This window comes from Rattus norvegicus, chromosome 1 (genome assembly GCF_036323735.1).
Source record: "Rattus norvegicus strain BN/NHsdMcwi chromosome 1, GRCr8, whole genome shotgun sequence".
NCBI lineage: Eukaryota > Metazoa > Chordata > Mammalia > Rodentia > Muridae > Rattus > Rattus norvegicus.
Genome location: NC_086019.1, coordinates 71,070,995 through 71,131,942, shown reverse-complemented (window position 1 = coordinate 71,131,942; position 60,948 = coordinate 71,070,995). Strand labels below are relative to the sequence as shown.

Here is a 60,948-nt window from a genome sequence, read left to right as displayed (position 1 = left end):
AAGGCCCTGGGTTCGGTCCCCAGCTCCGAAAAAAAAAAAAAAAAAAAAAAAAAAGAAGAAGAAGAAAAAAGAAAGCATGAATAAATTTACATTCCATAAGCTTTATAATTGCCACAACAGCAAACAGCAGATAACGCAACTGCTCTACCGTTTTTTAATGAGTTATTTTATGACTGAATATTCTGGTAACTGTAGGATAAATGAAAAAAATCACGATAAACCCCCAATTCATAGTATCTCAACTTCCTGACAACGGTAAGAAATCCACAACAGAATGGTGAGAGCAGCATCCTTAAGAGCAGCTGCGGAAAACGCACCCCTGCTCCCCTCTGTCCGGTTTTTTAGCCCCGCAGCTCCTCTGACCTGGGAGGTTCCAGGGTCCCCAGGCTCTGGTTCCCACTGCTGTGCTGCTGACTGCTGATTCTCCCAAGCCCGCAGCCAGGAAACTGCGTCTGAACAGAGTTTTCCGGTTTCCGGAGGAAAGTAGGAGCGAAACCCCAGCACTCAGTTCGTGTACACATGGGTTACTCAGGTAGCAAGGGAATGGTGGATTACCGTGTCACTCTGGACTGAATATTTGGAGCTGGTGACGAAGAGAAGAACGTAGCTGGATGGACTCTTCAGAAGTAACCAATGAAGCGAAATCGCCCGGCCTGAAAGGGTTTAGAGCTATCACGTGACCGGAACCGTGGCGGACTGGGCGGGTCTAGGAGAGCTGCTCCAACTTTCTAGGCTAGATAGACTGGAAAACCTATCATTCCCTTAGATAGATATTGGAGTTACGTTGTCTTTACTCTAACTGCAGGCGAGTTACCCTGACCTGGTTCTTTCCGAAACCTGTAAACTCTTCTCAGATGCGTTTTCCTGTGTGGACCCAGGAGAGTCAACAGCGCAGCGACGAGAACAGCAGACCGGTCGCCCTGGAACCTCCCAGGTCAGAGGAGCTGTGTGGTTGGGAAACGGGCGGGAGCGGAGCGGAGCAGCGGTGTGTTTCCTGCAGCTGCTCTTAAGGACGCTGCTCTCCGCTGTCCGGTAGCTTGAGATCCGGTGAACTGGGTGTATCACAGTTTTCTCATTGAACTTATGGTTACCAGAATATTTTCCTAAAATAATGTAGAGCATTTGCAGTACGTGTAGTTTGCACATTTGCTACAGCAGTCACAAAGATCCTCGAACTATTTTTTTCCTTTCCTTTTTTTTTTTTTTTTGTTTGTTTTCGGAGCTGGGGACCGAACCCAGGTCCTTGCGCTTGCTAGGCAAGCGCTCTACCACTGAGCTAAATCCTCAACCCCAAAGATCCTAGAACTTAAATGTGAAAGATCCCCGTTTGACACCAGTGCAGCCATTTCTGAAGAGTAAAAAAAAAATTTTACGTTGGCCTCCGCTTAGCTAGTCGTTAGACAATAGACCAGGAAGCACAGGGAGTACATTTCCACCTACTCCCCAGGAAGCTAGCCGCCTACAAGAACAGATGGTATAGATTGTGCTACAGGACAGAAAACATTTGCCAAGTCAGATATCCTTGGTACTGGAATAGCTGAGCTAATGAAGCTCTATGACCTTGTAGTGACTATATAAACTGTGTATTTCTGCTATTCGGGGCTCTTAACATCCCTCCTGCGTGAGGACCATGTCGAGCCCCAGTGCACTGGTGTCCCAAGTAAACCTCTTGCTTTTGCATCTAGATGTGAGTCCCGTGTGTTCATGGGGTGGCGTCGTCCTCAGGATTGGAGCGAGAGTCTCCTCCATCTGAGGGTCTTAAAAATGCATCCATGCTTTAACTCCCCTGTCCCACCATTCACCTCTTCAAGAGGGTGGTCTATGGCCTGGGGAATAGGCATACCCAGAGAGCTTTGTAGATATTAGTCATATGAGGAACCAGCGCTCATTTGACTGAATCAGAAAATACATAATATAAGCACCAAACTTATGGCTGCAAAGTACGTTTTACTGAGCAAAGTTTTATTCCCCGTTAGAGGTCCATCTTAGACTCATGCTTTCTTAGATGTAAATATAGCATACAGACATGTGTCTTCATATGCTTAGTTATTAAGGTTACACCTCAGGATTGAGTCAAAATGAAAAGATGACTGCCCAAAGGTGTGGCTGAGGATGCTCGGTGAGAAAAACCAATTGGAGAAAAAACCAATTCCACCATTTGTGCAAGAGTTATTAAATGTTAAATACTGTCCAAGAGATAGACTTTGGTCACATGCTACAGAGACAAACATATAGGACACCCTACTTTCCTATGAGGTTTAGTTATTTTCCCAAGAACTAAAACTCCCAGCATTCCAAGAAGGTAACTGGTTCCTGGACAGGTAGTGCTTACAGTGTATTTTGGAGGGTTATAATATGAAGCAGAAAACAACCAAAGGTCTTTTGAAGAGTCCAGACTGAAATTTTTTTTTCATCTTTATTAACTTGAGGATTTCTTACTTACATTTCTATTGTTATTCCCTTTCCCGGTTTCTGGGCCAACATCCCCCTAACACCTCCTTCTCCCCTTCTACATTGGTGTTCCCCTCCCCATACTCCCACCATTACTGCCCTCCCCCCAACAATCACTTTCACTGGGGGTTCAGCCTTGGCAGGACCAAGGGCTTCCCCTTCCACTGGTGCTCTTACTAGGCTATTCATTGCTACCTATGAGGTTGGAACCCACAGTCAATCCATGTATAGTCTTTGGGTAGTGGCTTAGTCCCTGGAAGCTTTGGTTGGTTGGCATTATTGTTCATATGGGGTCTCAAGCCCCTTAAAGCTCTTCCAGTCCTTTCTCTGATTCCTTCAACAGGGGTCCGTTCTCAGTTCAGTGGTTTGCTGCTGGCATTCGCCTATGTATTTGCTGTATTCTGGGTGCGTCTGTCAGGAGAGATCTACATCCAGTTCCTGTCAGCCTGCATTTCTTTGCTTCATCCATCTTATCTTGTTTGGTGTCTGTAGATGTGTTGGCCACGTGTGGGGCAGGCTCTGAATGGGTGTTCCTTCTGCTTCTGTTATAAACATTGCCTCCCTATTCCCTGCCAAGGGTATTCTTGTTCCCCTTTTAAAGAAGGAGTGATACATTCACATTTTAGTCATCCTTCTAGAGTTTCATGTGTTCTGTGCATCTAGGGTAATTCAAGCATTTGGGCTAATAGCCACTTATCAATGAGTGCATATCATGTATGTCTTTCTGTGATTGGGTTAGCTCACTCAGGATGATATTTTCCAGTTCCATCCATTTGCCTATGAATTTCATAGAGTCATTGTTTTTGATACCTGACTACTATTCCATTGTGTAGATGTACCACATTTTCTGTATCCATTCCTCTGTTGAAGGGCATTTGGGTTCTTTCCAGCTTCTGGCTGTTATAAATAAGGCTGCTATGAACATAGCGGAGCATGTGTCTTTGTTATATGTTGGGCATCTTTTGGTATATGCCCAAGAGAGGTATAGCTGGGTCCTCAGGTAGTTCAATGTCCAATTTTCTGAGGAACCTCCAGACTGATTTCCAGAATGGTTGTACCAGTCTGCAATCCCACCAACAATGGAGGAGTGTTCCTCTTTCTCCACATCCTCACCAGCATTTGCTGTCACCTGAGTTTTTGATCTTAGCCATTCTCACTGGTGTGAGGTGAAATCTCAGGGTTGTTTTGATTTGCATTTCCCTTATGACTAAAGATGTTGAACATTTCTTTAGGTGTTTCTCAGCCATTCAGCATTCCTCAGCTGTGAATTCTTTGTGTAGCTCTGAACCCCATTTTTAATAGGGTTATTTGTCTCCCTGCAGTCTAACTTCTTGAGTTCTTTGTATATTTTGGCTATAAGGCCTCTATCTGTTGTAGGATTGGTAAAGATCTTTTCCCAATCTGTTGGTTGCAGTTTTGTCCTAACAATAGTGTCCTTTGCCTTACAGAAGCTTTGCAGTTTTATGAGATCCCATTTGTCCATTCTTGATCTTGGAGCATAAGCCTTTGGTGCTTTGTTCAGGAAATTTTCACCGGTGACAATGTATTCGAGATGCTTCCCCATTTTTTCTTCTATTAATTTGAGTGTATCTGGTTTGATGTGGAGGTCCTTGATCCACTTGGACTTAAGCTTTGTACAGGGTGATGAGCATGGTTCGATCTGCATTCTTCTACATGTTGACCTCCAGGTGAACCAGCTTCACTTGCTGAAAATGCTATCTTTTTTCTATCGGATGGTTTTGGCTCCTTTGTCAAAAATCAAGTGACCATAGGTGTGTGGGTTCATTTCTGGGTCTTCAATTCTATTCCATTGGTCTATCTGTCTGTCTCTGTACCAATACCATTCAGTTTTTATCACTATTGCTCTGTAATACTGCTTGAGTTCAGAGATAGTGATTCCCCCTGAAGTCCTTTTATTGTTGAGGATAGTTTTAGCTATTAGGCGTTTTTTGTTATTCCAGATGAATTTGCAAATTGTTCTGTCTCACTCTCTGAAGAATTGGATTGGTATTTTGATGGGGATTGCATTGAATCTGTAGGTCACTTTTGATAATATGGCCATTTTTACTATATCAGTCTTGCCAATCCATGAGCATGGGAGATCTTTCCATCTTTTATTATCTTCTTCAGTTTCTTTTTTCAGAGGCTTGATGTTCTTATCATATAGATCTTTTACTTGCTTGGTCACAGTCACACCGAGGTATTTTATATTATTTGGGACTATTATGAAGAGTGTTGTTTCCCTAACTTCTCTCTCGGCTTGTTTCTCTTTTGTGTAGAGGAAGGCTACTGATTTATTTGAGTTAATTTTATACCCAGCCACTTTGCTGAAGGTGTTGATCAGGTTTAGTTGTTCTCTCGTGGAACATTTGGGATCATTTAAATACGCTATCATATCATCTTCAAATAGTGGTATTTTGACTTCTTCTTTTCCAATCTGTATCCCCTTGACCTCCTTTTCTTGTCTGATTGCTCTGGCTAGAACTTCAAGCACTATATTGAATAAGTAGGGAGAGTCGACAGCATTGTCTAGTCCCTTATTTTAGTGGGATTGCTTCAAGTTTCTCTCGATTTAGTCTAATGTTAGCGACTGGTTTGCTGTATATGGCTTTTACTATGTTTAGGTATGGGCCTTGAATTCCTATTCATTCCAGGACTTTTATCATTAAGGGGTGTTCAATTTTGTCAAATGCTTTCTCAGCATCTAATGAAATGATCATGTGGTTTTTATCTTTCGGTTTGTTTATGTAATGGATTACATTGATAGTTTTCCATATATTAAACTATCCCTGCGCGCCTGGAATGAAGCCTACTTGGTCATGTTGGATGATTGTTTTGATGTCCTCTTGGATTCGGTTTGCCAGAATTTTATTGAGTATTTTTGCATCCAAATTCATAAGGGAAATTGGTCTGAAGTTCTCTTTCTTTGTTGGGTCTTTGTGTGGTTTAGGTATAAGAGTAATTGTGGCTTCATAGAAGGAATTCGGTAGTGCTCCATCTGTTTCAACTTTGTGGAATAGTTTGGATAGTATTGGTATGAGGTCTTCTATGAAGGTCTGATAGAATTCTATACTGAACCCCTCTGGACCTGTGCTCTTTTTGGTTGGGAAACCTTTAATGACTGCTTCTATTGATTTAGGAGTTATGGAGTTGTTTAAATGGTTTATCTGTTCCTGATTTAACTTCAGTACCTGCTATCTGTCTAGGACATTGTCCATTTCCTGTAAATTTTCAAGTTTTGTTGAATATAGGCTTTTGTAGTAGGATCTGATGATTTTTTGAATTTCTTCTGATTCTGTAGTTATGTCTTCCTTTTCATTTCTGATTTTGTTAATTTGGACATACTCTCTGTGTCCTCTGGTTAGTCTGACTAAGGGTTTATCTCTCTTGTTGATTTTCTTAAAGAACCAACTTTTGGTTCTGTTGATTCTTTCTATGGTCCTTTTTGTTACTACTTGGTTGATTTCAGCTCTGAGTTTGATTATTTCCTGCCTTCTACTCCTCCTGGGTGTATTTGCTTCTTTTTGTTCTAGAGCTTGTAGGTGTGCTGTCAAGTTGCTCTCTCCAGTTTCTTTCTGTAGGCACTCAGAGCTATGAGTTTTCCTCTTAGCACAGCTTTCATTATGTCCCATAAGTTTGGGTATGTTGTACGTTCATTTTCATTAAATTCTAAGAAGCCTTTAATTTCTTTCTTTATTTCTTCCTTGACCAGGTTATCATTGAGTAGAGCATTGTTCAAATTCCATGTATATGTGGGCGTTCTTCCCTTATTGTTGTTGAAGACCAGCTTTAGCCCATACTGGTCTGATAAGACGCATGGGATTATTTGTGTCTTTCTGTATCTATTGAAGTCTGTTTTATGACCAATTATATGGTCGATTTTGGAGAAAGCTTGCTTCTTCAGACCATTTGCTTGTAAAGTTGTTTTCCAGCCTTTCACTGTAAGGTAGTGTCCGTCTTTGTCTCTGAGGTGTATTTCCTGTAGGCAGCTGAATGCAGGGTCCTCATTGCCTATCCAGTTTGTTAATCTATGTCTTTTTATTGGGGAGTTGAGTGCATTGATATTGAGAGATATTAAGGAATAGTGATTGTTTCTTCCTGTTATATTCATATTTGAATGTGAGATTGTGTTTGTGTGCTTTTCTTCTCTTTGTTTTTTTGCCAATACGATTAGTTTCTTGCTTTTTCTAGGGTATAGCTTGCCTCCTTATGTTGGCCTTTACCATTTACTATCCTTTGTATGGCTGGATTTATAGAAAGATATTGTGTAAATTTGGTTTTGTCGTGGAATATCTTGGTTTCTCCATCTATGTTAATTGAGAGTTTTGCTGGATACAGTAACCTGGACTGGCATTTGTTTTCTCTTAGGGTCTGTATGACATCTGTCTAGGTCTTCTGGCTTTCATGGTCTCTGGCGAGAAGTCTGGTGTGATTCTGATAGGTCTGCCTTTATATGTTACTTGACCTTTTTCCCTTACTGCTTTTAATATTCTTTTTTTGTTTTGTGCATTTGGTGTTTTGACTATTATGTGACGGGAGGAGTTTCTTTTCTGGTCCAATCTATTTGGAGTTCTGTAGGGTTCTTGTATGTTTATGGGCATCTCTTTCTTTAGGTTAGGGAAGTTTTCTTCTATGATTTTGTTGAAGATATTTACTGGTCCTTTGAGCTGGGATTCTTCACTCTCTTCTGTACCTATCATCCTTAGGTTTGATCTTCTCATTGAGTCCTGGATTTCCTGTATGTTTTGGACCAGGAGCTTTTTCCATTTTACATTATCTTTGACAGTTGTGTCAATGATTTCTATGGAATCTTCTGCTCCTGATATTCTCTCTTCTATCTCTTGTATTCTGTTCATGATACTTCTATCTATGCCTCCTTGTCTCTTCCTTTGCTTTTCTATATCCAGGGTTTTCTCCCTTTGTGCTTTCTTTATTGCTTCTATTTCCATTTTTAATTCCTTCCACTGTTTGATTGTGTTTTCCTGGAATTCTTTCAGGGATTTTTGTGATTCCTCTCTATAGGCTTCTACTTTTTTATTTATGTTTTCCTCTGTTTCTCTAAAGGAGTTCTTTATGTCTTTCTTGAAGTCCTCCATCATCATCATCAAATGTGATTTTAAATCTAGTACTTGCTTTTTTGGTGTGTTTGGGTATTCAGTGTTTGCTTTGGTGGGAGAACTGGGCTATGATGATGCCATGTAGTCTTGGTTTCTGTTGCTTGGACTCCTGCGCTTGCCTCTCACCATCAGGTTGTCTCTGGTGTTACCTTGTTCTGCTATTTCTGACAGTGGCTAGACCGTCCTATAGGCCGGTTTGTCAGGAGTGCTGTAGACCTGTTTTCCTGTTTTCTTTCAGCCAGTTATGGGAACAGAGTGTTCTGCTTTCGGGCGTGTAGTCTTTTCTGTCTACTGGTCTTCAGCTGTTCCTGTGACCTGTGTCCTGAGTCCACCAGGTAGGTGGCTTGGAGCAGAAACGTTGGTCTTACCTGTGGTCCTGTGGCTGAAGTTGCTCCTGAGGGGCTGCTTTTGAGCTCTTCATGAGGGCGGCAACCACGACGGCCTATGCCACCTTTTCCTGGGGCACCATTCACCAGGGTCCCAGATGGCATTAGGTGTTTTCTGTGGAGTCAGAAATGTGGGCAGAGTGTAGTCACTTCTGGCTTCCCAGACATGTCTGCCCCTCTGAAGGTTTAGCTCTTTCAGCCTAGTGATTTGGGTGCAGGGAGCTTTTGATCGGGTCCCTTCAGAAATGGGCGGTGTCTGGAATGCAGGGGACCTGCCTCTTGAGTGCCCCTACATAAATCTTAACAAAAAGAAACAGTAAACAATCTGAAGGTACTATACAATGATTCCAGTTAATGGTACAGGAAAGAATTTGAAGGTGTTCCTGCTAGCATGAGAGTTAAATTTGGAGCCTGAATGGGTGATAACCAGTGACCAAACTGAAGAAATAAATGTCAAGTCAGTGATGTATATTGTTTTTTACCGTTTGGAGAATTTAATTTATGAATGCATCATGTTTTTGATCAAATTTACCACATCTTCCTCAGCTCCCATTACCCATTCCCATATTACTTCATGTTTCCCTATTTACAATTTTTAAAAGTACTGAATCTGCATCATGCCATCTTTTGTGCATGAAACACATCTCTGAGTTACCTATATTTCTGATAGTGGTGTGGTGGGATTTGCGCTACACAAATATACAGTGTTCTGTTTTGTAAACACAGCTGGAGTTGGTTGTGAAATGAAATTTCTTGGGAGAGTAATTCTTGGAGTTTCATCACAACATTGAGTCATATAGTAAAGGGAATATCTTCATATAACACCAGCAGGTAGGTTGGGAAAGTCCCCATTGAATGAGGCCGGGGTTGGGGTACAGCTGCTATGGAGGCAACTCTGGAACTTCCAAGGCAGTAGTAGGGCCAAGGGTATAATTAGTTCTTTGGCACAGCTCATCAGAAAGCAGAGTTTAAAATTCTGCTGTGGCTATCTTAACTCTATTGGAAGATTTTAGATCATGTGACCTGGGGTTTATCCTGATGTTTTCATGCATGTTGTAATTTTGAGGATAGTCACAGGAATATTATGTACTAGAGGATTTGCCTTATCTGTTGTCTAAAAACATGGTTCTATTGGACATTGGGACAATTACAAAGATACTGGAGTTTAACTTCATCCATTATTTCTAACTTTGCTCTTTTCCTATTTACCTATTCAAGGGAGTGGCCTTTCCCCCTTGTGATGTAGCATTCCCAGAGAACTTTTTAGATATTAGTCACATAAGTAGCCACTGTAAATTTGATTTTATCAGGAAGTATATTTTAGCACGCTTTAAAGGTATGGTTATAAACATTAACCTTTACCAAGGAAACTTTTCTGCAGTTAATTCTCTGGAATTTATATGAGTTCTAGGATGCAAATATCGCATCAGAATATTGAGAAATGTATCTTATGGTTAGTTCTTAATAGTGCACCTCAGAGACTGGAATAGTGAGTGCATATGCATACTCTGAGAGGAGCATGTTTTTTCTGTTTTAGGTATATTATAGGCTGGGGTAAAATTCTCACCTGTTAAGCAACTAAAAGCCCTGGATGGTAAAGAGAGGGGGGACTGTAGCAAGGGATCCAGATATGTTAGAGGGATTGAGCAAGGGGTGAGATGAGCTTCAAGTGATAATAAAAAGAGAGCGTGAATTTCATTTTGTCCGGTTTTATTTCATTAAAGATTCTGGAAAATTTCACTGAGAAAAATTGTAGATATGGTAACATGGATTTCTCATATTAGGCTGTACAGTAAGCAGTCAGTTGATCTCAGTATTTGATTAGTTTTGAATCTCTAAACAAATTGTTGCTCATTTAAACAAAATTTCTTTGACACCACCTGAAAGTAGCAAGACACTAGGTATGAGCGTGGTAGAACACATCACATTTTTTTCTAAGTCCTGTTACATTTATTATCATAGCTTTTGGCCATGTTCCCTGTGTAACCCTTTTGTTTTGTTTTGTTTTGTTTTTCGTTTTTTCTGTGGAGCTGCCCTCAAATTGAACCAGAAAGCCTTCTCTTACTCACAAAATAGTCCTGACACTATGACACCAGTGTTTATCCCTTGCCTGGTTGATTGGGATTGTAGTACATGGGATCCAGATCTGGGTATGGACTTTGATAACTCTGCCCCCTACCCGAGTCTGCATAGCTATTTTTAATACTATGAATGCTACTACCAGGGAGTCCAAGATATTTGTAGACAGTGTTAGTGGTTTGATCTGAGTTATTTTTTTCTCAAGAAAACTTGCTCTTGGACTCAACTATATTGACTCCTTTAAATTTTCCTCTATCCTTGGAATGTTTACTCACTGATAACACTGGGTTGAGTTAGTCCAGATTAGAGAAGAGTTCAGATCTCCGTTTTCATTGTACTGTTTTCTATAGCTGTGCTTCTCTTTGTTTTTATTATTCTGAGGCATGTTTTTTCTGTTCTCATCACATTCTTGAGATTTTTTACTCAACAAATGTCTTATCTTACCACAGGACTTTCATGCATCAATTGACATGATCATTTTTCTTCTCAATGCTTCTACATGTTTTGTTTCTCACATTTATTAGTTTGTAGGTGTTGAAAGAGTCTTATATTCTGGTATGAACTCAGCTTTCCTTCGATTTCCATGGAATGTAGAGATAGTCTCTGTGTCTATGACAATCGGTCTGTGATTTGTCTTTGCAAATAATTGTTTGAGCTCCCCTGCTTTTGACATTGAGGTAAAACCAGCTTTGTATGATGAATTTCTACTGTTCCTCTTCTTTGTGTTTTAGGGAATAATCTCCTTTTGACATTAGTATCAGGTTTTTCTAAGAAAAGGACAATTCCGTGTTAACCTGTCCAGTCCTCAATCACTATTAAAGAAACTTCTTATTTCAATCTAAGCACTTGCTTGATGCATGTTGTAGTTTTATAGTATAGGTGTTTGATTCATTCACTTTTTCTAAGAACTCATCATTTCTTCTTCAGTTCTGATTTATTCGTGTATGACTTTCCCCATCACTACATAATGTAATGCTGACATTATTGCCATACATTGCACTGTCCCCTTTTTAGTGTCTAGTTTTAATACATAGAGAGTCACTCTATTAGTTTAGAGTAGGTGAGCAAGGCTTTGTCAGTACTTTAGTCTTTGCACAGAGACAAGTGTGTTGTACTGAATGATTATATTATCTTTGCATCTATTTCATGAATTTCTACATGACCTTACTAATATCTTTGTACTTACTATTTTGGATTAACTGCTTTTCACCTTTTTCAGCCCTGGGACATGTAATTGTGGACAAACATCCATCCCCACCAGTGTCTGTTTTTGCCAAACTTTTAAATATGCCTGTTACTTCACTTCTGTGTAATTGTCTTCTGGCACTCAATCTGGCACTCAAGAAAAGGTCCTTGGTGCTCCATGAAGTTTGTCTCACTGTTCTTTGATTTAGGTCTGTATAGCAGGTAATTAAGGCACAATTAAGTGCAAGAATTGTAGCTCAGTAGTTAAGGGCATTTGTCCTTCCAGTTTTCAGGTTCCATTCCCTGTACCTTCCTTGGCACTTCATGTTTATCCACATATCAGGTTCCAACCGTCTTTGGCCTACCGTAGGCTCTGTGTGCATGGCATGCACAGACCTACATTTCCGAGTCCTGCATGGCCCAGGAAGGGATGGTGTGGCGAGGTTTCCTGGCCCCGGAGCAGAGCCAGTAGGGCATGGCTCTTTACAAGTGCTGACAATTTCTGTAGGCATAGGGCTTATTTGAATAATAATGTATATATTTTGTTTCATGTTCCTTTTTCGGGAAATGTTCTCTCTGTCAAAGTCATGGGATGTTCTCCCTCCCAATTTTAATGACTCCACAATATTTAGAAACAACATTGAGTCCAGGAGGCAAGAATATGTTTAATGTTCCTCTGTAACTTTGTAAATGCGATAGCCTTCAGGAAAAGCCCTTAAAGCTGTGGGAAGGAACTCTGAAAACACAAATTCAATAAAATATGAACAGGGTTTTTCAATGTTAGGATTAAAGACGAACTGCACTAGCAGTTTCACAAACCCAAAAGAATAGAGGTAGCTGCACTAATGAGTCAGTAAAAGGAAGAAATAGTTAAAAAAACGAGGGTCATGGTTCAAAAGTCAAAGGAGTACCAGGGAGTGAGGGAATGATGATGTTAGAGTGGCATCCCACCCAGTTAAGCTCATTGTTTTAATACACAAAGGCAGGCAGATTCCTGAATTCAAAGTGAGCCTAAGACTGAGCAAGATTAGGTTCAGGCATGATGGTATACACCTTTAAATTCCTAAGGAAGTAGCTTATGCAAATAAAAGATTGGGCTTTGTTCTACAAGAAAGAGCTACTCGGACAGAGCTAGCTAGAGAGAGATACCTAGAGAGAACTGTTTTGAGTGCTGATATAGCTTTTTTTTTTTTTTTTTTTTTTTTTTTTTATTTTCTGGTGAGATTTCTAACTTTGGTCAGAAAATCCAAGAATTTTTTTTCTTTCTAGCAGCTTTTCTGAATTTGGTCAGAAAACCCTTGAGCTATCCAGAAAATTTTTCAGTTTTTTTCTGGCAGAGACCTGTCTCAAGCAGAGAGCCAACTTGAATGGAGAGCTATCTCAGGCAGAGAGCTGTCTATAGGGCCATCTGAAGCAGAAAATAGAGCTGTTAACTTTGCACCCATTATTGACTGAGTTGTTTTCTTCCATTGTTTCCACACCATTTCCTCAGGAACCCCTCTCCAAATGAGGCTGGTCCTCAGCCCCACCTGGAGATAAAGATACATGTGCAAAATTAAATTAAAATTAAAAAAGAAACAGTAAACTGGAGATATTGACAAGCAGTCAAGATAACAGTATAAGAATGAATAGAGAGTCATCACTCTTAATGTGAGAATAAATATGGATTCTGGATATGTGACAGAACAGCTAGCACCGTATGGCAACCTTGGGACTGTTAGGAATGAATCTGTGTATGATAAATAAAATTGTTTGTGTACATGGAACTCAGGGTGGAGAACATCCCATATCAATTGTAATGTAGCAAAAGAAGATTTATCATATTGATGATGAAGTTAGGTACACGGCAGTAACTTTTATGAGGAACTGTACTAATTTTGGGATAATTTATAATATAGGAAAATGCTGTTAGCCAACACCTGCGTTAATACAATAAGTTGGACTAAGGGTTCCATGGTAATGTGTCCTAAGTCAAAACCAACACATTCTTCCACGTTGTTCAAATGTGAAATGCACTGTAACCCAACTCACTGAGTGACATTCTCATTCTCACACTCATTCTAGTGCATGTGGACTTAGGCAGCCACCTTGGTCTGAACAGAAGAGAAAGATGTAGGCATTTTTCTCACAAGTTTGTGAAACATTTCCACAGTGCCAGATCGGTCCTCTGGGAAATACCCTTTCTTTTCTATTTTTCTCTTCCATCCCCTGTTACTTATATTTTCATCCCATATATCCTTCTTGTATTTCATGTATACTTGAAGGCAGTTTTGGAATGGGTAGCCAGGCTGTCAGGTATTCATAATCCCAACTCTTATGGTATATGACAGTGTGGATTTCCGTAACCCACTCCCCTTCCATCAGCTCTTACAGCCTTCTCCCTCCAGCCACTTCAGTCATTGTACTCAGCAGTCTCTGAAATGAGTTTCCTATTACAAACTATGGCTGTCTGATTTAGGCTTTCAGGAGCACCAGGCTATGGTATGAGTAAAAGAATTTCAAGTAAATTCTAGTATTCTGACATGTAGCAGTACATCACTCATTTCCCATCCTGGACCTAATATTTTTCCAGTCATTGACTTTTAACTGACATCTAGTGACAGCTATGCTTGCTTTATGGGCTGACCTTAGTTCAGACCAGAAATACTTCTGTTATTTACAAAAATCCTGTCACTATTCCTCTGGTGGCCATACCTTGCTGGACAGAATATTGTTATAGTACTAAGAGTCAGCATCTGAGGAGTGCCATTGATGATTCTTTTTGCTGAGCAACCTTCAGAACCCTTTTAGCAATGTGAATGCTACACACATAGAAATGTATCAAATACATTTTTAGAAAATGAGTAGTCTGCTGACTTCTCAGCATCTTCCCTAGGGAGGTATAAAACCAAGTGATATTTTCTTGTAGTTTTATAAAGCATATTAAAACTATTATCAGAATTGAGCTTTCTTGCGGAATATTTGTAGTTTTGAATTGAAGAATTATGTTTCCCAAATTATAAAATTTGGGAAAACATGCCTTCCTCGTTCTCTTATTTAACACATTTAAAATGTTGTATATCTTTCTTGCTCTTTGCAAACACTATTGCACTGTGATAAATTAGTGTTGAGGCATAACCTATCTTTGTCTTTCCTCTGTGTATAGTAGAATAATGACAGCTGTCTTCAAATTTTGTAAGGACAGATTTAGGATGTTGGCTACAATTTTGATATTCATGAGCTGTGTTCCTTCTGTTCTCACATTCTTTCTTCACTGCTTTCATATTGAGTCAATGCACTATTTTTCCCAAGGTCTTTCATGGATATATTGATATGGTTTTATGGCTTCTGTCACTGATTTTTACATATTTTAAGGCTTAAATTATTTGTTTTGTGGGTGCTGAAACCATTTTGCATCCTTGGCATGAAATCAACTTGAGTTCCTTCTCTGGATCCATTAGAGAGAATTTCTTTGTCAATGTATATCCTTGCAAGTAGTCTTTGACTTTTTTTTCTTTGCAAATGATTTTTTTTCTCATCTTCTTTTTGTATGAAGGTAAAGCCAGCTTTGTGTTCAATATTCTCAGTGGAAGATTATTACAAGTTTTTCTGAACAAACTGGAGAATTTGTTGCTGAGTCTGTCTAGTCCTCAGACATTGTTAGTGGAAGTACTATGTCAGCACTTGCTCATTGCCTGGCCTAGTTTTATGACATAAAACATTGATAGTCACTTGTTTCTAGAAAATCATCCTTTTCCTCTTCAATTCTCTTTTAATTTTTTATGACTCCACAGCATGCCATCCATCTGCTAGTTACCATTGTCACACTAAACTACTTGGGCAATGGCATAGAAAGAGACTTTCCAAGTGTCCATTAAATATCTGGACAACTATTTTGATATGACAGAAATATACAGTCAACTTAATACACAAAAAGAGTTTCCACCAACCAGGCAGCATACACCAGCTGATATGAGGGCCCCAACACATATACAGCAGATGACTGCCGGGTCTGGATTCAGTGAGAGAGTGTGCACCTAACCCTCAAGAGACTCCAGGGAGTTTAGGGGTCTGGTGGATAGGGTGGGTGGGAATATCCTCAGGGAAATGGGATGGGGGTGGGGTGGGGAGGAGGTATGGGATGTAGAACAATCGGATGGTGGACCAGGAGGGGAATAAAATCTGGAAGATAGATAGATAGGTAGATAGATAGATAGATAGATAGATAGATAGATAGATAGGCAGGCAGGCAGACAGATAAATAAGTTTCATGTATACTATATCATAGTCATGACAACTTTGTGTAGTTGTGTAATGTTTTAATATTCAGAATGAGTCCTTATTTTTGAGATGTGCAAGAACATATATATATATATATATATATATATATATATATATATATATATATATATATAACTATACATATATTTGTATGCCCGCATGTGGATGTATATGTATAGTTATGTGTGACAGGAGTCCCATCTTACACATGTTTACTTTCATGTAGAATTATAACGGTTATTATCAAAGAGGAAAAATCCATAACATCAAGGAACTGAAGGGTCTTACTGGATTTATATTTATTACTAATTGGGAACCTGAGTACTCACTGGAACAATACCAAGACATAGATATATGCATGTCCAGGAAGATGTTTTTAACAGTGAAAGGATTTTGGTGGATCTAGCATAATGAGTAAATCATTCCAAGGGCATACCCTGAAATGATTTACTTTATCTCTGCACATTCTCTTATACATAGCAGCCATCAGAGTGTTTCTCCCATGCCTGCTTCTTGATGATGCTGACTTGACATTGCCTAGAACTGTTGTTCTGAGCCTGTGGCTTATGACCCCTTGGGGATCAATTGACCCTTTCACAGAGTTCACGCCTACCATATAACACATATTACTGATTATTTTAAAAACTGATATACCACTCCTATATCAATCTACAGGTGGGTCTGCTCCAGCAATTTAAGAGTTCCTGGTACTGTATTAAAAAGATGGAGAACCACTGTCTTAGAACAGTTAGCACATGGACATCCCATTTAAAGGCATGTAATTGTAATATTCTACCTAGAAATATATTCATGTTGATTTTAAGTGATCAATATTCTTGCAGAGTGGTGGGCATATGACTTAGAAAAGAGGTCCACATTGAAAGAAGAGTAAATTGGAAATAGATTTTAGAGGAACAATGTAAACATTGGATGATGATGAAAGTGGCTGTAACTAGATCTGTTAACAGTTTATCAATTTGAGCAAAACACGATATTTGGCAGATAGAATCTGTGTCTATACATCAAGACAACAATACACACATGGAAAATAGACGTACTGTACCTGGCAGGTAAAATAAAATGAAACATGACCAACAGATCAGATACTGTATTCTAGTGTGATACCTAATGAAACTCCACTTAATGCTAGACATCCATCTTAGGGCCCCATGAGCCATTTGCCTCTGACTCTAGTTCTTGAATCATAATTTCCCAGTAATAACCCTGAGTAGTAGTAGATTTTTGCATCAAGTATACATATACCTTATATTTGTGCGTGGTGCCTGCTGAGGTTTGAAAATGTCCTGAGATTGTAGTCATTTTCCTTGCCATATTAAATATACCATTCCATGCCCTCCTGTCTGAAGGAATGTTGACAAGATTTCAGGTATCAAATTTTTTTATGCGTTTATATGATTTACCATTGTCCATAACAGAGTTGTATTAATTTTAGCTTTTAATTTTGGAAACCTTGATGTGAAATTTCAATAAGACTTCCAGTTTATATTCCTGAGACAGAAACTTGGAGAAGAGTAATAAGAAGAATGAATGCTTCTCTGGTAAATGCTCCCCAGGTCAGTGTCCTGTCCGTATTTTTTTGAAACTTGCTTTCTTTATTTAAACCATTTGAAACTTTAGTTTTTACTTATAATGGGACAAGTACAGACTTGTCCAATTATATTTTTGCTGAGTTTTATACTGTGAGGGCATAAATTTCCAAGGATCGATGACCTGCAGTTCTGAAAGAGAATGTATTGTGATTGATGCTCAAAGAATATGTTTATGGCTAATTTCTACATTGGATGGACTTGTGTCCTTTAATATTTCTGGGGATAGAAGGTGTCCTATGTCACATAATTTGTAATAAGTCAGGTTTCCAGAAACAACCTTGTGAATGTAGATCTGCAAATACATGAATACTGACATCACTGAGCAATGTATGGAAGAAAAAAATTTATGGAACTGTAGAATTAGAAGACATTCACTGTCTTGAAACCTGATAGTAAATATTTTACCTCCCTAGAGACATAGATGATGGAAGGAATATGTGACTTTCTATCACCATAACATTGATGTGTTTGTGAGGAGATGCAGATTGCAGTATTCTTGTATCTCTTTTCAGCATTTTATGTCACATAGTCATTTTGGGTTTGTTGACACTTGAAATCTGTCTCAGAAGAGAAATTGCATAGTGCACAGTGTGGTCAGTTCTCAATATACAGATGATTATTTTCTTCTTCTCTTTTGTTTCATTTTTTAGAAGTAGTATAAACACTACTGTGTGAACCTTTGTATTGCAGCACATGCCATATATTAGTAAATATTTTCTGGAAAATATTATCTTGGTACTATGCATAAGCCATCAAATTTTAAGCATAAATGAATATCCCTCTTAAATTGTTTTCTTCTTTAGCAAAAGAAGAATGTTTCATCTACCCTATGTTTTCTCTCCCCCAGTCTATGTATTACATAGTTGAAAACTCTGACGGGCTGTGACAATGCTTCTTTACAATAGTATTTTATTCAAGTACATAAGTGTTCATCTTGTTATTTTTATATACACTGAATGATACATTATGCTCCTTACATCCTGATTTCCAAATCCAGCCCTTGGGACTGAAGTTACACATGATAATAAGTGCGATGTATGTAGAAACAATAGATGATCAAGTTAAAATTACAAGATTAAAAATTTATAGTTAAGTAAGTCTCATGAGTAATAATGTTTTTAAAAATTCATGTAGAATTAATATAATTCTCATTTTAAAAGCTCAATTTGATCAAAAAATTATTCTACTTCAATTGAATACATTGTCACATATGACATTTATTTACACATACATAACTAATTATTATGTAGTAAAAAATCATATGTAATTTATGACATTGTTATTGTCTATTACATATATCAACTTTAAGAAAAGTTTCAATAATTATATGCTATCTCTAATATTGGCTTTTCTATTTACTGTCATGAATATAGTCTCATAACATAACTTCACAAAGTATTTGATTCTGTGTGTGTCTTTTGGAATGTTGGCTATGTTCACTGATGTTACACACCCTTTATGTTTAAAGAAAAAATGTGACTTCTAATTGATCCAATAATTCTGCATTTCATATTATACGTCTTTGTTCTAGAAAGGGTACAACTTTGTACCTTGGTCTCAGGATATCAACTGAAAATTTTAGAATAGAGTCATGTTGGGACCCATCTACAGGCAGGACTGATACAGTGTCCCTAGTTGAGCAAGAATGAGAGTTGTACAATTTAGAAGTACAGTTTTACTCATTGTAACTTGACCATCTGTGATAAAGCTACACTCCTCAATCAAGGCAAGAAATGTGTGCTATATTTCCTAAAAGTGCTGATTATGATTATATTATGTCATCCTGTTGCAAAGAAATGGAAAATACAATAAAGACTATTTCGCATCTTTTATTAAAATGAATTTTCAATTTTCTTTTATGTTTGTTGTTACATTTCCAAGAATTGGGATTGAAAATCTGTTGTATATGTATGCTGGGAAACAACTTTGGATAATAGAATCCAAACTACAGACAAATTTTCAAATGAAGTGATAGTGGCAAAACTTTCATCTCCTGTCAGAAATGTCTCAGAAAACATTAGACATTTACTAAAGGGGAGATAATTTAAGTAATATAGTGTATCATTCTATATATGACTTATGAAAGAGCAGCAGTGCTTACCTTATGACACATTTCTATAGCACTTCTAGATGTTATTTGTGCTTAACTATTTATCATGACTCAGCTTTATCACAAATTACCTTGAATTCTTTAGGACTTTTTTGCCTAGGAAACCACATGTAGTTTTCCATTACAGAGTCTGTTAACATTCAAGGATGTGGCTGTGGACTTCTCACAGGAGGAATGGGAATGTCTTGACCATGCTCAGAGAGCATTGTACATGGATGTGATGTTGGAGAATTATAACAATCTATTTTTTGTGGGTAAGAAGACTCTTCTTGCAAAACTCTTATAGAATTCCTGATAAATTTTTTTTGAATTTACCTACTATGTGTTTATGTTATCTCTCTGAAAGGCCAAAATATTCCCAGAATAAGGGAAATACTGGTTACCAACATAATTTTTCATTGTGTTTCCTTTACGTTCCTCTCTACTCTTTTGAAGAGGAAACAGTGTTATATTCTTGGTAATCTCTCAAAACTTATTAGCTACTTTTAATCAAAACTTCGGAGTTCCAAAAAAATTGAATATTCAGAACAGTAAAATATATTGCTGCACACAATGATTAAAGTATTTTAATGTTACTATTCATTAAATTCTTCATTTTCAAAATTCATGAAATGAATTTTAAAAATAAAGAAGGTTTTAAATGGAGAAAGAGCTGTTGGTTTGAGAATTTTGTTGTTACCTATTTACGTTTTGATATGCAATCTCTATGTTTAAGTACTGACACAGACTGGTCTTTGTATTCTGAGTTCCACACCAGTGTAGATTACATAATGAATTTGTAGCTGACCAAAGCTCCACAGTGTCACTGTCACATAAGAAACGAAAAATAGATAAATATTGTTTACATGATCTTTTAGTGAGATACTTTCTCAAAGTTCTTTACTGTCCAAACTATTTTTTCTACCTCCTGCAAAATTAACTCTTCCAATAAGAGTTATGAGGCTATTGTTATTTTCTGTCATTTGTTATAAATGAGATTTGAGGTTGTTCTTAAGCATCCATGTAATGACTGTGAAACAAGAAAGACCACTTGAGAATTCTATCCTTGAGAATCACTAATTTACGTTAGAAAGTTTTAGGAAACATGGGATATTGTCTCACTTATCCACTAATCATAATCATCTATAATTGTACTTTTTTTTTTCAGAAAATCATTGCATGTGTCCTAAATATGAGAATGTCTTGGATCTAGACATACAGCATATTGTCCACAAGGATATTAATATTCAACAGAAGTCTTACAAATATCATGAGCATGGCAAAATCATTCATGAATACACCCAAAGTGCACTTTACCAAGCTAACTTCAGGGATGCACGTGTTGAGTCATCAAACCAGAACAAACATGAAACTGGAAACACAAGAGAACCTTCCAAATATAAAAGCTGTATAAAGTGTTTAAATTTGTGTTCTGATATTGGTCTAAATCAAGGAGTCCACATAGGAAAGAAAGAACACAGTGGTACAGTGCTTAATAAGGTTTTTGACTCTAAACAAATACTCAGACTGAAACAAACCAATACTGGAAAGAAACCTTTGAAATGTAGTGAATGTGCCAGATGCTTCATCAAGAAATGCAAGCTTAGACAACATCAGACAACTCATAGACGAGAGAAACCTTATAAATGTAGTGAAAGTGACAAATGCTTTTCCCAGAAATGCAGTCATAGCACTCATCAGAAAATTCATACAGGAGAGAAACCGTACAAATGTAGTGAATGTGTCAAATCTTTTACTGAGAAAGGCTATCTTATAATTCATCAGCGAAGTCATACAGGAGAGAAACCGTACAAATGTATTGAATGTGACAAATCTTTTACTCAGAAACGCTATCTTATAATTCATCAGCGAATTCATACAGGAGAGAAACCGTACAAATGTAGTGAATGTGACAAATCTTTTACTGAGAAAGGCTATCTTATAATTCATCAGCGAAATCATACAGGAGAGAAACCGTACAAATGTATTGAATGTGACAAATCTTTTACTCAGAAACGCTATCTTATAATTCATCAGCGAATTCATACAGGAGAGAAACCTTACAAATGTAGTAAATGTGACAAGTGCTTTGCTCGAACCTGCAGTCGTAGTATTCATCAGAAAATTCATACAGGAGAGAAACCTTACAAATGTAGTGAATGTGACAAATGCTTTACCGTCAAAACTGATCTTAGAGTTCATCAGAGAATTCATACAGGAGAGAAACCATACAAATGTATTGAATGTGACAAATCTTTTACTCAGAAAGGCCATCTTATAATTCATCAGCGAATTCATACAGGAGAGAAACCTTACAAATGTAGTGAATGTGACAAATGTTTTTCCCAAAAATGTAGTCTTACTATTCATCAGAGAATTCATACAGGAGAAAAACCATACAAATGTAGTGAATGTGACAAATGCTTCAATCACAGAGGTGATCTTAGAGGTCATCAGAGAATTCATACAGGAGAGAAACCATACAAATGTATCGAATGTGACAAATGCTTTACTCAGAAACGCAGTCTTAGTATTCATCAGAGAATTCATACAGCAGAGAAACCTTATAAATGTAGTGAATGTAATAATTTCTTTAGAAATAAATGTAGTCTTAGCACTCATCAAAGAATGCATACATTAGAGGATATTTACAAATGAAGCAAATGAGACAAACACTTCACCAAGAAAGATCATCTTAGAACTTGTCAAAGATACACACAGGAGAGAGACCATTCAAATGTAAATGTTCAGGTCTTTTACTGTTAGCTCATCTCTGACAATATATCAGAGAATAGATACAAGAAAGAAATCTCACAAATGTAACACAAGGAAAGATCTTTACCTGAAAATAAGGTCTAACAAAATATCTGGAAATTTATAATGGGGGTAGGGGAGGAGATTCCACCAGAAAATGTGGCATGCGTTTTACCCAAGTGAATTCTTTGCAACACTTGAGGCTGTTATGAATATGAGGAACTTGTTAAAGCATTTAAGTAATATTCAAATATTAGAAATCACGAAGTATTTTTGCTAGAGAAACTCTGAAAATGTGAGGATAAAGGAAATTTTTCAAATTGTTCACTATTAAGTATTTCATAATGCACACAAAGTAGAGAACCCAGAGAATTTGGTATTGTGTAACACTTTCGTGGAGACTGAAATAATCCATTGCAAAGGAAATCTGATTATACACGGATAATACACGTCTAAAAATGAAATGACATCCATAGCACTCTGTATGTTTAACTCAAATGAAGAAACACAGACACAAACTGAGCAACCAAAATGGAATGTTCTGTCCATGTGCCTGTAGATGCACAGATGAGTGTCAAGTATCCATAATCTTTATCATATGCTGGTTCCAAGTTTCAGGATAGCAGCTGTCTTTGAGTCTCTTGAGCTTCTTCCCCATAGTCCTGTATATAACTTCAATAAATTTCATTGGTTGAACAAGTTGGACTTGGGTGTTTTCAGCTTCAACTTGGGATGGGTAGATAAATATGTGGGCTGCATCTCTGTTGAAAATGTCTCACATGCAACATGCTGAACCCATTACTATTTTCTGCATATTTGTAACAAAAAATTAATACTAGACCAATATTTTTTCCACCTGTGGATAGCAAGTCCTTTGGGGGTGTTAGGAACCTGTAACAGGTTACATGAGACCATAGGAAAAGCTTTTGGGCTTCCATCTGAACCCAAAGCTGCCCTGGTCTCACAGCTCTCTGTACACAGATCCTGTGGGAGCTGGACTCTCAGAAGTGTGGACAATCCTAAGAGCATAGGGGGAACCACTTGTGTTTCATTCTAAGCCAAAGAGGAACCGACCTGGAGCACTGTGGACACAGGAACCTAGGAAAAGTCAGAGAAAGGATCCTTTTGGTCTCATCCTGTACCCAGAGCTGAAAGCCACTCTCCAGGAGCACTGACACAACTGAGAGCAGAGGTAAGACCACCAGTTATGCTCCCAGGGACCCACCTGGGGCCCTCAGGACACAGGAACTCAGGAACAGTCTGGGATAAAATCCTCTGGTTTCCTAAAGTGCCTGGAGCTGAAGTGGTCCCACAGCTCTCTGGACCCAGTCCTGCTGGGAGAAAGCCTGACTACAGGAGTGCTGACACACAGGCTTAGAGGAGGGTCAAGCCACTCTCAGAGATAGCAAGACCAGCTAGCACCAAAGGTAACCAGATGGCAAGAGGCAAGCACAAGAATCTAAGCAACAGAAACTAAGACTACTTAGCATCATCAGAGCCCAGTTCTCCCACCAAAGCAAATACTAGATATCCCAACACACCAAAAACACAGGATTTGGATTTAAAATCTTAACTCATGATGATGATAGAAGATTTTAGAAGGACATATTTCCCTTAAAGGAAATACAGGACAACACAGGTAAACAAATAGAAGCCCTTAAAGAGGAAACAAAAATCCCTTAAAGAATTACGGGAAAATAAAACCAAAGAGGAATTGAACAAAACCATCCAGGATCTAAAAATGGAAATAGAAACAATAAAGAAAGCACAAAGTGAGACAACCCTGGAGACAAAAAAGCCAGGAAAAGAGATCAAGAGTCAGACGCAAGTATCACTGACAGAATACAAGAGATAGAAGAGAGAACTCAGGGGCAGAAGATAGAAAGCATGAACACAATCGTCAAAGATAACTAAACCCAAAGTGCTTCTAGCCCAAAACATCCAGGAAATCCAGGACACAATGAGAAGATCAAACCTAAGGATAATAGGTGTAGAAGAGAGAGAAGACTCCCAACTTAAAAGGCCAGTAAATCTCTTCAACAAAAGTATAAAAGAGACTGGAAAACAATTTTCCAAGCAAATGGTCCTGAGAAAAAAAGCTGAAGTGGCCGTTCTAATATCGAATAAAATGGACTTTCAACCAAAGTTATCAACAGATAAGGAAGGACACTTCATATTCATCAAAGGAAAAATCTACCAACATGAACTCTCAATCCTAAATAACTATGCTCCAAATACAAGGGCATCTATATTCATAAAAGAAACCTTACTAAAGCTAAAAGGACATATTGCACCTCACACAAAAATAGTAGGAGATTTCAACACCCCACTCTCATCAATGGACAGATCATGGAAACAGAAATTAAACAGAGACATAGACAGACTAAAAGAAGTCATGGACCAAATGGACTTAACATATTTATAGACTATTCCATCCTAAAACAAAAGGGTATACCTTCTTCTCAGCACCTCAGGGTACCTTCTCCAAAATTGACAGGCCTCAACAGATACAGGAAGATAGAAATAATCCCATCCATCCTATCAGATCACCAAGGACTAAAGCTAGTCTTCAATAACAACACTAAAGACAGAAAGCTCACATTCACATGGAAGCTGAACAACATTCTACTCAATGATAACTTGGTCAAGGAAGAAATAAAGATATTAAAGACTTTAGAATTTAATGAAAATGAAGGCACAATATAACCAAACTAGTGGGACACAATGAAAGTAGTGCTAAGAGGAAAGCTCACAGTGCCTCCAAAAAGAAACTGGAGAGACCATACATTGGCAGCTTGACAGCACAGCTAAAACCTCTACAACAAAAAGAAGCAAATGCACCCAAGAGGATTAAAAGACTAGAAATAAACTCAGGGCTAAAATCGACCAATTAAAAACAAAAAGAACTGTACAAAGAATCAATAAAACCAGGAGCTTGTTCTTTGAGAAGATCAACAAGATAGATAAACCCTTAGCCACACTAACCAGAGGACACAGAGAGAGTATCCAAATTAATAAAATCAGAAAGGGAAGGGAGACATAACAAAATCTGAGGAAATTCAGAACATCATTAGATTCTATTACAAAAGCCTATATTCAACAAAACTGGAAAATCTGGAAGAAGTGGGTAAGATTCTAGATGGATACCAGGTTCCAAAGTTAAATTAGGATCAGATAAATCATCCAAACAGTCCCATAACTCCTAAAGAAATAGAAGCAGATATTAAAAGTCTTCCTACCAAAAATATCCCAGGACCAGATGGGTTTAGTGCAGAATTCTATCAAACCTTCATAGAAGACATACCAATGCTGTCTAAGCTATTCCACAAAATAGAAACACAAGGATCACTACCCAATTCCTTCTATGAAGCCATAATTATGGTTATACCTAAACCAGAAAAAGACACAACAAAGGAAGAGAACTTCAGACCAATTTCCTTTATGAATATTGACGCAAAGATATTCAATAAAATTCTTGCAAACCAAATCCAAGAACACATCAAAACAATTATCCATCATGATCAAGTAGACTTCATCCCAAGGATGCAGGGATGGTTCAATATCTGGAAAGCCATCAATGTAATCCACTGTATAAAACTCAAAGAAAATAGCATTTTCAACAAATGGTGCTGGTTCAGCTGGAGGTCAGCTTGTAGAAGAATGCAAATTGACCCATTCTCATCAACCTGTACAAAGCATAAGTCCAAGTGCATCAAGGACCTCCACATAAAACCAGATACACTCAAACTAATAGAGGAAAAAGTAGGGAATAACCTGAAACACATGGGCACTGGGAAAATTTTCCCGAGCAAAGCACCAATGGCTTTGTCTCTAAGATCAAGAATCAACAAAGGGACCTCATAAAACTTCAAAGGTTCTGTAAGGCAAAGGACACTGGCATTTGGACAAAATGGCAACCAACAGATTTGGAAAAGATCTTTACCAATCCTGCCTATTTTAGATTAGAGATTTCTTTCAGCCTTATAGTTTGTAAGGGTTTGTTTATGTTGTTGATTTTTTTTCAAAGAACCAACTCTTTCTTTCATTGATTACTTGTATTTTTCACTATGTCTCTATTTTATTGATTGCAGCCATGAGTTAGATTATTTCTTATTGTCTACTCCTTTTTGTGTGTGCCGGGAGCCAAGCTACTTAAACACCCTCTATCTCAGGAATGTTTCAGGACTGTTAAGCCTACTTACACCCTCTGGGACACCTAGCCAGTTGTTTGTTCTTAACATTTTTACAGCTTCTTCCTCTAGCAAAACTGTTCTTATTGGTCAATACCTGCAACTTACGGTTTAGGGTATAGGAAGGATGGTGACAGTAGTGAAATTGATCCTGGATCCTGGGTGACCTTCCCACCTGCTTGTCTTTATACGCCGCTGTTGTTTTTTTTGTGGTTTTTTTTTTTTTAATTAAAGTTTGAGAGCTTGATCAGAACACTGACTTGCTCTCCTTCTTCATGCCTCCTGTCACCCCATTCTTTCTTTCTCCCTCACCAAGGTCTCCTCTGAACCCCTGCAGGTCAGGGCATGTGTGTGAGAGTTTTCAGTTGTACTGCTAAGTTGTTAGTATGACAGACATCTTTGCAGGTTTAGTCAGCACTAGGATTGAATTGACTGATTACCTAAGAATTCACTATGAGTCTCAGATATCAGAACAGAGCATCCTACTAGATCCAGTTCTTGTCTAGGCCATCAGAAAGCATGGAGGTAAGCTGTGCAGAGCTGGCCCACGACACCCTAGCAGCTGGAGCTGTGTAGCAGGCTGCCTGAATCTGGCTGGTCTCCATGGGGCAGGATACTACCAGGACCAGGAGAGTGAAGGTTAAAAGAATGTAATGAGATAGATTGTAGAAAGGTAAGAAAAGAAGAGAATGCTCTTGGCCTGATAGGTTTAGAGCTACCAAGTTTCCAGAACTGTTCTGTGATGGGCAGGTCTAGGAGAGCTGCTTCAAAGACCCAGGCCAGAGTGACAGAAAAATCCACCATTCCCTTGGTACCTGAGGGTGCCACATGGTCCCTAACCACAGGCGTTTTACCGAGGCCTGGTCCTTTCTGCTCAGACCCAGTCCCCTGTCTGTGGGCCTGGGAGAGTCAGCAGTTAATTGCACAAAGGCATGAACCACAGCCAGGTGACCCAAGAATCTCCCAGATTAGAGGACCTGCAGGGCTTGGAAAGGAGCTGGAAAAATGCAGTGGTGTGTTTTCTGCAGGTGCTTTTAAAGACACAGCTCTCATAATTCTGTTATGGATATCTTACTGCTGTCGGACGTTTGAGGTCTTATGAACTGGGGTTTATCCTGACCTTTTTCATTTACCTTATGGTTGCTAGAGTACTTTTCAGCTTTATCTCATAAGGCATTTGGAGTATGTGTAGTTTGCACTCGGGGTTCACTTTGCTACAGCAACTACAAAGCTTGAATTCAGGTTCATCCATGCATTTTAATGCCCCTTATCTACCATTTGCCTATCAAGAGAGTGGCCTTTAGCCTGGGAAATAGGCATCCTCAGAGAGTTTTGTAGATAGTAGTGATATGGGGAACCAGTGCAGGTTTGACTGAATCAGAAAGGACGGGTCCTGGGTAAAACAGGCCATGAGTCGAAAGAGAGAGGGGGAGTTGAAAAAAGGAATAAGAGGGAGAAGGGAGCAGGAGCCAAGAAGCAAAGAGCCAAAGATATCCCCTTTGATATTGTTTGGTTTGTGACACCAGGACAGTGGATATATAAAAACTGACCTGGCCTCCAGGTTCTCCCATCATCCCTCAATCCCTATCTGACATACCCTGCTGTGCCCAGCCCTAAACTTTCCAGCCCAGGAGTTGGGTTGCACTTTGCCCAGAGTCTCTTCCCTATATTTTGGACTCTCTCTCTCTCTCTTTCTCTCTCTCTCTCTCTCTCTCTCTCTCTCTCTCTCTCTCTCAATTTCACTACCACTTCCTCCTCTTCTTGTCCTTCTCTATTTTCTCTCTGTATGCCTGCCCGTTCTTTCTCTCTCCCTATTCCCCCTCCCCCTTTGGCGACTCTTCTGTCGTCCTCCATTCTTAGGGGCCACTATACTTGTCCAGGACCAGCTTCCCAATAAACCTGATTAATATATTCTAATCTGGCTTGAATTGTCTCATTTCATTGCTGGAGAAATAACCTGAGTTATTCATTTTCCCTGAGTTTCTATTAGACCTAATAAGGTCTTGGTCAGCCAAGTATACATGCTGTGTATTTTTATAGCTAGAAATCTCAATACAAAGCAGAACAAAATTAGAAAGCACTTTTTGAATAACTATGATTGCTCACTTACATTAGAAAGATGTCTTTATTTCAAGAAAGCACTGTGCCCATGCATGTTTGGCCAAGCTGCTGTGTTTTCTTTGCATAATTTTTTGACACTGAGTTCTGTGACTGTAAACTTCTTACAGGAGTGGAAATGCCAGTAACAACTTTTTTTTCAGAGACCTCCTTTAGGAGGCATACAGCAGTCTGGATTCTGTGGATCAGAATAGTTTTCTTGCAGTCTTTCTTGCTCTTTCTCATGTTCTGGGGTAAACAACTTTACTTGTGCGTATGAATGAGTTTCCTGTCTGATACAGGAGAGTGAAATCCTCAGAGAAAAAAGACACCTTTGTTAAGGTATTTTCTCTTTCCTTCATGTTTATTCGTTTGGTAGGTGGGAGCATTTCCTTTTTGTTCCCTGAAATGTTCCAAGTACTTTCTCAAAAATCTCCTTCCCACATGTGGGTGTCTGGCTGTCCAGCCAGATCTGCTCAGCTGTGAATCAGAACTAAGAGCCCAGGATGGTGAAGACGGATACAGGTATTTTAGGGGAATTGAACAAGGAATGGGGTGGTTCTCAAGTGACAGTAGAAAGAAAACAGTACATGAAATTCAATTTGCCAGTTTATTTTCTCTTTCTCTTTATACTTATTAAAAAAAAAAACAGCATTCTTTTAGGTATGTACTGACATAATTGGAATGCTCCACCACTGCCTTTTTTTCTTCCTTTACCTAAAAGTTCTTTATTTCAAAATGAGATTCTGGGAAGAAAATGACTGTGGTGGAGGAGTTTTTCTTTATATCTTTAAAAATACTTATTATTTAAGGATATGATTATCCTCATATAATGTATGTAATTATATTCACTGCATGCTCTTTTAGTGAATGTATAAGTCTGAGGAAGACACTTGATTTTGGAACTTTAGTGAGTTGCCAATGAAGAACAGCAAGTTCTCTTATTACTAAGCCACATCTCCAGCCACCAGGCTTTAATCCTTGTACATTTGTGATAGGCCCAGTATATGGCATTTTACCCTGTGCTTTCTAGGAAAACATAAAGATATCATGAATATCACTTGTCTACATATTCAAAAATCCTGTTAGAAATAGAGTCCAAATATTTAAGAAAAGAAAGAAGTTGAAAGTATATTTTCACAGTAATTTGAACTACTGCTGTGAGAGATAGTACATTCAAAGGTAATAAGGACAGAGTAATTGTCACACAATTTAATACATTGGTTTCACTAACACAAAATGTTTCTGTTTTATGGAATGCATAATCAATTTTAACATTTATTTGCACCTATTTACAGGCAGATTCAATACTATTGTGTTTGTTCTGAATGAACATTGTTTTGAATGTCCTGAATGACCCTCAGTTCCTAATCACTCTCAGCTGTGAAGTTTCTCCGAAGTTGACATTTTTCTGTGTTGTGTTTGCAGACTCTTAGAGACAACGTAGAAGATATCAACTGGACATAACTGATATTCCCATGAACTTGCCAGCTGTGAAGATACTCTCATAAAATGTATTATTTCATACCACTCTTGGGGAGTTAAGGATGCAGTCATGTTTTCATTATTGTACATCTGTGACATTGCAAAAGATAGTATTTCATAGCTCAGATCTCAAATCTCTAGCTTTTATGATTTCCTATTACTGGCTGTGCAGACAGAAGTTACTGGTTCTCTGTATTTGTCCAGTTATGGTTTTCTGAAATAATTTTGTCGTTTGTAAACAACTTGTATTATTTTCTATTTTTAAAAAATTATTTTTCACTGGCCTTTCGGGGTTCATTGGAAATCTGAGGGGAGGGGCGAAAGAAAGGGGGACAGGAGGCACAAAGTAGGAGAGCAAGTCTGTGTTCTGATCAAGCTCTCAAACTTAAATGAAAAAAAAAAGCGACTTATAAAGACAAGCTGGCAGGAATGTCACCCAGGGCCCAGGACCAATTTCATTACGGTCACCACCCTCCCTATAGCCCTAAACCATAAGTTGCGGATATAAACTGATAAGAACAGTTTTTCTAGAGGCAGAAGCTATAAAAATGATAAGAACTAAGAATGAACAACTGGCTAAGTGTCGCAGAGGGTGTAAATGGGCTTGACATTCCTAAAACATTCCTGGGACAAAGGGTGTGTAAGCCACTTGGCTCTCGCAGTTCTTCCTTATACATTGTCATCAGCATTAGTTTTTGTTCCTGACCTGGCTGAGAGGAAGCTCAGAGTTTTGTGGATGAAAATATTATTCACGATTCATAGCATGAAGCACACTTAGTATATAATTACTGGCAGTTTCTCCTGGGTGCAGAGTGCCCACGTCCTCTGGGTCCATGATTTATGGCCCTCAAGATTCTTCATTTTCTCCCATGTTTCTTTTGAAGTAAACCCTGTCATGGGAATCTGAAAATCTTTATCAAAAGAGATAGTTTGAATTCTATGGAGTATACTTTTCTGTATTAATGATTATATAAAATATTGTTTTCAAAAGGAAGACCTATATGGTACATTAGTGCAACAGAAATGCTGCAGTAAAACAGGGTTGATAGTTATTTGTGATAAGAAAGGGAGCCATGTCTTGCTGAGTTGATTCATTCTTAAGTCTAACAAACTTATAGAAGGATGGGCCCTAAATACAGGTGGACTTTGTAAAATGCAGTCTAGTTAAGTTTAGAGACCACTGTTGGATACCAGAAACCATTGGAATAAAGAATGAATTACTGATTCAAATAGCACATTCATGTTCCTTCTCTTCTTCAGGGTTAATAATCTTGCATCATGAAAGGTTGTATAGTATAGTTAGTCTGTTCCAAAGGAAACTCTATGCTGATGAGCTACAGGAGCATGTATGTACCAGAGTAGGTAGGTGTTGTGGTTCTTCCTCAGGAGTTACCAGATTTGGAGTTTGTGAAGTTTTTAATTCAGGTGATATGGAGCTCAAAAATCTTGAAACCAGTGGCCCTGACACTCAGCATTTAGTGTGTCCTGTGGTTCTTGGTGCTTTTCCCTTCTAGAAAATATGGATTTTTCTGTTACTGATAAATACTATTTCCCCTGTTTAAAAAGCATTCTTGGAAAACTTGTATCCAAAAATATGCTTCCAAATACACAGTAGTATTTCTTCTTTTTTTTTTTTTAAAGATTTATTTATTTATTTTGTATATGAGTACACTGTAGCTGTCTTCAGACACACTGGAAGATGGCATCGGATCCCATTAGAGATGGTTGTGAGCCACCATGTGGTTGCTGGAATTTGAACTCAGGACTTCTGGAAGAGCAGTCGGTGCTCTTAACCACTGAGCCATCTCTCCAGTCCAGTAGTATTTCTTCTTAAGTTGTAGTTGGATAGGTATTGTTTAAGTTTTGTCATTAATAAATCTTGATGTTTAAACATTACATGGAATTGGTCACTGAACTGTGATGATAATTCACACACAACATTACCTTTTTTATCTCTCACTATCCCACTACTGTTCTGTCTTTTTTCTTCCCCATCATTCCACCTGGTATTTCATGTTTGATTTTTGTGCCACTTTTGTGTAGTTAGGAAAGCTGCCATGCATTCATGATTGTACCTCTATGTCATCTCAGATGAAAAGGTTTCATAGTTCATATCTCCAACCTCCAGCTCTTACCATCATTTAATAGCTAATTCAGTAATGTTCACTATGATATGGATTTCCCATTATAGGCTGTCCAGGCACCAGTCAGTTGTTATTATTGGATCAGTTATACATTTCTGAGATTACTTTGTGTTTTGTAAACAAAGTTTTTGAACCAGTCAAATAACTGCTTTAATGTAAACAGAGCTAGTTAAAGGAACCTTCAATATTTCTACATGTAGCAAACTGTGTTCCTTCCTAGAACCCTTGGTCCAGACATTGGTTTTTGGCAGTGCCCTGACTATATTTCCTTCCATAGCTAGCCTCAGATCCAAACAAAATTTCTCCTGTTACTTAGAAAATAGTCTTGGTTGGATTACACTAATGTACATACTTTGACTAGCTCCTTTATATTGATGCTCACAGGGCCAGCATCAGACTTTGATGACTTTTCTCCACAATCTCACAGAGCAAATTTTGCCTTTTGAATAATACCACCATGGAGCTTAAGATATTTTTAGACACAGTTGATCATCTGGTCACTTCTCAGCATCATCTTGTAATGCAGAAATACATCAGGCAATTCACTCTACTGAGGAATCCTACTAAAGTAAAAATATGTCATTTTTCAGTTGTTATACATAATAAAAGACATAAAATCCATGCTCAAAAAAAAAAAAAGCAAAGCAGGATAAATACTAAACCATTATGAACATGAGAAATGTGTAAAATTTTGCCTTTAGTAAATGTTTAATCTTAGAAAACATTAAGAATTTGGACTTAAGCTTGGCCACAGCTCTCTGCTCCCAAACCCGTGAGACAGAGAGCTCACTGCCCAGACAGGTGGACATTCTTGAGACTGCAGAGCGGGAGAGACCGCCAATACTGCCCACCCTTGTCCATATCCCTGGCCCAAGAGGAAACTGTGTAGGGCCTCTGGGAACCGGAAGATAGGGGCACTCAAGCAGCAGGTCTCCTGTGCTCCAGACACTGGCTGGATCTGAAGGGACCCGGTCAACAGCTCCCCGAACCCAAATACTGTGGGAGGGAGAGCTAAACCTTCAGAGGGACAGACATGCCTGGGAAGCCAGAACAGACTACACTCAGCCCATATTTCTGACTCCAGAGGAAAACGCCTAACGCCATCCAGGAACCCTGTGCACAGGGTCCCGAGAAAAGGTGGGGCAGGCCCTTCTGGTTGCCGCCCTCAAGGAGAGCTCAAACACAGCTCCCCAGGAGAAACCTTAGGCCCGGGACCAGAGGTAAGACCAACTTTTCTGCTCCAAGTGACCTTCATGGTGGACTCAGGACACACAGAGGCAAAATTCCTCTGGGAACGGACACTTCTGGGTTTTTAGCTGGAGCCCATACCCCGCTGATCCTGGCCCACAGATCTCTGCTCCCAAACCCCTTGGGAGAGAGAGCTCATTGCCCAGACAGGTGGGAACACCTGAGACTGCAGAGCAGGAAAGACTGCCAATAATGCCCACCCTTACCCACATCCCTGGCCCAGGAGGAAACTGTAAGGGACCTTTGGGAACAGGAAGATGGGGGCACTCAAGCAGCAGGTCCCCGGCGCTCCAGACACCGCCCTGATCTGAAGGGACCCAGTCAACAGCTCCCTGCACTCAAATCCCAAGGGAGGGAGAGCTAAACATTCAGAGGGACGGACATGCCTGGGAAGCCAGAAGAGACTAAAATGTGCCCACATTTCTAACTCCAGAGGAAAACACCTAACACCATCTGGGACCCCTGTGGGCAGGGTCCCAAAAAAAGGCTGGGCAGGCCCTTCTGGTTGCTGCCCTCAAGGAGAGCTGAAACACAGCGCCCCCCCCCCCCCCAGGAGCAACTTCAGGCCCAGGACCAGAGGTAAAACAAACTTTTCTGCTCCAAGCAATCTGCCTGGTGGACTCAGGATACACACCCACAGGAACAGCTGAAGATCAGTAGACAGAAAAGACTACACGGATGAAAGCAAAACACTCTGTTCCCATAACTGGCTGAAAGAAAACAGGAAAACAGGTCTACAGCACTCCTGACACACAGGCTTATAGGACAGTCTAGCCACTGTCAGAAATAGCAGAACAAAGTAACACCAGAGACAACGTGATGGCAAGAGGCAAGTGCAGAACCCAAGCAACAGAAACCAAGACTTCATGGCATCATTGGAGCCCAATTCTCCCACCAAAGCAAACACTGAATATCCAAACACACCAGAACAGCAAGATCTAGATTTTAAATCACATTTGATCATGATGATGGAGGACTTCAAGAAAGACATAAAAAACTCCCTTAGTAAAAAGCAGGAAAACAAATAAACAAGTAGAAAACTATAGAGAGGAATCACAAAAATCCCTCAAAAATTCCAGGAAAACACAATCAAACAATGGAAGGAATTAAAAATGGAAATAGAAGCAATAAAGAAAGCACAAAGGGAGACAACCTTGGATATACAAAACCAAAGGAAGAGACAAGGAGCCATAGATACAAGCATCAGCAACAGAATACAAAAGATAGAAAAAGCAAGAAACTAATCGTCTTGGCAACAAAACAAAGAGAGGAAAAGAACACAAACATAATCCACATCCAAATACGAATATAACAGGAAGCAACAATCACTATTCCTTAATATCTCTAAACATCAATGCTCCACCATGTTCATAGCAGCCTTATTTATCATAGCCAGAAGCTGGAAAGAACCCAGATGCCCTTCAACAGAGGAATGGATACAGAAAATGTGGTACATCTACACAATGGAATATTACTCAGCTATCAAAAACAATGACTTCATGAAATTTATAGGCAAATGGGTAGAAATGGAAAATATGATCCTGAGTGAGCTAACCCAATCACTTAAAAACACACGTGGTATGCTCGCACTGATAAGTGGATATTAGCCCAAGTGCTTGAATTACCCTAGATGCACAGAACACATGAAACTCAAGAAGGATGACCAATATGTGAATGCTTCACTCCTTTAAAAGGGGAACAAGAATACCCTTGGCAGGGAATAGGGATGCAAAGTTTAGAACAGAGGCTGAAGGAATGCCTATTCAGAGCCTGCCCCACATGTGGCCCATATATATATATACACAGCCATCAAACCTGATAAGATGGATGAAGCAAAGAAGTGCATGCTGACAGGAACAGGATATTCATCTCTCCTGAGAGACACAGCCAGAATTCTGCAAATACATAGTCGAATGCCTGCAGTGAACCACTGAACTGAGAAGCAATCAGAGAAAGGACTGAAAGAGCTTGAAGGGGCATGAGACCCCTTATGAGCAACAATGCCAACCAACCAGAGCTTCCAGGGACTAAGCCACTACCCAAAGACTATACATGGACTGACCCTGGGCTCCAACTGCATATGTAGCAGTGAATAACCTAGTAAGATCACCAGTAGAACGGAAGCGCTTGGTTCTGCCAAGACTGAACCCCCAGTGAACGTGATTGTTGGGGGGAGGGTGATAACGGGGGGGGGGGGAGATTGGGAAGGTAACACCCATATAGCAGGGAAGGAGGAAGGGTTAGGGGGATGTTGTCTTGGAAACCGGGAAAGGGAATAACAATTGAAATATAAATAAGAAATACCCAAATTAATAAAGGTGGAGAAAAAAAAAGAATAAAAAAAGAATTTGTACTTAAATATTCTGTACTCTTTTTGGCTAATGTCCACTTATTAATGAGTATATACCATGCATGTCCTTTTGGGTCTCAGTTACCTCCGTCAGGGTGATATTTTCTAGTTCCATCCATTCACCTGCAAAACTCAGGATGTTCTTGTTCTTAATAACTGAGTAGTATTCCATCATGTAAATGAACCACATTTTCTGTGTCCATTCTTCTGTCGTGGGACATCTGGATTGTTTCCAGCTTCTAACTAGAACAAAAATGAACATAGTGGAACACATGCCCCTGAGGCATGGTGGGACATCTTTTGGGTATATTTCCAAAAATCGTTTTGCTGGGCATTCAGGTAGATCTATTTCTAAATTTCTGATGACTCTACAGATTGATTTCCAGAGTGGTTGTACCAACTTACAATCCCACCAACAAGGAGGGGTATTTCTCTTTCTCCACATCCTCACTAGCATCTGTTTTTGATATTAGCTATTCAGACTGGTGTGATGTGGAATCTCAGGGCCATTTTGATTAGCATTTCTCTGACCACTAAGGACTTTGAACTATTCTTTAGGTGCTTCTCAGCTATTTGAGATTCCTCTGGTGTGAATTCTTAGTTTAATTCTATACCCCATTTTTTTTCATTGGGTTGTTTGTTTTCTTGGTGGTTAGCTTCTTGAGTTCTTTATATATTTTGGATAGTAGCCCTCTACTGGATGTGGGGTTAGTGAAGTTTTTTTCTCAATCTGTAGGGTGCTGATTTGTTTTATTGGCAATGTCCTTTGCCTTACAGAAGCTTTCCAGTTTCATGAGGTTCCATTTATCAATTCTTGATATTCAACCATGAGCCATTAGAGTTCTGTTTAGGATATGTTCCTCTGTGCCAATGGTTGAATTAGGGAAAAGTTGGAAGAAGCTGAGGAGGAGAGCAACCCTGTAGTAGGACTAGCAGTGTCAATTAACCTGGACCCAAGATCTCTTAGACACTGGACCACCAACCAGGCAGCATACACCAGCTGTTATAAGGCCTCCCACACATATACAGTAGAGGACTGCCAGGTCTGGGTTCAGTCAGAGGATATGCACCTAACCCTCAAGAGACTGGAGGTCCCAGAGAGTTTAGAGTTTAGAGTTCTGGTGGGGTAGGGGATAGGGGAATGAGGGGGTGGGGATATCCTCTTGGAGACAAGGGACAAGGAATAGTTATGGGATGAGGAACAGTCCAAGGGTGGACCAGAAGGGCAGTAAAATCTGGACTGTTAAAAAAATTAAATTAATAAAAAGAATTTGTACTTAAAAAAACTGCTCAAGTGTAACAATGTAGAAATGTATATCATAAAATTATTTTATTGATTCCCCCTGAAAAAACAACAACAACAACAAAAAAAAAAACTACAAAGAGAAAATCTGTAAGGACAAAATGAGAGAAACACGAAGGATTTGACTAAGCCTTCAAATTAACACAATCTTACTTTATTTTGGAAAATTCATACTGGAGATAAATAATATTAATGTACATAGTTGTGCTATGTTCATGTCTATTTTTACATTACAAGTTCAAGTCTAGAGAGGCAAAAAAGATGGCTCTGTTGGCAGGCATGGGGCTGAAAGATTAAAACCACCCCTCCTAGCAATCTCAAGTACATCTACTAACCAGGGACCAGGAAGTCAAACAGGAGTGTATAGAGCCTGTAAAATGTAAATTACCCCATTCCACTTTCAGTCCAGGAAGACCTGTAGCAATTTTTATTGAAAAAATACACTCACACTGAATACTCAATAGTCCCCATGTTCTTTCATTGTCTCAACAGGATTTTTAAGAATAAAGTTGAGGTGAGATTCAAAACAATCATTTAACTGTAACCCTGTTGGTGCCCTCAACGACATGGTACTGAGAGCCGGGCAGAGGCCTTCGAGGTTTAAGAAAAAATATATACTCAGTCATTCATGTCAAGAGAATGCCAAATCTTTTGCTTTATTCACTGAATATATACCCCAAGTTCACCATGTGGAAAATTCCAGGAAGCACAGTGGGAAAACCTGCTTAAGCCCTCAGGAACAAAGAGGAACAAAAGACAGGAACCAATTATCACCCAGGTGTACCACCCAGGTGTGTCACTTCCGGGCCAGGGCGTTCCTTTGTTAGGAACACAAGGCTTCTACATGAATCAGCAGGGCTTCAGCAGGGGTCAAACACTGTAGGGGACCCAGGAGAGTCCGACATAACCCCCTCTAAAAAGAAGACATATTTCCAACATACCATGGAATAGAATAATGTATATTACCATACCACAATACAGTAAATTGGACAGAGTGTGGAAATATTGCAAATCAGGACCACAAACCAGCAAGGCAAGTCCAAATCCTGTATCTCCACAGTTGGTAGAAAATGACTTAGATGTCTCTTGCATCCTTGCTTTGCTGAATTCTCTCTAATGGGCTAGTTTGACTCTCTCCCACCCCTTTTTAAAATCTCTTTTTGATAGTTATCCCAAGGGTCTAGAATCTCCAATATCTTGGAGTCTCTAAGTCATTCTATGATTCACCTTCACAGCTCTACACAAAGGTCTATCTAGTCTTCACACAGGGACTCCTTTGTCATATTCCTGGCCTCAGAGGGTGTTCTTGACTGCAGTACAAGATTGCACATCTCTGGTCCTACACCTCTATTGATTGTCAATCCAGAACCAGATGGCTAAAACTACCAAGTTCTGATGCTGCTTGGCTGAAACTGATCATTAAAGGTGGTTCCTTAATTTTTCGTTTCTAATGGTGCTAGCTAAAGGTTTGGTTTTTTTTTCTCCCATACTACTGTTAGTTTACTTCTTTGCAGAACATAGGATGCAGAGCCAGCAGACCTATAGTTTCCATATCAGGTTACAGACCACTGAAAGGTAAAAGTTTTAAAGTTGCCCCCCCTAGACACAAAGTTTAGAGCAGAAAAAAAAAACAGGTTAGGCCCCAAAATTGTATGTTCCAAGCCTCTCCTAGGGCTATAGAATGGGTAACTACATTGGCCGGCTCAACAGCTTTCTCCCAGAAACTAGCTGACCATAAATCTTAGAGAACAATCTTGAGAAGCAGGAGACAGCTTCTCCTAGGAAACAATCTTAAAAAACAGAGAGTTTTTCCTAAGAAACATGACATCATCCCTGCCCCCTCGGGTTGTGGTTTCTCCCTTTAAATACCTCTTCGCCCAGCCGGGTCGGACTCCACTGCCCCAGTGCACTGGTTGCTATCGATAAACCTCATGTGATTACAAGGACAGTGTTGTGTGAGTTCTTGGGGGATAACGTCATGCTGAGATTTGAGTGAGGGTCTCCCCACTCAGGGGGGTCTTTCAACCACCACAGCCAGCTGAGTGAAGATCCCTTTCAGCAACAAACAAGAAATTTAAAGTATATTTTTCACATTAATTTAAAATCCTGAAAATTGTTCCTTTTGATACAATTATAGTGTGAATATTAGAAGACAGATTGTATTGGTTTAAATGTCCCCCAATGGCTTATGTATTTGGACTGTATGCCCCACATTGGTCACAATGTAATTGGTACTTTCACTAGTGTTCAGCTCAGAAAGAAAAACCCCACAAATCTATTTTACTCGCTTCCTCCTTATTGATTGAGAAGGAGGATGTGAATTCTCAGCTTTATATTCCACCAACATGGCTGCCTTATGTAAGCACATTCTGCAGTGTTGAACTGTTTTCACTCTTGAACCGTCAGTCAAAATAAACTCTCTGGTTTCAGTCTCATTTTGTTTTTTAAATTGCCTTGGTAATGCTGCATTATGGAAGCAATAGGCAAGTATCCCCTCCCAAAAACAAAACAAAACAAAACAACAAAAACAACAACAACAACAAAAACTTTTCAGATTGGATTTAAGGCTTCTTTTCAGAGATCAAATTCAAGTCAGATTCTGAAACTTGATCAGGAACAGGTAGTATGATAAGTCATGGGAACTAACCATTGTTTTTCTAAAAAGTACCAATAGCAAGTCTCCTTTCAAAGACTTGATTGCATTCAAAGTAAACTGTGGTGCTATGCTATCATCAGTGAATGCTATTATTGTCATGCATAGACATTAGTACAGAAAATCATAATGGGTCGAACTGGGAACTAAGGTGGACATCTGTATTATCCCCAACAAGGCTCAAGAAATGCCTACATCAGTATGAGCCTTTCTTTTAGAACTTATCTACTTATCTATGAAAAGGGAATATCATTCTTCATCTAAAATGAGGAATATGATTGAAGAGGTAAAAGTGGTATGAATCAAGGGACTTGTGGTGTTATGGTTTCTGACCTGAAGAACTCTATTTTTAATACTATAAGGGACTGAGAATATCTCTCCCAAACCTTCTGTGTGTTTTTCTTTTATGTTTTTGAGATATCTCATGCCCCCCTTTTACAACATTGGATTGGATGTCCTAACCTTGCCACACTGTATTATAGTCTTTGCTAATACTACACCATTCCCATTTCCTGAAATGCTTGTGTGAAAGATGTATTTCTTAATAACCTACTTTTTTTTAAAAAAAGGATGTATTTATTTTATGTATGTGGGTACAATGTCACTGTCTTCAGACACACAAGAAGAGGGCATCAGATCCCATTACAGATGGTTGTGAGTTACCATGTGGTGCTGAAAATTTCACTCAGGCCCTCTGAAAGAGAAACCAGTGCTTTTAACCTCTGAGCCATCTCTCCAACCCCTTAATAACCTATTTTCATATTTTATTTATAAAATTGTGGAATGGATCAACCTGAGCTTAGACTGCTATAGAGGGCAGAGCTGTAAAGTGACACTAGCCCTTTGGGGGATCCCAGAAGATTCTGTGTAGATCCCAGACAATGACTCAAGAAGCTGTAGCATTGAAAATTTCTTTGGAGACCCCAAGATGTTCAAGATGCCAGGGTCATGGGCTCTCTGCTGAGGAAAGCTGCTAACAGGGAGTGAAACCAACCCAGGAGAAAGAAGTTTGTTGCAGTCAACAAAGATGAAAAAGGAGTTGAAGATCTGATGACTGTTTTCACATCAGACATGGAGATGCAGAGTTTAGAGTTTGCCCAGATGGTTCCTTGCCTTGCTTTTGGGGGTTACAGTTAAGTAATTGAATGAATATCAGAAGAGACTTTGAACTTTGGACTTTTAACATTGTTGAGACCGCTATAGACTATGGGGACTTTTGAAGTTGGACTAAACGGATTTTTTATTATGATATGTTTAGGCATGCTACCCCAATACACTCATATGTTTGAACAAGGATATGTGGGCCAGGGAATTGAATGTGATGGTTTATATATGCTTAGCTCAGCGAGTTACACTATTAGAAAGTGTGACCCTGTTGGAATAGGTGTTTCACTGTGGGTATGGGCTTTAAGACCCTCTTTCTAGCTGCCAGGAAGTCAGTATTCTGCTAGCAGCCTTCAGATGAAGATGTAGAACTCTCAGCTCCTCTTGTACCATGCCTGCCTGGATGTTGCCATGTTCCCACCTTGATGATAATGGACTAAATCTCTGAACCTGTAAGCCAGCCCCAATTAAATGTTGTCATTTATAAGACTTGTCCTGTTCATGGTGTCTGTTCACAGTAGTAAAACTCTAAGACAGAAGACCTTCCCCTAAGGAGCCTTGCCCCCGCCAGTGGAAACTCAGTTATTCACGGGGATCAAGGGGGACCCGTATCTGTGGAAGAACAGGCTAGAAAGAGGAGCGAGACCAAGCAGTGTCCTTGTCAAATCTGTTTATTGAGAGGAGTGTACAGCATTTAAAGCTCTGAAGCAGGAACTGAAGCTTAGGGTGTGTGTGTGGGGGTACTGGGAAGTACCCAAGGATATAAGATGAATCATTAAACTGCAAGATGTTCTTCTTAGACAATGAGGCAACAGTCTTCCGGGAACATGTTCTTTCTTTGAAAAGGTCAAGCCCTTCTCAGGAATCTGCTCAGGGAAGGGCCCCAGTCCAGCAGTCCTGTCCCAGACAGAGGCTGTCACTGAAGAAAGACCTTGTGGTTCAGGTGAAGGTAGCATCCTAGAAGACATAGTAAAAAATTGAAAGAGCCAAAGCCAGAAAATGCAGAAGAATGCAGTGAAAATACTTCTGGACCTAAATTTGCACAATTTCTGATGAGATTGAGACAAACGATGTTTTTTGTTTTGTTTGTTTTTTTTTTTTTTTTTTTTTGGTTCTTTTTTTTCAGAGCTGGGGACCGAACCCAGGGCCTTGCGCTTCCTAGGTAAGCGCTCTACCACTGAGCTAAATCCCCAGCCCCAACAAACGATGTTTTATCAAGGCTGAGAAGAGGGGTCTTTAAGTTTCAGAGCTTTTATGAATACCTATTGGCAGTTCATAGCAGAGAGTAGATGGGTGTCATTTTTTTAGTTAGGGATATTAATGAGTTGCCCAAGATTAAGTAAGTAACTTCCCATGGCAAACTAGACAAATAACTCTGTTAAATTCAGAGGATTCAGCTAAAAAACATATCATGGAAGGAGAAGGCTTGATGTTTTAATTGCTGAAATTACATTCTACATTACTTCTATAATAACTGTTCATTGAGTCGGAATAACATCTAGCAACATAGAGTCATACCTCTCCCTTCCCTACCATGTTTCTTGATGCTTCTTCATAGAATTAAAAGCCCACATATTCACCAGTTTAATCGCAGATGAAAAATTCTTTCACCTCTAAAACGCATATATCCAATAACTACCCAGATTTTTTTATAAGGAATCAAATGTATTTAGAGATGCTGAAAAACTATACCTGATATTCAGGGAACATGTAACATGTGGTCCATGAGCAGCCCTCATCATACTTGACATAAAACTTGAGTTTCCCACTGATTCACTGGATAACCAGTATTCTATCTGGAATCTACATACTATACTGTAACAGTCATAAACAAAATTCTCAATTAATATACAGGAATATTACTCTCTCTGACTGGTCAGTGTCCATGCTCAAGGTTTTTTAGTAACTAATATTTTAGACTAAGCAACAGAAATAACTGAAAGACACAGTGTAAGTGGAAATCCAACTTATTCCAGTCACCATGCAAGTCTGTGTTTATTCTTTCCTATTACTACACAAGCAATAACAACATAAAATTCAACTATATTACACATGTGATTCTAGATTAAATGGTTAATTATAGTTCATTCCTTCATTAATGAATAAATAATCCTTTATCTACATGCATATGAGCAGTAACAGCAAGCTGAGTCAGAAAATGCATGCATGACATGTGAAAAGTAACACAAGGCTTCTCTAAAACAGTGGAGCACAATTGGTGAGATTTTGATTTCTCTAGGTACTCAACAGTTTGTTTTTGAGCAACGTTGTCTAAACAATAAATGACATTTTTGAGAAAGCACAGACAGTTCCAAAACCTCCAAAAATTAGATCAGGATTTAAAATAAATTAAAAGTATTGCAATGAGATAAAACAAGAGAAATCAATCTGAAGACAATACAAAGAGTTTGATATTCTGCAAAGATACTCAGCAATTCTTATCAATATCTTTCATTTCATCAGAAATCAAAAAACTGATCCCAAAAAGGATAGAGTATAAATAAACTGACCAAGGCAGCTCAGTCAGTCAACAGGTTGTCCAGGGCAGGAGTGAGGATTAAAAAGAAAAAGAGACAATTAGACAACATTATAACACGACTGTGGCCAGTGCAGTTTTTTTTTTCAGCCTGCTTTTATACCACTTTAAATACACACAAAATGGTAAGATCACTTCTGGGTCAGAGAACAAGCAAGGCAATAAAGGAAGTCCTATAAACACCTTTCTAGGGGGTAGTCAGGATGACCAAGACAAAAAGACTGCCCACATGCCTCCACTGATCATGTTCTGAGCTTTGTATTAACTCAAATGTAAATGTCCCTAATCTTGGCCTATTTCCTGATTTCTGGCACAAAGTCAGATTCCATGCCATATGTAAGTATGTAGATCCTTTCATTTTATCTAGGCATAAGTGTGCCTAGTTGTAGGGTGCCATAGACATTCAGAGTTCCTTGGCATCCCAATTTTAAAAATTTAAAATAAGAGCATGATTTAAAAAATTGTATAGTATATGGGAATATAACTTCCCTTTTTTATTTTATGAAGATATTGTTTTAAAGTTCCACAATACCTGTTTTGCAATACTTCGTCCTTGAGGATTATAAGGAATGCCAGTAATATGGGTAATATTAAACTGTCAATAAACTTCTCAAATGCTTGACTGCAATAGACAGTTCTTTTATCTGTTTTAATCTGATTTGAAATACCAAGCATAGAAAAATATAAGCAATGACTAATTACCTTTTAGTCGTTTTTCCTGTTAAAGCAGTTGCAACTAGAAAGCCTGAAAAAGTGTCAATAGTCACATGTACATATTTTAATTTTCCAAAATCGGAAATATGAGTAATATCCATTTGTCATAGTTAATTAGATATAATTCCTGGAGGATTAACACCATTATGTGTTATAGGAAGAAACTGAGGACAAGTCTTTACAATGTGACTTGTACAGTCTCTAGAAATACCAAGTTGTTGCCTCATGCTATTAGTATTTTGATGATGTGAAGAATGGGATTGTTTGGCTAATTGTTCCTGTGTAAGGCTTATAATTTGTCTGGTATACAAATCTGCTGTGGCTTTGCCTTCACTAAGGGGCCCAGACAATCCAGTCTGAGCTCTCAAATGTAAAGTAAGGAACAGTACATTCTCTTAAGTTGAGTTGTATTTATACAAATAAATGAACATTTGAGAATTAGCAGTATCTAAAAAAGGAACAATTTTAAGCAATTGCAAATCACAAGCTATATACTGGATGTCAGTACACAAATTGAAAGCTTAATTTTTCAATATTTAAAAACAGTGGCTACAGCATGTAATTCAATAATCTGTTGAAGGAAATACAAAAGCATACATAGAGGAATATTTTAACAACTTGACTTTTGGATAATGATTATCCATTTTGCCTGAAAAGTTTGCATGTGCAATAGGCCAAATATTAGTATTCTGCAATAACCAATTAATTGCTGTCTGAACAAGGAATAAATATTTTACCAGGTTCTTTCCCAAAATACTTCCATGATTCTATCCTATAACTCTGTATTAACACAATAACGGCTTCATAATAGTGTGTTAAAACTCTTTAGAGATGAAGAAAGATAAACCGACATTAATGGTTCCTTTTGCCAAAGGACTTCTGTAGGAATGTGAGTTGTAGCAAGGATTCAAATAGCCAACAATTGATCATAGTCTATATAATGTATTTGGAAGCTAATAGCTAATAGCTAATAGCTTTCTCTACTTTCAGCAAAATTATTTGTCTCTCATTAGTTAATTGTTGAGGGGAAGTAGAGTTTGCATCCCTTTTGAGAGTATCAAAGAGAGGCTTAAATCCTGTGGTAAGCTTAAGATGAGGTCTTAGCCAAATAAATAAATGAAGGCCTTTTCCATGGTGGGGTTAAATAAAAGAGAAAATCCATGTTTATCTATATCATTCTTTAGCTGTGCGTCGTGGGAAATGGGTGCATACCTACTTCTCACGGTCTTACCTGAAATAAAATACCTGTGGCGGGGAGGACTTTTTGGGAAGGGAAGCTTATTGGCTAAGCCTTCATGGCCTCTAGATACCTCATTTGCATGGAGAACTCTGTTCTGCACCTATTGTTCATACTTCCTTACGTGGGGTGTGTAACACTTGTCCCAGGACAGGAATCTGGCAGGGAGCAGGAAGTTGCCTAAGGATCATGTGTGTGCCCACCAAGACTCCGGTTCTTAACCAGCTCAATACACCAAACTCTTTGGCTTAGCACAACTGAAAACTCTCACATGCGAAAATGTAATAACACCTAAATGGAGTAGTCAGCAAGAGATATAATCAGAGCCTGACCCACATGTTGCCCATACATATACAGCCACCCAATTAGACAAGATGGATGAAACAAAGAAGTGCAGGCAGACAGGAGCCGGATGTAGATTGCTCCTGAGAGACACAGCCAGAATACAGCAAATACAGAGGCGAATGCCAGCAGCAAACCACTGAACTGAGAACAGGACCCCCGTTGAAGGAATCAGAGAAAGAACTGGAAAGCTTAAAGGGGCTCGAGACCCCATATGAACAACAATGCCAAGCAACCAGAGCTTCCAGGGACTAAGCCACTACCTAAAGACTATACAAGGACTGACCCTGGACTCTGACCTCATAGGTAGCATTGAATATCCTAGTAAGATCACCAGTGTAAGGGGAAGCCCTGGGTCCTGCTAAGACTGAACCCCCACTGAACGTGATTGTTGCGGGGAGGGCGGCAATGGGGGGAGGATGGGGAGGGGAACACCCATAAAGGAGGGGAGGGGGAGGGGTTGGGGGATGTTTGCCCGGAAACCGGGAAAGGGAATAACACTCGAAATGTAAATAAGAAATACTCAAGTTAATAAAAAGAGAGAGAGAGAGAGAGAGAGAGAGAGAGAGAGAGAGAGATAATCATCCTCTGGGCTGAAGTATAATAAAATAGAAACATAGAGAATAACACAATGAATAAAAAAAAGAGTCAATTCTTTGACAAAATTCACAAGATAGATAAACTCTTATTCAAACTAACTAAAAGATGGAGAGAAAATATCCAAATTAACAAAACCAGAAACAAAAATAGGAACATAATAATGGATATTGAGAAAAATCCAGAGAATCATAAGACATACTTTAAAAAATGCTACTCCAACAAATTGGAAAAATAAAAAGGAAATGGATGATTTTAATGATAGATATCCCATTCCAAAATGAAATCAACATCAGATGAACATTAGACCTATTTAACCCATAGTGAAATAAAAGCAGTTATTAAAAGTCTCTCAACCACAAAAACTAAGAGACATATAATATTTGTACAGAATTCTACAACTTTCAAAGAATACTTAAAATTAATATTCTCCAAATTGTTCCACAAAACACAAACAGAAGGAACATCACCCAATTCATTTTATGAGGCTCCAGTTACCCAGATACCAAACCACAAAAAGCTGCTATAGAGAATTGTAGAACCTTATGAATGTAAATGCAAAAATACTCATAAAATACTTCCAAAAACACATCAAAAAGATCACCAAACATGATCAAGCAGGCTTTGTCTCAGAGATGAAGGGATAGTTAAATATACAAAATCAATAAATATAATCCACCATACTAAAAACAAACAACTTAAAACAAAAGAAATGATCATTTCATTACATGCAGAAACCATGCAGAAATCAAACACTGCTGCTCCACAAATGTCCTGCAGAGATAAACGATTCGGGGACATAACTGAGCATAATACCGGCAGCTTACAGCAAGCCTAGAACCAAGTTCAAATTAAATGGAAAGAAACTCAAACACTTCTAGTAAAATCATGAACAAGTCAAGGATATCCGTAGTCTGCACATCTACTCAATATAGTACTTGAAGTCTTTATCTAGAGGAGTGTGCCAGCTGAAGTAATCAAAAAGATACAAATTGGATGGCTAGGGAAGAAGTAGAGACACCTTACTTGCAATCGATATGATAGTATGCATAAGTGCCCCAAGAATTTCTACAAAGAAACTTCTATAATTCATAAACACTCTCCCTAAAGTAGATAAATACAAAACAAATGCACAAAAATCAATAGCCTTCCAATATACAAATGACAAACAGAATAAAGGAAAAAATCAAGAAAACAACACATTGCACAATAGACTCAAAAATTATAAAGCATGTAGGTATTGAGGTTCTGTCTTGTGCTTATATTGCAATGATAAATAATAACCCAAAGGCCTGGTTGCCCCTCTCCGCCCACCCCTCCTCACCCAGAGATCAGAGAGTCTGCAAGCACCCAGGTGAGACTGTAACCTTTTTCCCCAAGTTATCCAAGACTGGTGAACAAAGATGCCCACAGCCCATAAATGGGCAAAAGAGAGATAGGCTTGGGGAAAAGGGTGCCAGAGAAGAACCATGGGGAAAAGGAAGGTGGAAGCAAAGGAAGCCACCATGGGCTAAGAGTCTTAGAATAATGGCCAATTGGAGTTAAAAGCAACCCAGAAAGAACACGGCAAAATCTAACAGGATTGATAGCTAGGAAATAGACATAATAATTGCATGGGGAATAGATATCTTCTCAGTTCTAGTGCTGAAGATTGTATGTGTGTCTTTCACCTTGGAAGTCAATAATCCAAAGCCAGGTAGAAACAACAGTTGGGATTAAATAATTTCCACAACACATTGCAAGCAAGTGAAAGACTTGTATAATAAAAAAAAACAATCTTTGAATAAATAAATTGAGGCAGATACTAGAATGTGGAAAGATCTCCCATGCTCATGGATCAGTGGGATTAACATAGAAAAAATGTGACTGCCCAAAGAGATCTATACAGTCAATTCATTCCTGATTGAAATATCAGCTTGTAGGTTACACACCAGAGTTACAAAGTGAAGTGCATGCATATGTGCCCTTTCCCTTGATAATTCATGCATTACTTAGTCTGTTTTCCTTACCATCCTTTTCTTATCCATAAATCTACTGTGCATGGAATTTTAAGTACTATAAAGACGCGAAGTATTTTATTTTTCCTGGCTATCATCATTCTGTTCTGCTATCACTATATTTTTCATTTACAAGACCTGGGGCTTATGCTGATGTTTTCATTTATATTATGGTTGTTAAACTACTTACAGAAAACAATTCATGCAAAGTATTTGCATTATCTATTTTCTTTGCTATTGTGATCACGATAAATCTCTTGGAGTTTAACTTCATCCATGCTTTCCAACTGCCATGTTCTACTGTTTGTTGTTTCTATAGTGACCTTTGTCCCTGGATCTCCCCAGAGAGTTTGCACAGCAGCCTCTCATCATTCACTCTCCCATTCAATTTTATCCACATTTTCATCTTAGTAGTATGTTTTGAGACACGGTTTGAAAAGGGACCAGACTTTTGACTCATTTTTAGTATTGTGTGTTAGGAATGCAACAAAAGAAATTGGAATCCCAGGGTGTTGTTTGTATTTTGCTGTGAGTTTGTAGCCCAGGAGACTTGTATTCCAAGCTAACAAATGTGGCTGCCTACTTATTATCTGAGGGTTTTAGAACTCACTGATCTGTGTGGCACTTCACAAACTATTCTGCCCAAGCTCAGAGAAGGAAAAATATGTTCACTTTGATTTTATTCTTCTTGCTTGGGAACATTCCACTTTGTGTGGCTGGTTTTATTTATCTCAGGGGCTCTTGGAGAATAAAGCAGAATAAAGACAAGGATGGAAATCTGGGAACAGGCTGTACCTTCTTTAATGGACCAGTACAATGGCCTGTGGAGAAAGAGTATTTCAGCCCTATTTTGAATATACAGTAAGTGCCTTTATATTTTCCATGTACATATGCTTATGAATATTTCCTGAGCCTACTGAGGTTGAGGAGCAAAGCAATTCCAAGGGTCTTTTATACTATGTTATTAATCTTCAATACAAGAAAGAACTCCAAATTCTATTAGTGACCTATTGCCACTTTAAATGACAGAGAGTATTTTTTCAGCCAGTCTCTCACTTACCAGGATGGAAGGTGAGTAATAAAACAACTGCCAGCCGTAATCAATCACATATATGCTTCTCCTAGACAACTTATATAGCACTAGCATAATGGTATGTCATTGAAAGATATAATTTTTTGACTTTGTTCTGTGGGTGTTTATGAAAATGAGCAGAGTTACTGATGATCCTTCTATCAGTGGGCAACTTCTAGTGCTTATGCTGGGGCCACCAATGTTGGAGACACAACTAGCTGTGCAGAGCTTTCATATGGTTACTCAGTTACTTTCTTAAATTTCCTCCATGTGGTCCCCATTTATGTACTGAAGCTACATCACGAATTGATGTAAGAGAGCTGTACTCTGTGAACTTCATATTTTGATCTATACAAATTCACTGGCATTTAGGACTTACAAAGTCCAGTTCTTCCCTCTCTCTTTAGAATAAAGAAGGAATTTACTGACTGAGTAGAAAGAATATGTTTACATTCTTCAAAAAGTGATATTATTCGTATTAGTAGTGAATAGTTACTTTCCTTGTTACTATTCTGGGTAATAACAGTGGCATAAGATAGTTGGCAATTATAAATAAAGAAATATCCAATAAAAAATGAAAAAGGGAGAAAAAAGATACTGATGTAAAAGGACTTAAGACTAGTGATCATAAAAAGTCACTACCAGTCCCTCCATAACAAAGGGTTATGAGCTTCAGGATGATTGGGCCTTCTACTTAACAGATAAAGGGGGAATGAGAGGCCAAACCTACCACTTCCTTGGGAAGGGATTACATCTTAAAAGAAAAAAATCCTGAGAACTTGACCTGTGGTTGAACTCAAGTGTCACCCAAGTACCAGAAAGGATCCCACGAATTTTCCTTAGCCCACATCCCAGGGTTATTCCCTACCTACTTCCTAGCAATAGTCAAAGATTAGTCTGATTGTTTCAGATGAACTTTCAGACTCTATTTGTCATGGTCTTGATTGAAAGCACCCACCGGTGGGCTTACAATAGTCATTCTATGAGATGCTTGCTAGAACGGACACACCTTCACTTCCTCCCATTTCCTATAAAACCCTCTCCCAAAGAGGCTTCAGGGTTTCTTCATCAAACTGTTCTTTTGTGTCAGGTTCAGCAGTGAGTAAGCCAAAATTCAAGATCATCATAAATACCTTAAGGGCATTAAATTAGAGTTTGCTCCTGGTTGGTCTCTCACAGCTTGTGAATAGACACAACACTTCTACTAATGCTGCTGAAATTCCAACTAGATATAGTTTCTGCTGTTTTATTTCATCACTCTTCTAATAAGGAGATTGTCTAGGCCCCACTGATACCTGTTCATCTTATTCTCAGTTTTCCTTCCAAACAGTTCCAGTTTTCAAGCAGTCCTGAGACTGATCCACATTACCCCCACCACAATGACCTTGCTGTGATCACAGACAGGAACTGTATTTATAAATAGTTATAAGCTGTTAATAATGTAGTGTGAGGAGTAGATGATATAACTTTTCATTGTAAACCATTTTACAAAGTTCCCAAGTCATTGGAAATCTATGAGGAGTTAGCTAATGATATAAAGATCATCAAGCAGAGGGGCTTCAGTTCATAAAATACCTAAAATTGGCATCATCAGTATGTCTAACTGCTTGCATTCTCAATATTGTTAAGAGGCAGTCTAGAAACTGAAGTTTCAACTGTCTTCTGATTTAGGTACATCAACTCTCATACAGTAGCACATAATGCAATTTATCATATGATCATTGGGATAAAAGAATCAAAATTTATTTTTGATTGTTCTGAGCAATTGAATTTGTCTATCTTCTTGCACTGATATCAATCAAACATTTATGTAAGTGTATGTGTTTTTTCACTCTAACATACTGCCCTGGCTCTGGCACAATAGTCTACAGTATTGTAATAATGTGCTTAGAGTTCTGAGATATTCAACATCACATTCCAATGTGCCTGATGTCTCTCTCAGACAGCTTTGTAATTCTTTTTTTTTTGTTTTTTCTTTTTTTTTAATTTACTATTATTTTTTTTATTAACTTGAGTATTTCTTATATACATTTCAAGTGTTATTCCCTTTCCCGGTTTCCGGGCAAACATCCCCCTCCCCCCTCCCCTTCCTTATGGGTGTCCCCCTCCCAACCCTCCCCCCATTGCCGCCCTCCCCCCATAGTCTAGTTCACTGGGGGTTCAGTCTTAGCAGGACCCAGGGCTTCCCCTTCCACTGGTGCTCTTACTAGGATATTCATTGCTACCTATGAGGTCAGAGTCCAGGGTCAGTCCTTGTATAGTATTTAGGTAGTGGCTTAGTCCCTGGAAGCTCTGGTTGCTTGACATTGTTGTACTTTTGGGGTCTCGAGCCCCTTCAAGCTCTTCCAGTTCTTTCTCTGATTCCTTCAACGGGGGACCTATTCTCAGTTCAGGGGTTTGCTGCTGGCATTCGCCTCTGTATTTGCTGTATTCTGGCTGTGTCTCTCAGGAGCGATCTACATCCGGCTCCTGTCGGTCTGCACTTCTTTGCTTCATCCATCTTGTCCAATTGGGTGGCTGTATATGTATGGGCCACCTGTGGGGCAGGCTCTGAATGGGTGTTCCTTCAGTCTCTGTTTTAATCTTTGCCTCTTCCTTCCCAGCCAAGGGTATTTTTTTTCCTCATTTAAAGAAGGAGTGAAGCATTCACATTTTGATCATCCGTCTTGAGATTCGTTTGTTCTAGGGATCTAGGGTAATTCAAGCATTTGGGCTAATAGCCACTTATCAATGAGTGCATACCATGTATGTCTTTCTGTGATTGGGTTAGCTCACTCAGGATGATATTTTCCAGTTCCAACCATTTGCCTACGAATTTCATAAACTAGCTGTTTTTGATAGCTGAGTAATATTCCATTGTGTAGATGCACCACATTTTTTGTATCCATTCCTCTGTTGAAGGGCATCTGGGTTCTTTCCATTTTCTGGCTATTATAAATAAGGCTGCGATGAACATAGTGGAGCACGTGTCTCTTTTATATGTTGAGGCATCTTTTGGGTATATGCCCAAGAGAGGTATAGTTGGATCCTCAGGCAGTTCAATGTCCAATTTTCTGAGGAACCTCCAGACTGATTTCCAGAATGGTTGTACCAGTCTGCAATCCCACCAACAATGGAGGAGTGTTCCTCTTTCTCCACATCCTCGCCAGCATCTGCTGTCACCTGAGTTTTTGATCTTACCAATCGCACTGGTGTGAGGTGAAATCTCAGGGTTGTTTTGATTTGCATTTCCCATATGACTAAAGATGTTGAACATTTCTTTAGGTGTTTCTCAGCCATTCGGCATTCCTCAGCTGTGAATTCTTTGTTTAGCTCTGAACCCCATTTTTTAATAGGGTTATTTGTTTCCCTGCAGTCTAACTTCTTGAGTTCTTTGTATATTTTGGATATAAGGCCTCTATCTGTTGTAGGATTGGTAAAGATCTTTTCCCAATCTGTTGGTTGCCGTTTTGTCCTAACCACAGTGTCCTTTGCCTTACAGAAGCTTTGCAGTTTTATGAGATCCCATTTATCGATTCTTGATCTTAGAGCATAAGCCATTGGTGTTTTGTTCAGGAAATTTTTTCCAGTGCCCATGTGTTCCAGATGCTTCCCTAGTTTTTCTTCTATTAGTTTGAGTGTGTCTGGTTTGATGTGGAGGTCCTTGATCCACTTGGACTTAAGCTTTGTACAGGGTGATAAGCATGGATCGATCTGCATTCTTCTACATGTTGCCCTCCAGTTGAACCAGCACCATTTGCTGAAAATGCTATCTTTTTTCCATTGGATGGTTTTGGCTCCTTTGTCAAAATCAAGTGACCATAGGTGTGTGGGATCATTTCTGGGTCTTCAATTCTATTCCATTGGTCTATCTGTCTGTCTCTGTACCTATACCATGCAGTTTTTATCACTATTGCTCTGTAATACTGCTTGAGTTCAGGGATAGTGATTCCCCCTGAAGTCCTTTTATTGTTGAGGATAGCTTTAGCTATCCTGGGTTTTTTGTTATTCCAGATGAATTTGTAAATTGTTCTGTCTAACTCTTTGAAGAATTGGATTGGTATTTTGATGGGGATTGCATTGAATCTGTAGATTGCTTTTGGTAAAATGGCCATTTTTACTATATTAATCCTGCCAATCCATGAGCATGGGAGATCTTTCCATCTTCTGAGGTCTTCTTCAATTTCTTTCCTCAGTGTCTTGAAGTTCTTATTGTACAGATCTTTTACTTGCTTGGTTAAAGTCACACCGAGGTACTTTATATTATTTGGGTCTATTATGAAGGGTGTCGTTTCCCTAATTTCTTTCTCGGCTTGTTTCTCTTTTGTATAGAGGAAGGCAACTGATTTATTTGAGTTAATTTTATACCCAGCCACTTTGCTGAAGTTGTTTATCAGCTTTAGTAGTTCTCCGGTGGAACTTTTGGGATCACTTAAATATACTATCATGTCATCTGCAAATAGTAATATTTTGACCTCTTCTTTTCCGATCTGTATCCCCTTGATCTCCTTTTGTTGTCTGATTGCTCTGGATAGAACTACAAGAACTATATTGAATAAGTAGGGAGAGAGTGGGCAGCCTTGTCTAGTCCCTGATTTTAGTGGGATTGCTTCAAGTTTCTCTCCATTTAGTTTAATGTTAGCAACTGGTTTGCTGTATATGGCTTTTACTATGTTTAGGTATGGGCCTTGAATTCCTATTCTTTCCAGGACTTTTATCATGAAGGGGTGTTGAATTTTGTCAAATGCTTTCTCAGCATCTAATGAAATGATCATGTGGTTCTGTTCTTTCAGTTTGTTTATATAATGGATCACGTTGATGGTTTTCCGTATATTAAACCATCCCTGCATGCCTGGGATGAAGCCTACTTGATCATGGTGGATGATTGTTTTGATGTGCTCTTGAATTCGGTTTGCCAGAATTTTATTGAGTATTTTTGCGTCGATATTCATAAGGGAAATTGGTCTGAAGTTCTCTTTCTTTGTTGTGTCTTTGTGTGGTTTAGGTATAAGAGTAATTGTGGCTTCGTAGAAGGAATTCGGTAGGGCTCCATCTGTTTCAATTTTGTGGAATAGTTTGGATAATATTGGTATGAGGTCTTCTATGAAGGTTTGATAGAATTCTGCACTAAACCCGTCTGGACCTGGGCTCTTTTTGGTTGGGAGACCTTTAATGACTGCTTCTATTTCCTTAGGAGTTATGGGGTTGTTTAACTGGTTTATCTGTTCCTGATTTAACTTCGATACCTGGTATCTGTCTAGGAAATTGTCCATTTCCTGAAGATTTTCAAATTTTGTTGAATATAGGTTTTTATAGTAAGATCTGATGATTTTTTGAATTTCCTCCGAATCTGTAGTTATGTCTCCCTTTTCATTTCTGATTTTGTTAATTTGGACACACTCTCCGTGTCCTCTCGTTAGTCTGGCTAAGGGTTTATCTATCTTGTTGATTTTCTCAAAGAACCAACTTTTGGTTCTGTTGATTCTTTCTATGGTCCTTTTTGTTTCTACTTGGTTGATTTCAGCTCTGAGTTTGATTATTTCCTGCCTTCTACTCCTCCTGGGTGTATTTGCTTCTTTTTGTTCTAGAGCTTTTAGGTGTGCTGTCAAGCTGCTGACATATGCTCTTTCCTGTTTCTTTCTGCAGGGACTCAGAGCTATGAGTTTTCTTCTTAGCACAGCTTTCATTGTGTCCCATAAGTTTGGGTATGGTGTACCTTCATTTTCATTAAATTCTAAAAAGTCTTTAATTTCTTTCTTTATTTCTTCCTTGACCAGGTTATCATTTAGTAGAGCATTGTTCAACTTCACGTATCTGTGGGCGTTCTTCCCTTATTGTTATTGAAGACCAGCTTTAGGCCGTGGTGGTCTGATAGCATGCATGGGATTATTTCTATCCTTCTGTACCTGTTGAGGCCCTTTTTTTGACCAATTATACGGTCAATTTTGGAGAATGTGCCATGAGGAGCTTAGAAGAAGGTATATCCTTTTGCTTTAGGATAGAATGTTCTATAAATATCTGTTGAGTCCATTTGGTTCATCACTTCTCTTAGTCTCTGTTTAATTTCTGTTTCCATGATCTGTCCATTGATGAGAGTGGGGTGTTGAAATCTCCCACTATTATTGTGTGAGGTGCAATGTGTGTTTTGAGCTTTAGTAAGGTTTCTTTTACGTATGTAGGTGCCCTTGTATTTGGGGCATAGATATTTAGGATTGAGAGTTCATCTTGGTGGATTTTTCCTTTGATGAATATGAAGTGTCCTTCCTTATCTTTTTTGATGACTTTTAGTTGGAAATTGATTTTATTTGATATTAGAATGGCTACTCCAGCTTGCTTCTTCTGACCATTTGCTTGGAAAGTTGTTTTCCAGCCTTTCACTCTGAGGTAGTGTCTGTCTTTGTCTCTGAGGTGTGTTTCCTGTAGGCAGCAGAATGCAGGGTCCTCGTTGTGTATCCAGTTTGTTAATCTATGTCTTTTTATTGGGGAGTTGAGGCCATTGATATTGAGAGATATTAAGGAATAGTGATTATTGCTTCCCGTTATATTCATATTTGGATGTGAGGTTATGTTTGTGTGCTTTCATTCTCTTTGTTTTGTTGCCAAGACGATTAGTTTCTTGCTTCTTCTAGGGTATAGCTTGCCTCCTTATGTTGGGCTTTACCATTTATTATCCTTTGTAGTGCTGGATTTGTAGAAAGATGTTGTGTAAATTTGGTTTTGTCATGGAATATCTTGGTTTCTCCATCAATGTTAATTGAGAGTTTTGCTGGATACAGTAACCTGGGCTGGCATTTGTGTTCTCTTAGGGTCTGTATAACATCAGTCCAGGATCTTCTGGCCTTCATAGTTTCTGGCGAGAAGTCTGGTGTGATTCTGATAGGTCTCCCTTTATATGTTACTTGACCTTTTTCCCTTACTGCTTTTAATATTCTTTCTTTATTTTGTGCGTTTGGTGTTTTGACAATTATGTGACGGGAGGTGTTTCTTTTCTGGTCCAATCTATTTGGAGTTCTGTAGGCTTCTTGTATGTCTATGGGTATCTCTTTTTTTAGGTTAGGGAAGTTTTCTTCTATGATTTTGTTGAAGATATTTACTGGTCCTTTGAGCTGGGAGTCTTCACTCTCTTCTATACCTATTATCTTTAGGTTTGATCTTCTCATTGAGTCCTGGATTTCCTGTATGTTTTGGACCAGTAGCTTTTTCTGCTTTACATTATCTTTGACAGTTGAGTCAATGATTTCTATGGAATCTTCTGCTCCTGAGATTCTCTCTTCCATCTCTTGTATTCTGTTGGTGAAGCTTGTATCTACAGCTCCTTGTCTCTTTTGGTTTTCTATATCCAGGGTTGTTTCCATGTGTTCTTTCTTGATTGCTTCTATTTCCATTTTTAATTCCTTCAACTGTTTGATTGTGTTTTCCTGGAATTCTTTCAGGGATTTTTGCGATTCCTCTCTGTAGGCTTCTACTTGTTTATTAATGTTTTCCTGTGTTTCCCTAAGTGCGTTCATGTCTTTCTTGAAGTCCTCCAGCATCATGATCAAATATGATTTTCAAACTAGATCTTGCTTTTCTGGTGTGTTTGGATATTCCATGTTTGTTTTGGTGGGAGAATTGGGCTCCGATGATGGCATGTAGTCTTGGTTTCTGTTGCTTGGGTTCCTGCGCTTGCCTCTCGCCATCAGATTATCTCTAGTGTTACTTTGTTCTGCTATTTCTGACAGTGGCTAGACTGTCCTATAAGCCTGTGTGTCAGGAGTGCTGTAGACCTGTTTTCCTCACTTTCAGTCAGTTATGGGGACAGAGTGTTCTGCTTTCGGGCGTGTAGTTTTTCCTCTCTACAATCTTCAGCTGTTCCTGTGGGCCTGTGTCTTGAGTTCACCAGGCAGCTTTCTTGCAGCAGAAAATTTGGTCTTACCTGTGGTCCCGAGGCTCAGGTTCGCTCGTGGGGTGCTGCCCAGGGGCTCTCTGCAGAGGCAGCAACCAGGAAGACCTGTGCCGCCCCTTCCGGGACCTTCAGTGCACCAGGGTTCCAGATGGTCTTTGGCTTTTTCCTCTGGCGTCCGAGATGTGTGTGCAGGGAGCAGTCTCTTCTGGTTTCCCAGGCTTGTCTGCCTCTCTGAAGGTTTAGCTCTCCCTCCCACGGGATTTGGGTGCAGAGAACTGTTTATCCGGTCTGTTTCTTTTAGGTTCCGGCGGTGTCTCAGGCCAACTTGAGTATTTCTTATATACATTTCGAGTGTTATTCCCTCTCCCGATTTCCAGGCAAACATACCCCTCCCCCTCCCTTTCTTCATGGGTGTTCCCCTCCCCATCCTCCCCTCCTTGTCGCCCTCCCCCCAACAATCTAGTTCACTGGGGGTTCAGTCTTAGCAGGACCCAAAGCTTCCCCTTCCACTGGTGCTCTTACTAGGATATTCATTGTTACCTATGAAGTCAGAGTCTAGGGTCAGTCCATGTGTAGTCTTTAGGTAGTGGCTTAGTCCCTGGAAGCTCTGGTTGCTTGGCATTGTTGTACGTATGGTGTCTCGAGCCCCTTCAAGCTCTTCCAGTTCTTTATCTGATTCCTTGAACGGGGGTCCTATTCTCAATTCAGTGGTTTCTGCTGGCATACGCCTCTGTGTTTGCTGTATTCTGGCTGTATCTCTCAGGAGAGATCTACATCCGGCTCCTGTCGGCCTGCACTTCTTTGCTTCATCCATCTTGTCTAATTGGATGGCTGCATATGCATGGGCCACATGTGGGGCAGGCTCTGAATGGGTGTTCCTTCTGTGTCTGTTTTAATCTTTGCCTCTCTATTCCCTGCCAAGGGTATTCTTGTTCCCCTTTTAAAGAAGGAGTGAAGCATTCATATTTTGATCATCCGTCTTGAGTTTCATTGTTCTAGGCATCTAGGGTAATTCAATCATTTGGGCTAATAGCCACTTATCAATGAGTGCATACCATGTGTGTTTTTCTGTGATTGGGTTACCTCACTCAGGATGATATTTTCCAGTTCAGACCATTTGCCTATGAATTTCATAAAGTCATTGTTTTTGATAGCTGAATAATATTCCATTGTGTAGATGTACCACATTTTCTGTATCCATTCCTCTGTTGAAGGGCATCTGGGTTCTTTCCAGCTTCTGGCTATTATAAATAAGGCTGCTATGAACATAGTGGAGCTCATGACTTTTTATATGTTGGGGCATCTTTTGGGTATATGCCCAAGAGAGGTATAGCTGGATCCTCAGCCAGTTCAATGTCCAATTTTCTGAGGAACCTCCAGACTGATTTCCAGAATGGTTGTACCAGTCTGCAATCCCACCAACAATGGAGGAGTGTTCCTCTTTCTCCGCATCCTCGCCAGCATCTGCTGTCACCTGAGTTTTTGATCTTAGCCATCATTTATCTTTTGTGGACATGCCTGAAATAATCTTGACTAAACATCTTCTGACAGATGGCAATATCACAAATGGAAGATCAGTCCAAGTGTGTTTTAATATGCATTAATTAATCCCAACAGTTGGTTTGCTAACAGCCTTGATTTTTTATGTTACCAAAGGAAAGAGATCCACACATAGTCTTTTTATTTTAATATGTTCTAAACAGTACAGTAACTGAGCAACTGCCCAATCTCCATGCTGTTAGTCCTGAGTGATTACTTACTAATTCTATATTCCATTTCAGTTGTTCTTGACTCTACTTAGAGAGTTGTCTTGTTCACATTTTTTGGCCCCGAACATGGAACACTCTCCTTGCTTTTCTAACTCATTTGGATATAGTCTCTTTTCTCTTTGCACTCTTGTTCAGCATGACAAACCTCTTTCTTCCTCCTTCTCCTCTGCCCAAGTCCAGGGAACCAAGGAATTCTCTCTCTATCTGTCATACGCAGCTATTGTCTGTTGGCATCTTTAGATGGCAGAACCAACTGGGGGCAGATTCCCAGAAGCTACTTGAAGATACTCTAGTGCAAACAGTTTTTTTAGAAACACAATTAGCTTTTATAACATTAGCAGCTTCATCTGTGCAAAAAGTACTTTATGCCAAGGTTCAACATATGTGTATCATTTAAGTGTAAAACATCTCAAGATAAACTTAATCATAGCATTATATTATTCAAAAGCATGCAGAAAAGGCTCTTAACAAAGTCTGGGATCCACTCAGAATTTAAAAAAGGAGAACAAATAAAAACTGACAAACTAAGAGAACATATGTTGCCATAATAAAATTTCCACAGGAAACTTATTGATGGCATTGCAGTTTATGGATAAGAGAATCAAAGAATTTCCATTTAACTTAGAAATTAGGTCAAGTTTTTGTAGTAACACATGTCTTTAATCTACATTCTGTGAAGCAAAGTCAGGATAATTTCTCTCCACTCATGGCTAGTCTGCCTCTTCTATTTAATCTACTCAAAACAGGGTTGAAATGGATACTCTGCTCTAAATAAAATGAGCAGGATGTGTATAAGCAAATGTACTTTCTCAACAAATCATCAAAATAGTCTTTAAAACCTTACTAAGTGTGGAAATAAATAATAAAAAAATAAATACAGAAAGAGAAGTAAAGCAGTCTGCCCTGATCTATAGGAGGTTGAGATCTACTAATACTACACAGTGAGACCCTGTATCAACAACAACAACAACAAAAACAACAACAACAACAAAAAAGCAAAAAAGAAGAGTTGTGCTTAATCATATTTCTGGAGAACATGATGTGATTCTGTGAATAATAGATGCTGCGATGGCACCACCAAACTTACATGCAACAAAGGATGCAAATTCAGCATGCAGAAATCAGCAAAATTCCAGTGCAGCATATGGACACCCATCACAAGATTCATTGTAATACCAAGATTTCCTTAATTTAAGAAATACCTCAATTAATTTTAAGCAACCTCAATTTTCTTGCTATTTTCAGGCTCCCCATAGCCTGTTCACTTCAGTAAACACTCAGTTCACTGTACAGAAAGTGAGCAACTCCTCATCACAAAAACAGTGGTCCTCTTTTAAATGCTAGTATAAATACTCCCTAGTAAATATTTTCCACGATAGCATACATTAGAATTGTTCCAACCAGAACTTCCAGGGACTAAGCCACTACCCAAAGACTATATATGGACTGACCCTGGGCTGCAACCACATAGGTAGCAATGAATAGCCTAGTAAGAGCACCAGTGGAAGGTGAAGCCCACGGTCCTGCCAAGACTGAAACCCCAGTTAACATAATTGTTGGGGGGAGGGCGGTAATGGGGGGAGGAGGGGGATGGGAACAGCAATAGAGAAGGGGAGGGGGAGGGGTTAGGGGGACGTTGGCCTGGAAACCGGGAAAGGGAATAACAATCTAAATGTAAATAAGAAATACCCAAGTTAATAAAGATGGAGAAAAAAATAAAGAATTGTTTTGTACGGAAAGGAATTAGCATAATTTTCAAATGGTATTGGTCCTTACATAGCCAATATTTGTCAAATAACAATCTAGTCAGGAATAACTGAATATAATTGGCTGTCATGCACTTATTCCCCTCTTTGATGTGTTATCCTATACAATTAAATTTAAGTATTTAAAGGTTTTTATGGCCTGTAAGATGACTTAGCAGTTAAATCCTTTCCCCCTAAGTATAATGGTCTTAGTTTTTCCCCAGAACACATATAATGGGAGGCCACCAACTCCTACTTGTTATTTTCTGGAATTTTCTGATATGTATGAGGTAAAATGTACACATAAGTAATTCAGTAAGGCTGTTTGGATACAGCATTGGTGCTGGGAACCAAAGTTAAGTCCTCTCTAAGACCAACACTTTCTCTTCACAACCAAGGTGAATTCCTATTTCCTGAAACAAATTTAATGTTAACAACTGTCAGTAAAAGAATTGCTTCATATAAAGGACCTCGGAAGCACATCCCTTATTGCAATTATGCAATGATTCAGTTTTATGGCAATCAGACTTCCTACACACACAATGGTGGAAATTACAGAGCTTTTTACCT

The 60,948-nt window shown here is 38.9% G+C and overlaps 1 protein-coding gene across 3 annotated transcripts; it reads left to right on the top strand.

The window, feature by feature from the left end:
* The first annotated feature begins 795 nt into the window (after positions 1 to 795).
* On the top strand, positions 796 to 40,994 carry LOC102555644 (zinc finger protein 182-like). Of its 3 annotated transcripts, XM_063277095.1 has the most exons (5): positions 809 to 934; positions 16,154 to 16,252; positions 16,932 to 17,052; positions 19,326 to 19,452; positions 20,346 to 22,630. In XM_063277095.1, the coding sequence occupies exons 3-5, from the start codon at positions 17,023 to 17,025 to the stop codon at positions 21,833 to 21,835; spliced, it is 1,647 nt and encodes a 548-aa protein (XP_063133165.1). In that variant the 5' UTR covers positions 809 to 934; positions 16,154 to 16,252; positions 16,932 to 17,022; the 3' UTR covers positions 21,836 to 22,630. The 3 variants fall into 3 exon arrangements, 2 of the variants coding, with proteins under 2 accessions (XP_008757054.2, XP_063133165.1); XM_008758832.4 differs by lacking the exon at positions 16,154 to 16,252 and having other exon boundaries at positions 796 to 934; XR_010059545.1 differs by lacking the exons at positions 16,154 to 16,252; positions 20,346 to 22,630 and adding an exon at positions 28,598 to 40,994 and having other exon boundaries at positions 907 to 934; positions 16,932 to 19,452.
* The last annotated feature ends 19,954 nt before the right edge of the window (positions 40,995 to 60,948 follow it).

What these genes read in the sequence shown, in the direction of transcription:
- LOC102555644 (XM_008758832.4), top strand. Translation starts at nt 17,023, where the DNA reads ATGAATGCTTCTCTGGTAAATGCTCCCCAG. An exon ending in CTCTGGTAAATGCTCCCCAG is followed by an intron (nt 17,053 to 19,325) that starts GTCAGTGTCCTG and finishes TTTCCATTACAG; the next exon opens with AGTCTGTTAACATTCAAGGA. An exon ending in TAACAATCTATTTTTTGTGG is followed by an intron (nt 19,453 to 20,345) that starts GTAAGAAGACTC and finishes TTTTTTTTTCAG; the next exon opens with AAAATCATTGCATGTGTCCT.